This window comes from Diadema setosum, chromosome 16, assembly GCF_964275005.1.
Source record: "Diadema setosum chromosome 16, eeDiaSeto1, whole genome shotgun sequence".
NCBI lineage: Eukaryota > Metazoa > Echinodermata > Echinoidea > Diadematoida > Diadematidae > Diadema > Diadema setosum.
The window spans coordinates 19,128,370-19,200,458 of NC_092700.1; the positions used below are offsets into that span (position 1 = coordinate 19,128,370).

General features: G+C 39.2%; 1 protein-coding gene across 1 annotated transcript; it reads left to right on the forward strand.

The window, feature by feature from the left end:
* Window positions 1–1,211: 1,211 nt before the first annotated feature.
* Window positions 1,212–56,468, forward strand: LOC140239658 (uncharacterized). Its single transcript, XM_072319488.1, has 68 exons — window positions 1,212–1,266; window positions 5,696–5,812; window positions 7,304–8,044; window positions 8,823–9,260; window positions 9,739–9,849; window positions 10,337–10,465; window positions 11,703–11,825; window positions 12,038–12,145; window positions 12,467–12,586; window positions 13,427–13,549; window positions 14,260–14,379; window positions 14,528–14,725; window positions 14,975–15,106; window positions 17,272–17,298; window positions 17,952–17,993; window positions 18,672–18,788; window positions 19,423–19,602; window positions 20,128–20,298; window positions 21,120–21,245; window positions 21,576–21,701; window positions 22,405–22,553; window positions 23,155–23,316; window positions 23,664–23,843; window positions 24,454–24,946; window positions 25,502–25,690; window positions 26,371–26,490; window positions 27,096–27,301; window positions 27,996–28,083; window positions 28,622–28,828; window positions 29,291–29,398; window positions 29,952–30,233; window positions 30,760–30,960; window positions 31,806–31,987; window positions 32,387–32,567; window positions 33,303–33,425; window positions 34,104–34,232; window positions 34,647–34,766; window positions 35,511–35,614; window positions 36,101–36,245; window positions 37,336–37,461; window positions 37,754–37,876; window positions 38,557–38,679; window positions 39,329–39,460; window positions 40,158–40,289; window positions 40,681–40,803; window positions 41,376–41,495; window positions 41,950–42,066; window positions 42,616–42,861; window positions 43,147–43,287; window positions 43,917–44,042; window positions 44,481–44,609; window positions 45,133–45,245; window positions 45,893–46,133; window positions 46,480–46,608; window positions 47,149–47,265; window positions 48,064–48,189; window positions 48,922–49,044; window positions 49,528–49,655; window positions 50,193–50,439; window positions 50,991–51,078; window positions 51,676–51,716; window positions 52,080–52,152; window positions 52,647–52,687; window positions 53,409–53,484; window positions 53,864–54,308; window positions 54,802–54,897; window positions 55,472–55,552; window positions 56,379–56,468. Exons 1-68 carry the CDS (start codon window positions 1,212–1,214, stop codon window positions 56,466–56,468), a joined length of 10,566 nt encoding a protein of 3,521 aa, XP_072175589.1.
* Window positions 56,469–72,089: the final 15,621 nt, after the last annotated feature.

The following is a 72,089-nucleotide window of genomic DNA, read 5'->3' on the forward strand; positions in this document are numbered from 1 at the left end:
AAACAGATAAAAATATGACAGGTGTTTAGAGATTTCGACTTGTCGAAAACATAGCAAATCCAAATGGTAAACGTTGAAACAGCATTCACGACTTCCTTACGCACCCGCCAGACTCCAAGATCTGCAATTTATCGTGGTGATGTAACTACAAACTTTTCACTTTGTCCAGTCCTTTAAGAATGACGTGTATGATCTAAATACTTCGAATATTATGCATACCATATGTAAGAATGTTGGATATATATATATATATATATATATATATATATATATATATATATATATAATATTATATCATGTACAAACATATCACAGTCATGTTATTATGGTTGCGAAAAGACTAGGACATATTTTGAAACCGACAAATATGTGTCATGGCTTAGGCAAATATTCTAATGTCATTCGAACTGCGGAAAATTAAACATTTCTAATTGCTGTCATCAAATACCATGATAATTATGTCGTGGTATTGCGTCAGAACTGTATGGTGTATCTATCATTTGCATTGCTATATATGTTCTATTTGTGTAGCTGCAGCAAAATTGTGCATTGCGTCTGATTTGGAAAAGGTATAAACACACAAAAATGAGCAGGAATATTTCAAGAGACCTGGTGAATATCATAGTATAACTTTATTTCAAAGATACCAATACATAAAGACAAAGTGTAAAGTTTCAGTAAACTAGATTTTTAGAAACAATACGGCTGTTTTGTTTCAGTTTATTTTATTTTTATTTTTTTACTTCAGATGGGCGACTTTTTGTTAATAATATACTTATAAAAATATAATGATTTATTGATGATTAAGTAAGAATAAGGTGTCGTCAACTTGATAGGTAAAATGGAACAGTCTGTACAATATGATAAGCAAATATTGCTTCATTCGCACGATACCACTGTTTGGTGGACTCTTTCAGTATACTTCGTGGCTATAGATTACGAGCAGAGTATATAGCCCCCCTGTGAGAAGTAGAAAATCCCGTGCACCCGATTGCAGTTTATGAGAACAAGATAATAATGGTCAGCCACACACTATGAGCAGGCGAACTTCTCGAATGGGACCAACGAGCAAAGGAAAGTGGCGGATAAATGCATTCCCCCCTAAAGGCCATTCAATGGAAGCTTAATAATGGGTGTGGTTCCCTGTTTACCCGCTGAGCCTATTTGCTCAAGCCCAAATAGCCTGTGTCCCATAATGCAGATTCGCGCCGATGGCGGAGGGGTTGGCCGAGGGCACCAAAGAGCCAACGGGGCGCCAGTATACGTGTTCGTGTTCCAATGTGTTTCTTTCCTTCTTCAAGACATTTTGTATTCTCCGTGGATGGTCATATTTTACTTAAGTGTCTGTAAAGTGATACAACTATAGAAATAACTATAACACACATTCCTCAGTTCTCCCTCTCGTCCTTTCCAATATCATGCAATAGATGATTCGTCACAATTAATCGTTAAAGAAAGAGGCGTAATGGAAATGATGTCTTCATGATTATACATTTTCGTTTGGAAAAGGATATTCGTCTAAGTGATTTTTATCCATTTTGCTACTTTTAAAATAGTTACTAGTAAAGTCACATGAGATGAAATAACTTTTCAACCTTTCCTACACCCGAAACCTAAGCGTATAAATATATAAAATCCTCAAAATTAATCCGACTTAAGTGAAGAAAATCAAATTTTGTTTATCCGTCTAACATACATCACGTGTTCACCATCACTTCACTCACATGCAGCTTATTTTATGGGTATCTGTTTGAATCTGTCTGCCTCCGTACGTTTTATTATAACCATTTTTTTTTTCGTATGCGGCAAAAGTTTCTTTCTGAAAATGTCGCATCTTATGTTTGTCTTTTTTCCCCTTTGTTCACTGCGCATTCATCAGAGGGATGATTCAGTACTGGACAGAACATGCTGATATAACCTAGTTTCTTCTTTGATAGTTATTCCATGCATGAAAGAGCATATTTACCAGAATTATAGGCCCAAATATATCTGCTCAAAATTACCTCTTTACAACCTCACGCCGTGCGACCAAATGTAATTAAAAATAATAATAATAATAATAGTGGCTACTTGTATAGCGCACAGGTCCACTTTTCAGTGCTCATGGCGCTTCAAAAATGAAAAAATATCATATATTTACATGCATATACATATTCAAACATTTCAACAAAGAAAAAAAAAATGGTAAACAAAAGCAAATATATACCAAATAAAGAATACAACATATATCAATTAAAAATACAATATTAATCCAATATTAATGACATACAGCAATTACAGTCCTCAGTATTTATATACCCATAACAAAAACATATTTATATACCCCTTTCAGATGAAATGGTAGTGTTTTTTGATCCTCAGTCGGATTTCATCACTTGAGTTGCACAGTACATAAGATGGAGATTTCTCATGTGCGTCCTAACACGCCATGAGAAGATACTGTTCCTTCTAATGTGCGATATTATCAAATTATAACATATTATATGTTCAATTTTTCTTTTGATTTCTGAGTTGTTCTTGCTGTGTGATGCGGCGGATTCGTCTTCCATTCATCTCTCTAGAACATATTTGTCATCAATCAATTATCACATTCATTTATTTTTTGAACTATCATTCCATACTTTATCCATTGTACAATCTTAATCATTCCACACCGTGGTAGTCCTTGGAATAATATTGTTGAGATGATATGAATGCATCAAATGAGAATACACTGTGTATTACCGACAAAACATTTCTGAACAGTATTGATTAATCAATGTAACAGCGTTATCTGTTCTGTAAGCGTGTGCCTTCGTACAATTCTGTTTAGTGGTAGTTGTTGTTTGGTTTTCCCTTTTCTTACAAAGCAGAAATGAATATCAGGAAATGTAGCTGAAGATTTTTTACATTTTTAGTTTCAAATGATATGAATGTAATAGAATTAGGCAGCGAAGTCAAAAGTCCCAAATTGTGGAAGTGCCTTCCAAAAGAAGACAAGTCGTGACAGATGTTGAGAAGCCTAAAGAAGGGTGCGTTAAATCTTGCGAGTGATGAATCTGTTTTGTGAGAGAAGTCCTAGGCATGGAGATTTATTCCTTGTATCTCTGGATTTTCACAAGAGGATCTATCATCTTATGTAACGAGCCGTTCCTGGATTGTAACGGTCAGGGTTGTTAAAAAGGGAAAGAATGCCTACCAACAATGGCACCATAGAACTACTGGTTGACCACACCCTAAATCCATTGATTGCCTCACCGGGTCATCAAGCGCAAGATTGTTGGAGAGGAACGGTTGGAGTGAAGCGTATGAACAGATGGCTTATATCTCCAGCCGTATTTGGTCCTCGTTCGTGGGCGTTTAAGAGTTTTACAGTCTACCACGAGAAGGCCACACCCATTTCCTTTTCTTTCTTGAAAGAAAAAATAAAATAAAAAACAACAACATAAACATATTATAATATCCTAAAAGGAAATTCTTGCTCTAGTTTATATAGCAGTACCTCACTTTATAACATAATGGAAACCTCGCTCAAGATTATAAAACAGTACCTCAGGTAACAACATTCATCGACTATTGACCATAAAGAGTATTGATTTGGTTACAGACATTCTCTAACTGAGAATACCCCACCTGACAACATACATTGACTACTGACCAAACCTAGTCTTGAGTGTTGATTGAACATTAATTGGCATACGCAGTATTGATTTGAGTAGGTACAAGTATTCTCTCAATGACAGCAACAACAGCGATCATCACCAGTAGCTAAAGTAGTCATGTAACGAGGAAGCGGTTAGTACTGTACATGATATATTGCATTAGATAAATAATACTTGCCCCCCCCCAAAAAAAAAAAAAAATATATATATATAAATATATATATATATATGAAGAGCTTGCTTCCGAAAGGCGCTAAATCCATTGAAAAATGATGGATTTAGCGCCTTTTGGAAGCAAACTCTTCATATATAGGCCTGTATTATGTTCCTGCTCTGAGCAATGAAGAAGTCTCGTACTTGATCAGTTTTTGCTGGAAGAACCAATCAAGTGATAGACAACTGATAGAGATCACCGGCTGTGAGATGTCTGGCTTTCATATTTCTTTTTTCTTTTTAAGTGAGCCATCATATTATGATTATATTTTAAATTCCATTGTACAATATTTAAGACCACCTATAAACACGATAAAGACTTACAAAGTATTCGTTACGTCTTTTCGTCGTCACACACAAAATGTTTCCTTATTTGCAAGGAAGTTGTAGAACGCGTGCGCGTTTTGCCTTTTAAGTACACTGAAGCAGCTTTTGGAAAGAAAAATGATATTGTCACCACCATGGTTTCTCTTCCACATAGAAATATGTGATGATTGAAGAAAAAGTAAATCGTACATATAAATTGTTAAAAGGATGGTATGGAAGTAGTTGAGGTGAGGATTCAGCCTTTAAACTTTTTGCGAGATGCTTAGAAACCTCTTTATGAGATGTTATAAGAGCGTACAATTCTTAGATTCAAAGTTTATTTGATGAAAATCAGTTTTAAAACATGACTGAGATATCCATAAACAAAGTTAAACAAAGCCATCCAAATAAAAGGTCGGTCCCACTTTTCATTAGGATCATTTTCTTTTGGATATCTCAGCCATTTCAAGACCAATTTTCACCAAATAAATTTTAAATTCCATTTAGAATTATAATGTTCTTTCATATTTCCTAAGATGTTTCTTAGTACATGTATCTCAAAAAAAAAAAAAATCGTCATCAAAAACGTTGGAAACCTGAACCCCCATCTCGACCAAAAGGTACCAACTCCTTAAAGTAAAATGGTATGATTATCAATTACAGTTGGGCAGACGCTAAGAATGTGATACTCGTCAGAATTAGATACAGGTAGCTCTTTTGTATTTTTGTCTTTTGTCTTTGAACAGTTTTCCTTTAAGAGATGCATTCCTGAAGAAGGTGGCTAAGTCTTAGTTGTAAAGGATGTTTGAAAGCATGCTTGAACATTCGTGAAATATGTTCAAAGCGTTCACCAAATCTGATGGAAACGAAATAATTGTTAAAATGTGATCTTTAATCTCTCCAACTTTAGATAAATACTTGACATGAATTTGAAATCTTTTATCATCACCAAACATTGCAATGCAATGAAATTAATATATTCTCACATCATGTAGTACATAAATTGATAATATCATGATCATGATTAGATTTGTGGAATCATTGTGGTCTTTTGAGCAGGTAAACCAATGCTTTCAAAATCCCAAAACATAATACACTCCATGATACACTGAACAATGAATACATAGGCAATAGGAGGCTCACATAATCATACTCCAGTAACGTAGCAATGTAATTCCTTCACAATACCACTTGCTTCGCCTGTGTAGAACTATGCATAAAACTTATGCATGTTTCTTCTTATGTTCTGTTTCCTTTAGTACATCATCTGAGGTTTCTATGCCATTATTCTTGTTCACTCTGATTTGCTTTGTATTTTGAATATACTCTTATTCGTCGTCCCAGTCACTGTAAGTTCTGAAACTCTGTACCCACTATAATCAATTACAGACGTTAATAGTTATGGAAAAGATGAAAATCACCCAAAAATCCTAATATGATACATGTACAGTATGTTTGCATGTGGACTTACCTGACGCTGCTATCACTTTATTTTCAAAAGCAACGTTCTTTGCTTTTCTTCCCCTCCTTTGCAGTTGGGTCAGCTGACAGATTACTGTCATCATCGTCGTCGACGTCGAGTTCGACGAAAAACTCTGCATCGCAGAATGGGGCATCAGCAATACATAGTTCAACTCATTTATTATATGAAGGTAGGACTGCGATCCATTTCCTCATTTCAAAATCAAACTTTTACATAATGCAGGGCTCCACACTAACTTTTCTTTTTGGTGGCCCGATAGGGCCACCAAGATTCATAATCTCAATTTCTAGTGGCCCGAGAGAAAAATTTGGTGGCCCGAAAAAAAGCAACAAAAAACAAGACAAAACATTAAAAGTCCTGTTTTTTTTTGATGTATCAAATACTTAAGCTTTATCATAGTAAGAATTGAAAGTTGGACATAATAATTACCTACTCATAAATAAACCTCAACAAATTTGCAACACTCACTCTCAAGCACTCATTCAGTCCTTTTCATCCATCCTTTGAACTAATTTATCTGCTAATTTCCGGCGCAAAAAGTTACGAATTTATTAACATACTTTTCCCAAAATTTTGGTGGCCCCAGGCGGGCCACCAAATTTGCCTTTTTTTTTGAAATTTGGTGGCCCGACTTTCATTTTTGGTGGCCCCGGGCCACCGGGCCACCGTTAGTGTCGAGCCCTGCATAATGTTTCGTATATCAGAAAGAATCGAATGTGTTTTCGTATGTTTTCAAACGAGTAGGCCTATATTAACGACTTAGAGAAAGACAAAAGCAAAAGCAAACAAAAGTGAAAGCAAAAGCAAAAGCAAAAGCTTAAGACGAAATAACTATGAGAATATAACCCGAACGTATAGCATGTATAAGCAGTTGGATATTTAACTTGAGTGTTCGCTCGCTTTCTGCGGTTTGTGATGACGCAAAAAAAAAACCAAAACCAAACATCAAATCACTATGACCGCCTACGAAATTTTACAAGAGACAAAGAACATCTGCATTCTTTGAATACCAAATTAATATTTTGTCGATGCAATGTGTGCACGACTCTGATATTAGCCGCATTCACATATACAGAATTGCGGGGTAACGATCGTGATGCATATCTCCAGATTGTTTTTTTTTTCTTTTTGGTAAGCGTTCACACAGATAGAAATAGCGGGATACGATCGCGATCCAAAATTCGAGATTTGTGTATCCCGCTAATTGAACAAAAAAAAAAGTATAGTCTATTGCATTCTTGCTAGAAAAGCAAGAATCTTTATTCTGTACTAAACGGCATAAGATTGTTTTCTTTTTATTCTTCTCCCACGTATTTCAATCATGGATTCTACACGAAGCTCGCTGTGTGCGCCTGTAGCTCTAGACTCCATTATTTAATAAGTACAGGACAAATGCACACCCCGTGCCAAGTACATGTTTTTCTATTCTTTTGGTAATATTTCCCTCACTCTGACTTGACATCTTGATATTTTTACGTTCAAACCTTAAAATAAATCTGATATTGTTTTTGGTATGCGAGGGGAGGGAATAATGGGGGGGGGGGGGTCTTGATCCTTTGTCTTTTTGTCCGTCTTCTTGTTCTCCGCCGATCTTCACCATTGTAAACGTAGATTTTACGACATTTCTCGTGCTTTATTTCTGATTTACTTTTGGACACAGAAAATTTGCTTTCACATGCTGCTGTGGCGACATCAAATTCACAAAAGGATACTTTAAAAAGGACAGATGATGCCACTTTAGAATTGTTAGATGATATTACTGCAAGAAAAGATGTTATACCGTCATCAAGAGAATCTGAAATTGGACGTCGGAAAGAAGCGTTGAACGTTGCGCTGCCGCTGCAGACGGAAGCCCCGTCCTCAGGCAGGACGCATGTCACTGAGGCGGACTTACAAGCAGCGTTCGGAACGACGCTAGGGGACGAAGCTTTAACGGAAATCAGTGTAAATTCGCTTCACCGAACCTCGACAGTAGCACCAGATTCATTAACCCAGGTAAACCAGCAGAATATATTGCCAACCACCGCAGCGCCGGGTGAGACGCTGACCGAAACACGGACAAACCGACCGATGGAAATTACAACACCGGGCGCTGACACACTGACGGTGTCGGCCGCAACAACCGCGTCTGACGAGTCGCAACCGCTGACGGAGACGGCGCCAAAATCCTCCACCGCGTCCTCATACAGCGACGGTCATTTTACAACCGGTGATTTACACACGGGCTCGTCCACTGAAAAGACGACGGAAGCAGAATCCGTTACGTTGGCTGACCGCACGGATAGCACACACCGGGAAGGGGACTTTAGGATACCTTCAACAAAAGTCGCCCCGGTGGAAATGACAACAGAAAGCAGAGTTCATGTCGATCAGGATGGGTTATTTCAGTCAAACCAAGCTGGTAAGTATTTGTCGAACTCATTTGCAATGATGACAAGTGGCGAATGCAGGAACATGAGTATCAACCCATAGTCAAATCATCTTTCTGTATTAAAACTTACTTTCTCTTAACGAGTTAAGCTTTTCCTGTGGGCATTTCATGAGACGTTTCGTAAGTTGTTTTTTTTTATTAGTGCAAGAATGAGCAAAGAAAATTGGATTCAATTGGAATTTTCTTCTTTTTTTTTGGGGGGGGGGGGGGGGGGCAAACTGTTATAAGTTATTGAAATCCTTGCATCTGATCGACTGAGAGCAAATTTGTCAGACAAATTGGTCGGACAAGACGCTCCATGAAATGTCCCCAGAAGAACATCTCAAATTTTGGTGCACATTGATCGATATTATTGTCCTTAATATTGACGTTTTTACCTATGTTTTTAGCCACCATTACAATTATCATTATCACAGTTATGAACAGAGTTACTGTTATCGTCAGCACTATCTGTACCATTATGCATTATTGATATGGTAAATAACGCTTTGAACAGTAAAACGGACGGTCCACAATCAAACTCTGGAAGCCAACATGACATTTGATCTACTGTGTTCATGTTAATTCAAGTACAGTACGTGCATGAATACTTGGAAAGTGGGAGATATTATAATAACAATGACAAGCGGATGAAAAGTGCTTGCACCAAAATGAGCAAGCAATTAATCATCATACGTATCTTCAATATGAAAGACAATGTATTTGCAAACCATGTTCTTAGTTTTGTTTTGAATGCTACCTTCCACAGATTTTGCCTCAACGGCAATGCCAGTGAATCTCGCTACAGCCGACGGGAATTACGTAGAGGCACCAGTTGAAGACAAAGCTGACGTCGACCATGAAAGTGACAGTTCCGATACCGATGACGAACCGCTTCACGACTCTCCCCAACCAACGGAGCTGCCAAGCGAGACGGGCCCCTTGGTCGCCCTGCCCGAACGCCAGGGCGCCGCGACCAAAGCACCGAAGGATGGACCGGAAGAGACTTCCAACGAGCGAACTACGGATGCCGCTCCCAGGCAGACGTCTGAGGAGCGGCAGGATGATTCGATCACAACGGACGAGACAAAGAACTTTGCATCCATGACAACCATCGAGACGACAACCTCTCTTCCAGAAAGAACAGAAGATTCGGAAAGTGTCACACAGAAAAATCCTGACGTCACGACTCCAGAGACATTGGAAGGTAGGACGGCAAACTTTGTAACGAGAGAGAAAGAGAGAAAGGGGGGATAGATAAGTTTGAGAGAGAGAGGGGGAGAGAGGGGAAGAAAGTGTAAGGTGCGTTTGACCGTGAGATTCGTGTATAGAATGATATGGGTGAAGCTGTCATTATTATTACCAGTTTTTGTCTGTATGTTTTCCGTGTTCATATAGGTAATACAACTTGATCACCTCAACGTATTTTGATAAATTTTGAAAACTGTCACAAAGCAACATAGAAATGATCTTCAGTGTTTAATGACGCACAATGTTTCGTACACAATCTGCAAATTGAATGTTTTTTGATTGAACATAAAATGAGTTACTAGTATCTAGAAGAAAAGAGTGGGTGAGAGAGAGAGAGAGAGAGAGAGAGAGAGAGAAGTGATGTCGAACAATGAGTTAAGTACAGTGTATATATCGTAAACAACTCCTATATCAATCTTTGATCACTGTTACAGAAAAGGAAACTGGTTTCTTCCGATGCACGGATGGAACGATCATCGCCATCGAATCGCTCTGCGATCGTAAGGGAGACTGCCCCGATTTCTCGGACGAAGACATGTGTGATCGTAAGAGCAGAAAAGAATGATACTATTCATAAATTTACGTTTTATCTCTCACACACACACACACACACACGCGCGCGCGCGAATAAAGTTAAGAAAATTATGCCAGTTCAATCATTTACATATCTCCGTTAAAACTCATTCTCTCTCGATTTCAAAAACTGTATTGCTACTCTTGTCCCGATGGTCGAGTTGGCCATTTCGCGAAGACATCTATTATCAACGTCTATTGGTTGGGTCACTTTGGTATTTTGTTAAAGAGATCGGCTCGTTCTGCTTCGTACGAATGCAAAATAAATGAATGGATACAACCGTCTCTTGGAAACCAATGTAAAAATCCTGCCATAACCTTTCCAAAACCCTTATAGTCAAGAGAAAGATAATTCGATTGACTCTTTATTGTTCCGTCATGCTTTTGTCGTTGATTTGTGAAGGGTTTTTTTTTGTACTCATTTTTTCTTTTTGTTCTTTCTTGGTTTTTCTTTCGCAGCCGAGGAGAAAGCCAACCTAACGGAACAAATCCACCGACCAACCTCTTTGTGGAATGAGGAGAAGAAAGAGGGAACAAATGAGGAAATTATCTCTCTGGATGGCGAATCAGATACACAGGCAGTGGAACGTAGGCATATTTATAATTATTTCCAGATTTTGATTATGATCGAGATGACATATTGTAAAAGGAACTTAATACAATAATTACAAGAAATACTCTCTTAAAATGTATCAACGGTGTCAGTTTTTTTTTTGACTCTCTCACATGCGAACCAAACTTACAAGTGAAGGGAAAGTGACATGTATTGAATTGCCAGGGAAAGGACTGGAACTTCCTTCATTGCAATATTTGAACTTGAGTCATATGTTAATGGTTAAAGACCCGCGGAGGATACCACGGGGTTGGAAGGCTGTGGGGCGGCTCAGATAATGATATATCAAATTCGAGAATCCCCGTAATGAATTGTGTTCAGCCTTATCACTGATATCTACGTAAGTGCGGGCACAGCCGCAGAATCGGGTGCACGTCTCACGAGACCGACACCCACGACTCGTGCAGCCAGCGAGTCATACAGCCCAAAAGTCATACAACCCACAAGTCATACAGCCCACGAGTCATACAGCCCACAAGTCGTATAGCCCACGATTCATACAATACACGAGTTCGACAGTAAAGCAAACAAAGCCCACGAGACCGGAACATTAAGCCCCGTGTTGTAATGTCAAACTCGAGGGTTGTCTTTACCTAGTGTCGAACTCCTGGGCTGTCATTGGCTGTATGACTCGTGGGCTGTATGACTCAAGGACTTTTTTTTTTCAATGTCGAACTCGTGGAGGTCGGTCTCGTAAGATGACCGCCAAAATTTCGACTGGTGTCGACCGTTCCTGATGAGCCTACGCTTCGATGCACATCTTCGCTGAGTTCCGTGACGACCCTCTATTCGCGATTTTCGATTGCACTCCGCCGGTCCAAAGGCAGAGAATGAAGACCGACCAACAATGGAGTTGAATAAAAAGCAACATAAAAAAAAAATCATAAAACCTACGTGACACTACCAGACTCTATATGTTTTGGTCTCACCTCCCTGATTCAATCGGGCCACCCATGAATTCCCACGCAACAGGGTCTTTAAAACTTTTTTTTTCTTTTGTGAGACTGAGGGCTATTGAGGGCTATAGGGCCAATAAGGTACCATGGTAATGACAACGATGCAATAGGCGATGGCCATAAGCTTCGGTTAACCCTTACAGGCTCCCAACTTTGAAAACCATCGACATTTTGTACAGTGAGCCTAGCGATAAAGCAGTGACAGGGTTAACCACAATGTGATGCCTGAATGATCTTTGTGTTACGATTTGTACAGAGAGTCACACCGAAGCCCCGACGATGTTCACCTGTCTAGGAGACGGTTCCACCATTCCCTGGTCAGCGGTGTGTGACAAGCGAGGAGACTGCGACGATTACTCCGACGAGTTCGACTGCGATGGTATGTCACGTCAAAGATATAATCTTAAATGAGACAAGGGTGTGAACACATCATGTCTTTATACTGACTGTATTTAGGCCTAACTGGTGCATGTTTGCGTTTCTCTTTTTTCCTGTAAAATATGGGGATCGGGTAAGTGGCCTGTATAGGTAATGCGCGAATGTATTCATCTGTGTAAAATAATGATTACTGATGCCCATTTTCATTTTCAGGGAGCAAGCACGTGACCACTGATGCCACAATAACCACGGAATCGTCGGCGAAGTCGTGGACGATGAGACCAAAGCTTGACCTTTCTCCAAAGATCGAAGTGCTAGACGGTAAGTATCGAACGTCTACAGAGACATACTAGTGGCACCTGAACGAGAGCGCGTATCAAGAGAAACAATTCCATAATGTACCAGCGATCGTCCATTCGCGGGACTACAAACAACCGCGGTCACAAAATCCGATCATTCATGACACAGTGTTGAATGTAAATCATGGATAGTCTGCTTACGTGATGGATCAGATCTCGTGCACAATTGATTTTGAAGTTCACAATAATAACAATTGCCTTTTAGGGAAAAGGGGGCGGGGTCGCACTGCACATGACGCGTGTGTTGATTGCCATGAACTCTTGTTTTTTTTCCATCTCGTAGAGGAAGACGAGATCGAGGAATTGTTCCGATGTCTGGACGGTAGCGCCGTGGTGCCCATGTCGGCCGTGTGCGACAAGAAGTGGGACTGTCTCGACTTCTCCGACGAAGACGAATGCGATGGTAAGATCAGGACGATGATCATGGTCACGACGGCATTGAGTACTGGAGTGTCACCAGAGAACCAATATATATATATATATATATATATATATATATATACACTTGTATATATATTTTTTTTTTTTTTTTTGCAAGCACAACAACTATCTCTTACTAAAATTAAAGTTCCTTTATACTTGGTTCGACAGAAAATCCAAAATGTTACAACGTGGTTTATTTGTACGCAAAATACTTCATATTTTCTGTCAGAAATAAAAAGACATCGTTACATTTTAGCCAATTTTGTCAATTCTTAAAACAAGCAAAGAAAGTAGACGAATAGAATCTTATGTCTGAGAAAACCAAAGGTTTTGCATCTAATATTAATTGGAATCGTATCTACATCGTTTAATTGTTTCGCAGTTACCTGTCAAATTTCGATCATTTGTCTTTATGTACTGCATGTGACATTATTTTATTTTGTACCTGAATGTTTATATGAATAAATTTTCTTTGTGAAAAAACAAACAAACAAACTATCCCTTGGTCAAAATGCAGACTGAAATATGTGTTTTAATGGAATGATCTTTGTATATAAACTTACCTTGAAAAAATTGTAATGGTTAAAATGAACATATGAATAAGTGGACATGTTAAAGAACAGATATATTATTACAACATGATCATGATGATATCAAACACCTTTTTCCATCGAGTGATATTCCTGTAATTTTTACTTGAGGCTTGTTAGTAATTATTTTGCATTCTGCGTTGAGTTGTTGTTTTTTTTTATTTGTGCTTGTTATTCACTTGAAAATTGCTTCATTCTATCCATGTGTTTGTTTGTTTTTTTCTCCTCAGCAAAAGGAAAACTGAACATCTCGAAGCCCGCTAAACAAAAACCGTCGATGTCTTGGGCGAAAACGGAATCAAGATTGCACCTGCCCGACAGAGAAACAAATATGATCATTGAAGAAGTATCAGGTAATAGAGATTATATTTCTTTAAAACGATGCACATTTAATAGTTTGCTACATTTCTCCCTGGATCTCCACGTTAGATTGGGCTCTTTTGCAACATACCAATCATAAGCTGAGGGCAATTTGCCAAATGTTTTAAAAACGAGGTCGATTATACGCGTCATTTGATGTAGGTTATCTGGGTACGTAACAGCTGTCGGTAAAAAGGAAGTGATCTGCTTAATAACTGAATTAATCCCTTTGTTTGATTTGACCTTACATAAATGTTGCTGGCAATTTTGCTTACGCTTGACTGATTGTGATTTCGTATTTATGGGTCAATTGGTATTTGCAGAAGGGTGTTGACCATGTTGACAGTGATGTGATAGCGTAACTCATATGTACATAATATGTATTTTATAATATATGAAGAGTTTAATTGCATAATGGGTTAAGCGCCATTTCTAAACATTTCAAAGTAAGCCTGTCATCAGAGAGAGCAAGATAACACCTTTTTCAATGATTCAGCACTTGTAATATAACAATGAATGTTCTTGAAATTATGATTGAAATTATCCCATATTCTCTTATTTCTTCTATGTTAATTGAACCTTGGTTATCTCAAATTAACACGAATGGAGTTGACTCCTTTTGTGATCAAACTCTTCAAATGGCGTTGAAGGCGCATTTGAACTTGTAGTCACCCATGTACTTGCTTCGTTTTGCCACTCACAGAGGCTAAGGGGAGCTTGCCGGAGTACTGGCGGTGCGAGAATGGAAACTACATCTTCATCAGTTCCGTGTGCGACAAGAAAGACGATTGTGGTGATTTTTCTGACGAAGATGACTGCATAGGTAAGGATAACATCGAATTAAAGATGTAAAAAAAAAAACAACCAATGATAAACAAGGCAACTCCTTCATATTTGACATCATTCCAATGTTTGTTTGATATCACCGCATGACGTCTAATGTGTACGAATTATAAAAATATTCCCAATAGGAAACAGGAAGGTCCCAACTACAGAGGCTCCTCCCATCACAGTGGCGACAACAATGAACGCTTCCATCCACGTAGAGAGCGGGACATTGGCCGTAACCACGCCCGTTTCGTCAACCGTCCAATCAACGCCTGCGCATCTGACCCTATTTCAGAGCGGCGATGTAAAGGCGTGGTCAGAGGAAGTCACGCCTATGATGGGTGAGGAAATTCTCAGATACTTACTAGTTACTTCTTCAGTTTCGTTTAATTCTAGTTTGGTTTGGTGTAATAAGCGGTGATTCAAAGAAGACGTTGTAACATTAGCAGAGTCAGATGTCAGTGGATGGTAACTAAGTGGGTTGGGTAAGGTAACAGAAGTTAACCTCTAACAACTAGATAGCTGCAGCAAAAGTTGTAGGTTAAAACTGCTCGTATAATGGCATTCACGTTCTCGTTGTCATCTATCAGATATTCTCCACGGGCAGCGCTTTCCGACAGCGATGTTCACGTGCAACGACGGTGAGGAGATCGAAGCCATCAGGGTGTGCGACTACGAGGTCGATTGCTTCGACGGGTCCGACGAGGACGACTGCTATGATGGTGAGCCGACAACGAGATCTTAATTGTCATCCCTCCCCGGAAGACGCCTCTAACCAATCTGACCCTCCTGAAAATAATATCTCCTGATCCAACTGTGTAAAGACGCCCCCCCCCCCCTTTTAAAGGAGACCTCCGGATGATTTTCAGACTTTTACATTTGAACAATACAAATAATTTATAGCGAGTGCAGAGTTTCAGAATTCATAGTGATTGGGTTGAGGAATATGAATGTTTTCAAAATTTACAACAAATTGCCATGAACAAGGATGATGACATGGCAGCCTCACCATAAGAATTCATGAGTTTGGAGCTCAAGGAAGCAGAACAAAAGAAGATGGCATGCATACATTCTACACAGGTGAACTTGTTAAGAAAGTGGTATTGTAACGGAATTACACGGCTACATTTCTGAAATATGTGAGCCTCCTATGTCATCAGCACTATTCAGTGTAATTGTTTAAGATTTTTCAGAGTATTGTTTCTCTGCTCAAGGTCCACAATAAATTCCACAAATCCATACATGGAGCTGTCAATTTATGTACTACATGATGTGAAATTATGAAAATCGTCTGGAATGCCCCTTTAAGGAGCCACCGGCGTCCAAGTCGACAAATCTCTTCTATAAAAAAAGATATAAGATATGCAGTGTCATACAGAGGTGCCAATTGAATGTTGACAAGACGGCATCAATTGGATTTTGTGTGTAATATAGATATCCAGTGTATAATGGGTTAAATCGCTCGTCAAGCATGAAGCCCCCCCCCCCCCCCCCAATCAAACAAAAAGTATCTCGAGGGCCTAGACATTATCTATCAACACACTGCTCCTCGTTTGGATTCGGCTGTAACACAAGGAAGACTTACAGTAAATAGTTCACCTCAGCTGTAATACAGTCTCTCCATTAGCTCTGTATAGCTGGGAGCTATTCAGTGAAGATAGCATGCGACTTAACTGTCAGTGTTTATTAAAGCAAAGTCTTCTATCCGCATTTAGGCATGTGGTGCAAGAATTAACACTATCAGCCGATGACTGACTGTCAGTTTAGCAGTCAGGGACTTAAAGTTTAGAGTGTAGACCAACGATTGCACCGCCCTTTTGTCAGATCCTAGGCGCAAACACGGGGATCTGAAATCAAAATATGAGCAGCGGTTCCTTGTTAGCAGGAGGGACCGGGGGTTCTCTAGACATTGACAACTCACGCTTGGCCTTGGGTTTTGGGGTGCTCGAAACTTTCTGGGGTCTTGCTGAAATAGAAAGTTGGCGATAATCCACGCGTTCAACAAGACCGCAAACAAGCCGTGATCATTAGGGGAGCAAATATTGAAACGGGTTTTCGCTAGGAAACCTCCGCCTTAAAGCACACAAGCAAAATCCGCACATCACAACCTTCAGGTGCGCACCACGGAATGTAAACGGCCCGACACGGCTGGGGAACATGCTCGAGAATTTACTTAGGAAAATCAGCCTGTTGGTGAGAGTAAATAGCTGTCTCGCTAGACTGCGTAAACTTCGGAGACTGAAGACAAGATATTCCGTCATTCAGTGGGTGTGGTGAGCTTTCAAATGTTTATTTAAGCCAGATATGAAAAACTTCCAGAGCTGAAAAGACAACAGTCATGGGGCCCACTTAAACTGAATTACGCTTCCAACAGGAAATGAATAAAATCATGGCCGATTTATAAAATGGGAGCAATAAGGAACCACATTCTGTCTGCTATTGTTTCTGTTTCCCACAAGTCTCCCTAGCAACGCATTTCGAATGACAAAGTTGTCAAAATAATGAGCGGCCGTCTCATGCAGAGAATGAATGAATGGATGAATAGATGAATGAATGAACTACTGAATGACTGAATTGATAAATGAATGAACGAATTAATCAATAAAATAATCAATAAATTTAAATGAGAGCAAATGGTGGTTGGGTGGGAAAATACGCCTGGACAAATCTTGATTGCGTGGATAAATGAATGAATTGATTGGTACGTGTCTGATTGAAATATCGATAAGTAATTCATTATTACTATACATAATGAGTTTGGGTGTATGTTCATGAGCGAAATCAAACTTAAACTCCTGTTTACTTGTCACTATTCAATGAAATCGTGTATTCGTTTTCTCATCATTGACCTTCAAATTTCGTCTTTTTTCTTCTTTCTCCCTCCCAGGGTGGGACGACGAGCGTCATCTGAGATGTGAGTTTATACCAGACCTTGTTATTGTAGCACGGTATTCACTGCCACTCAGGAAAAAAAAAATCGTTACGGACGCATGGAACGGAAAATAGTCCCTTTAAAACTCTTCCTCGATCCACAAGGATTGCTACACCGAAACAATCTCAATCATTATAGGCGTTTGTTGTCTGTTGTTGTTTTTTGTCATTGTTAGCAAATAATTTTAAACCATCTTTCTTACATTCGTTTAACATTATCAAGTATACTGACGTCGGTATGTTTATATATTTCATCAATGCTGTCAAAGGTGTATGTGCTCGTAATCTTGGTAATCTTGCTATCATTTTCGCTGGTGTCTCTCTCTCGCTCACTCTCTGCCCCTTTCCCTTACTGCACTAGCACTGATGGGAAGAGAGAGGTATACTTTAGTTAAATGTATTTTTCTTTATGACATCACACAAAGGACGTTTGCATTAGTATGATGTGTCAACGCACTTTGCTCCCTATTTCTGTTCATAATTAACTGGGTGTCAGCTTCGTGAATAGCTGCAGCTCCAACTCGACTCTAAAGCCCTCAGGGAAACATGTTTTGTGCCATTATTGAGGCTAGTAACCATTAAATGTGGGTTGTGTTTGTTGACTAAAAACACTGATTTTCTTCTTTTATCCAACAGTTGAGAGAGAAGTTGGCTCCGGAACAGGGCCTACACCAATCGGTATGTCACTAATTCACAGTTTGGTTTTTAATTATAAGTCATCAGCTGGTTTCTTTCCTTTTCGAGGATATGCTTTGGGGTTTTTTCACGTCAGAATCATTTCGGCTGGAATGGTGTAATAACAGAACATGTACATATGTGAACATTTAATTTACCATATTGCCCCCAAAAGTACAGTGATATCTGTTGTTTAAACGCTGTTATCAGAAGAAATAGTTTCCATAAGGAGAATACATCCCATATATCTGCCTCACGTTACAAATTGAGAGAGTATAGGCCATAAAAGGATTTAAAATGAGGTATATGATCATTTATCCATTCGTATACGTACTCATTGGAGTCATTTACATCAATATTGACTTATTATTTATCTATCGCTCTGTTTTTCTGTCGTTTCAATCCCATTCAGATGGTGGGATGCGCTTTATACTAGTCGAGCCATATTGCTTCACAGCTTTTCTAAATATCTGTTTCTAGGCTAGTTATACATGTGTACTAGCTTATGAATGACATGTCAAACCAGAGTTATACACAGGGTTTCGCGAGGCGGCGTTTCTGCCCATAAAGTCTTGTTTTCGTACATTCTTGGCATATATTATCTTCCGCCCCTTTCTCATCTTTGTTACACATAATTACTTATTAATGTGTGGGTTGTTTTTTTTTTTCGCCTGATTGTAGAATGCGGCACGGGATTTTTCCAGTGTAACGATGAAACCTGCATAGATGAGTCCCTACTTTGTAACGGGGTCTTTGACTGTCTTGAAGGTGAAGATGAATCAGATGTAAACTGTGCAGGTGAGTGCATGTCTGTCCCCATGGAGCGACATTTTCCAGCTATTGATTGTTAAAGAGCGCCATCACATGACTTTTTTCTTATTACTGTGTCACCTTTAAACGTTTACTACCGAATCGACGGTCTCGTGCTCTAGGAATTCGCTAGAATAAAGGTGGATGCATACATTCCCTCTGAGCTTGGAATGATGGTTGAATAGAGAGAAAAAAAGATGAATGTTGCCTGTCATACGACGAATGTACGCTGTTACATCAAATGCATACTATACAGGAACAATCTTATTCAATTGGTGTGTTCTTAAAAATATAACTGAAATAACTTACCTGTAGACTTTGGAGCATTATATCGAATTGAATTGATTTATTTTACCGCTAATAAACGAATAATTGAACTCAATCGGGTTACCAAGCAGCCATGGGATCACCGACTTTAGATGCTGTCCTTGATAATGATGATTTACCTTACCTATTTTTAGGAATGGTAGTCATTCCTTCTAAGCTTTTGGCAGTCTTTCGTAGAATAAATGATTAGTTTTGCATCTCTATAACGTGTTAGAATGTTTCTTGATTGGCAAGATGAGAACCAAGATGCACATGAAAACCTCACTCCATGATGCCACTTTATGATTGATCGCAGGTGCCTGCCCGTTCCCATCACTCAACGAACGAGTCATCCTAGCCGTGGGCTCTCAGGCGCAGTCCAGATACCGGGACGGTACTAATCTCACGCTGGCCTGCACCCGTGGAAGCACTCTACAGGGTTCGCTGATGATCACGTGTATCAACGGCACGTTCACCGACGGCACCCAATGTCTACGTAAGTCTTCCACTTTGATGTGTTATATCGTTTGGAAGAATCCAAAGGAGGGTAGGCGATGACAAAAGAAAAGAAACAAAGAAACTGGAATGAGTAAGTAAAACACTGATTGAATCAGCTAATTGACAGAATTCAATTACATGAAATTATGTAACTATCTCAAACGTTATGTACATTACAGTGCTTTCATACTACCCTTTCTGTTTTAGGGACTTTTGACAGTGCACACCATGCCATGGGATTTTCTGTGCCAATCAGCACTCGAAGCACCCAAAGGGTCAAAGCATAAAACTGTGAAATAATGGATTCTGTGCATACCACTCGTCATACAATCATGTAGAACGCCACTTGAATATCCTCCCGCTTAAGTACTTATATCTGTACGTACTTGAACTTCAGTGCGATCTTTGCATGTCTCTGGACAAGGAATTTCTCTTTGGATTTATCTTCATCCATTACATCACCTGAAGTAATCATTGACTGTCAAACCTGGCTCTTGTTATCGATATGAAATGCTCTCCGCAGGGATGTGTCACATCGACCCAAACCGCAACGCCCTCACCTGTTCGGCCGATACCTACGAACACGGCACGAGTCCGAACTGCAGCTGCAGCGACGGCTACAACCTGGAAATCGCCAACGCCGACATCACATGCAACGACACGATGTTCATACCGACCCATCCCCAGTGTGAAGGTTTGTCGCTGTCTGTCTCTAAAACGAGGGATCTACAGTAACTGTGGATCCTATCATTATCTGTCATGAGAAAGTTACCTAAAGTTTGAGAAGGGGGTTTTCCCTTCCAACAACTAACACAACATCAACAGCAGCAGCAACAGCAACACCACCACCACCACCACCACCACCACCACCAACAACAACAAACAGCAATAACAAGATAGTCAAGACATTTTGCTGAGTTTTAAGATTCGGAATGGAATCTTTACATAGCAAGAAAGTAAAGAAAAGGGCATGTTGCCAATAATCGAATGATAATCTGAGAGGCATATTAAAGGCGAGATGGTGTACTGGCTGCACTCATCACTGGAGCATTCACTGACCTGGGGTCGAATCCTGTCCAACTCTAATGTTTTTTGCAAATTATAATTTTATTTCACTCACTCGGTGCTGAGAACTGCGGCTGATAGGATGATTGCTTCAAAGTCACATAGGAGAGCGAAGCTGCAACTGAAGTGCAGGCATTATTGTATAGATAATGCCGTCATACATGCCATTGTTTTTAAGATAATAATATCATGCCATTGTTATCACTGATTGCTAGGGAAGTGTGCACTCAAACCTCGACGTTCCTGTTGTTGTTGTTGTTAGTTTAAGAGGCACGTCATTTACATTTGAATATTTGCGCCATCTCATCGTAGTCTCGAGTAAAGTCGTTGCGGATAAATGGATGTAAACCTCACTTTGGAGGTCTCATTGAGAGGCTAACGGGGTCTTGAAAAAACCCATTTTCTTTATGCGTTCTCTTATCTTATTGATATTTTTGTTTGTTTCCATAGAAACGAATGAGTGTCTTCTGCCAGTGTCCCCATGTGACATAAACGCAGAGTGCTTCAACATGCCACTTGGAAGTTTTCAGTGCGTGTGCTTCGATGGATACTCTGGCGACGGCACAGTATGCTCGGGTAAGGAACCAATGTTGACGAATTATTTTCAAAAGGATCGTCAGGAAAAGCCCAGACGCACTTATGATAAGTTAAAAGTAGCTGGAGAACTAGGAAATATGATGAAGCATATATCTCTCAGTGCTTGTCTAACTCAAGTTTCAAATACATCCTATACAACGTAACAAAAGCAGACACGGAACAAAATATATCTACCATGCCTTTTTTTTTGTACCTCAGTAGTTAGTGAAGAGTGAAGACTGATGCTATCCTCAGTGTTTGTTTTGCGAACATATTTGCTGATTATGTTGCAGTCCTCTTTTATGCGTATTTTGCTTTTCTTCTGTCTAGATATCAACGAATGTGTTCTTGGTACGGCCGTCTGTGACCCGGATGCTAACTGCACGAATACAGAGGGGTCATACATTTGCACGTGTAACGAAGGATTAATCGGTGATGGCGTCACTTCCTGCGTGGGTAAGACATTACAGCTTCCTGTCCGCCATTTTGTCTGTTACAGAAGTGGCATTTATCGACCTTATCAACATTACTTTGTGTCTACATATTGATCTATTAAAAAAAAAATGAAGACGGATACAGTCGTATCATAAAGACCGTGTGTCACATATCACTTTTTGGTCTGAGAATAAAGACGTGACAAAGTGTTAGAATCTGAATCAGCCAATTTGGTAGATCTGAGAAAAATTACTGGGAACTGCTATGCATTCAGACTCGCGGAGGAATTATATTGATTTCTTGTCATTTATACATGAACAGATAAAGAGGAGGTGGGATTAAATACCTGTTTAAGAAGATATGAATGCAATGCAAAATATCTGTGAAGATTGATTTTTTCCGCTTTTTAGGATAAGTGTACCATCCATGCATTAACGATTAACTAAACTATAAGCCATTAGTTCTTATTTCTAAATACCTGCCTACTAACATCATGATATCTCTTAGTGAACGTGATAAAGGCAACTCGCTGTCTGGTATCAGTAAGCTTTACTTGATTGCTCCTTAGCTGTCATGATCTGCTGCTATTGTCCGTAGAAATTACAGTGCAAGGTACTTAAGCAGCGGCCTTTGACGTTAGATCGTACATTTGTTATTGTTGTTGTTTTTTGTATTTTGTTAAAGTGACACCAACTTTTCTACTTCGTCCCTTCAATTCCCTCAGAACCGATCTACTTTGACTACGGTATGACGTACGGTGATGATGTCATATCCACTGCGATTGCGACCAAGATCGATGGATACGTGATATCGATACCTCTTCAGAGACGACGACTTTTCCCAGTGGGAGACCAACTCTATCGATACTTTCATGTAAGTCAGTGCGATACCTTCATATAAGTCAGTGGCGCATGTTTGCAAGTTTCTTGCGGCAAGTATACTGAGATGCCGTCGCCTCGGAATGCGCTTCTTCACACCTGGATTAAGCAATCTCTTGTTCAGTGTTGTTTGCGACATTATGATTATAATAGTATGTCGAGAGTCACTGTGAATAGCCATCATTGGTTTCCGGTCTCCTCACTAGAGCGTTCTGCATACAATCAGAAATCGGAATTTCAAAATTATCTTCAGAATCTTAGACAGTCTAGAGTCTTTTGACAAGATAAAAGATATCGATGACTGCGTCGCGTTCTTCCTCAATACGATCTCTAACAGCTTAAGCTCCCTGAGAAATGGTTGGGCAAAATGGACGTTACTATGGAATATGAGACAGAACTTTTGACGAGTACTATATTTCAAATAAAATTCCTATAGTTTCTCCATATCACTGAGACTTTTTTTTTTAATGACTACATTTCACGAATTTGTTGGGGACACCCAAAGTCAGTTTCAACTTTGCAGCAGTTCCCGACAGATCATACATGTCATAACGATTTTTTTTTCGTTGTGTTTCTTCTCTATTATTTCGCTTCAGATCACTAACACAGGTATGGTGGCCTTCAGTAATATAATGAGTGTTGATATGACGGAGTTCGCTCATCCCTCTACGTTCACGGACACGTCGGGACAGCCCGCCGTGGCGGTCTTCGGAATATCTTCCTACACAGGCGAAGCGGACTCTGACGTTTTCTATCAGGTATGTATCACGCGACAGACCACGTGACTCGTTTACTCCAAGATGAAAAAAAGAAAGCATTGCGATTCAAACAGTGACGGACCAGTCTTTCCTGTCCATGTCATTATTGTATCAATGTTGCAGAGCGTACGATGTATATTCACTACCTAAATATAATTTCTATAACTAATTCAATTACTAACGTCGATCACTGCTACGACAGTATTTCAAACCATGATTTTACCGGACATACACTACCCGTGCAGGGTAGACACACACTACCAGACATACACTTCCCCAGCATATTGTCTTTGTGGAAAGTTAATTGTCAAGATATATTATTATATACATTCCCATGTTTTCTACAGATTTACGAGGACACTGATACATCTACCCAGGCACAGACCCTGTTGAGCGGCGTTGCCTCACTCATCAATAATGCTGACACGACTGACACGAGACTCACTACGACTTTCTCTGCGAAGTGGGCGGTGCTTATCACGTGGTCAAATCTGAGACGGTGGGGAACCATGCCTCAATCAGCTGAGGTGAGTAAGATAGTGGTTAGGTAGCTCAGTGGGTATATATGTGCCTTTGAATAGAGTGGCTATGGTTCGGGCGCGGGTTCGAACCAAAGTGAGTCTTAACTGAGCAATGTTGTGTGATAGCTTGCCGTCAACTCTATAATAAAGGCAATTAACCGTCTGCTTGCCACATCACAATACCTGCCCATAGGTTTGTGTGTAATATTTGTGTACATTTGACTCATTGGCACATAAATTCTGTCCCTCCGATTCTGTCCCTCGGACATTCTTGTCCCTCGGATAGGATAGAATGGAGACTCCATGTATGAGTGAACCAAAACACACGCATTAAAGATCCCGCTTTATTAATTATAGCAAAGTGCAGGGTGCATAAACCAGGTAAAGTGGTCCACTCCGAATGTTCACAACTGGACTCCAGGGAAGACCTGCTACTGTAGCTGAATAAAGGCTATCCAACCATCTTGTCAGGTGGAAAAAAAATAAAAGCATCCGTGCTTTGCGAAGAGTACTAGTAGGCCTAGACAGTTTTGATCACATTTTAAATCCTGATCCTGATTGCATTCACTGATCTTGTACACTAAATGCTTCAAACTTTTCGTTTGTTTCTCCCCAGACAAACACATTCCAAGCAGTTCTAACTACAGACGGCATCCGAGGCTTCGCCCTCTTCCAATACCAAGAATTGTCCTTGTTGTGGGATGAGAGCCAACTGACCACCGACGAGTTCCCAATCATCGGCTTCCGGTCAAACCTCGAGTTCTACGACCTCCAGTCAGACAACAGCTACACACGAGCCCAGATGTTCCGACCGGACCAACTCGAAGGAAATATTCCGATTGCCGGCACGGCCGGGAGGAGGAAGCGCGCGACGGAATCGAACGAGCTCGGGAAGTTTGTCTACCGTCTCGATAGGAATGCGGATGATTTCATCAACCCAGCGGAATACTGCGTCAGCTGGTACGACAACACCAGGACTTTGTCCCGAAATACACCGGGGGTGCTGCCCTGCCCCTGCACACGACTGCAGGCTATGAACGACGAGCGGTTCAAGCAGTGTACCCCTTACACATCAGGGTTCGGACTTCCGGAAGTTGACCCGTATCCAGGTATTTTCATTTGCCCTGATTTGCACATTTGTTATTTCATTACCCTAATTATACACCCTGCAAACCATTGATATTAATACCGTTGCCATTGTCGTTGTTATCGACTTCTAATTCTACTGGCAAGTCTGACCAAACATTGCCAAATGTTGGCAGTGCTTCACGAACAGTGTGTTTTTACCGAAACTCTTGGATATGCCCAAGACAGTCGTAGATCAACTGTGAGTTTACGAAGATGGTTCCAGAGCAGCTTATATTGAAAAGAATTTAATGATAACTCGTTGTGAAATATATGCCAAAACCATTAGATTCACTATATTGATCTGATTAGAAGACACCTAGAATATACATGTATTCAATAAATGCTTTCACGCCTATACATTTCAATCGATAGGTTTGATTGAGATGGGACAACACTCCACTGCAATACCTATTTGTAAAGGATCACTGAACAACTGATCTCTTTCCAAAATGCAGGGCGAGATATTATTTGCTATCTTGAAACGAATATCTTGCATTGAGACTTAACTCGTGATCTCTGTCTTCTCCAAACGCCAGATTCCTTGACGAACAGCGACAGTTGTGTGCAACAAGTGTTCCCGGCCATCGACGGCAGCGGCTCCCGCTGCGTCTACTACCGGAACGAGAGTTTGGTGGTGGGCTACAACACCATGTGGGAGAGCAGCCAGATGCAGAGCGTGCTCGTGTCCACGTGGTCCTTCTCGTTCCTCTTTCTACAATGGGGAAGTGAGTCACCTCCATATAACACACTTAGTACTTGTGTTCATTATACCTTGATCTGGGTATGGGAAGAGAATGCCTGAAGACGCGGTAGCATGGGGGGACATGGCTGGTCCAATTAAATCGGTCTTCATTAGCTGTTTACCGGATTACATTCGAAAACCGCGAATAGCGCCCTCAGCCATGGGTCAATGAGTAGCAATCTTTAGATCTGCGATGCAAACGCTAAGGGGATACTAATTAGGCAAGATAAAGTGTTCTTCACATGTGCGAGACAGCTGTTTCCATTGTCAAACCCATGAAGCTGCAAGGTAAATTCAAGGTATTGAGATAAATTCAATAATGTATAAATTCTTCCCCTTAAGTAGAAGCCTGACACGGAAAGGCACAAACAGAAAAAAAAAGCTACAAACAAATAACTACTGCTCTATCTTCTCGTTCATGGCTACGAGAAAACTTTTTAAAGTTGAATCGCCATGAAGCAGTCTCTACATGTATATGCAAGCAATTTCAATGTAGATCTATCAGTGTATTAACCATACTTCCATGTTGTCACAATATACTACATTAAATACATACTTGTAAATGCATATTGTTAAACTAGAGCGTAACCAAAGACTCAAATGGTCTGTGGAAGATGTCACTAATATTGCTGATTGTTTGTTTGTTTGTTTTCTCCACGCTAGTCGACGATGTCTTGCCCAGGTACTACTGTTGTAGTCAATCGGCCGATCCCTACTTCTGCGACCTTTACAACGACAGACGTCCCAGAAGATCATGTAACTCGTACACTCCACCAGGGCTTGGTGAGTTTGCAGAATTTCTTATTCATACGACATATGACACGAAACAAAAGAAATAAAATCGTAGTAATGATTCCAGCAGTGATGAAAATTCCATTTAAACTATAATGATTACATCGTTATTCATCATGTTACGAATTCATCATTGCCGTTATTATCATGAGCAGGAAAAGCATCATTGTTGTTGCTGTAAATGTTATTGCTATCAGCATAAGATATGAAAACAGTGATTTTGAATACACGTTTACACAGCAGGCACAATTTCAAAAAAAAAATCGCATTCATGGCGCACACATTAGAAAGAAGTCTAAGAAATTGTTTGATGAGATTTTTAGATTGCTACTTAATTAATGTTCTGGGTAAATTGATTTGAATCGCTTGTTTTGTTGCTAAATAAATAATACCTATGCCATTTATGTTTAAATATGAACTGTCTAAAAAGGCTTATTTCTGTCGGACTAATACAGTAAAGCAAACCATAAAGAACCAAAATTAAATCACGTACGCTACTTTTGTGAGTTTACAGAGACACGTAAATGTGAAAAATTCCTATAAGGTTCCATGTAGAGCTAAACATTGAACGAGGCTGAACTTTCTCCCTTACTTAGCCTGGGGCCAAGGGGACCCACATATCAGGACGCACGACTCCTTTTCCTACACGTTTAACGGTCTGGGCGAGTACACTATGGTGCGGATCCCATCCACGGGCTTCGAGCTGCAAGGTCGAACGGGAAAGGCGTTTGACAGCGACCTTCAAGTGACGGACACCGGTACTGTGTTTACTGGGTTCGCGGCCGAGTACGGCGTAACTAAGGTATGAAACACGCAACCACAATTGAGCCTCTGGGAGTACCCAGGTTTAAACCAACCTTATTATTCGCTGACACTATGACTGACGCTCAAGTTAGAAATAAGTTTTGTTCATAATTCCATGTTTGACTTAACATACTATTTTATTACTTGAGTATCGAATTTAAGCTTCAAACATGTATGGAAAAAATATCAGGTATGTAAATTCCTGTGATAACATAACGACTGCGCTTTATGTTTCTATAGCCTGCTTTAGTAAGCATCGGATATTAAAATAGAAGGAAAAGAGAAAAAAGGAGGGACTATATAGAATAATCATCTATATCTATCCACACTATTTTTTTTTCTCCACTTCGTCATGTTTGTTATGTATTTCTTATTCATGGTAAAATGGCAAAAATTCCAAAACATAAGTATTGGTTGTGGTATATCTGTTATGATTCCGTAAGTAACCATGCAATATTCTGTCTGAACATCATTGCAAATACTTGGAAACGTCTGTGTATCATGTCTAATACTGTATTGAAACCAGATTAGTGAGAGGATTAACCAATCGGAAGAATCATTCAAGTCGGGATCAGGAGAAACGAATAATTACAAGAAATGTTGCGTGCCGTAATGATAAAGCCCCGAGTGCGTGCCATTCTTATGCCGACTGTTCACTGGTTTTGTGTTGTTTCTTTTGTCATTTGCTTCAGGTCGAGTTCGTGTTAAATTCTGAGCGTGCCAATTTGACGATCATCATTAACGGAACGGAGGAGTTTCTTGCCAATGATCTGCTGGCCTGTGAGTAATGTTGTCATAGCAACCAACAGATTGATGTATTTTCAAAGTCGAGAACCTGCATTTTTTTCTTGAATTGTATCATTCGGGCCCTGTTGCATAAAAAAGAGCAATCAAACATAATGATTATATCATAAAAAATCAAACGTAAGTCAGATATCAGCCAATCAGAATTGAGTATTCAAGGACCTATGTTATGTTATGTTAGATCTCAACCGCTATGCAGCAGTGTCCTTCAGATTTTTTTTTTCAATTTTTACCTTGAATATTGGTAGAGATCGATTTCTTACAAATTTTATTTCCATGTGTCATAGTACTATCTCAATAGAGAGAAAGCAAGCTGCACAATATTTTTTTCTTGTCTAGAGATGGTACGTCAGAAAACATTTGCATTATCGCTATCAGTTCTTATAAACTACTAATTAGAGAATGCATGACTGTGGAGCGTACAAAGATACTTTTACCATTAGTTTCTGCAATGAGCACTGTAATAACGGTACGATCTTCCTCCCTATTTTCTTATCTTACGCTCACCTTACAGCGCCGTTCGTTTCTGGAGATCCGTTGTTTGACTTGCGCTACGACGCCAGCGAAACGAACACCACGGGCGCCCGCTTCATCGCGACATTTCGTGAAGACTTGTCCAGTGCGAACGACGTGTCACTGAACGTGGGCCTAAACCTGAGAATGTTAGACTTTGCCTTCTCGAAGTCTGAGGCCTATGTGAACAGAACGACAGGACTGTACGGTAAGAATGTATGCCCCCCTCCTTATCAACAACTTCGACGCTATCGTCAAAAAGAATTTGGGGATAAAGAGGAATACACAATCACAATTGGCCGGGTCTGTGAAGAGAACAGATTGATGATTATTCAAATATTGAAGTGAAAGTTTATACAAAGTCTATCTTGCAAAGGATCGCCTGCAAAAAAAAAAGAGAAAAAAGTTTACACTCGCAAGACAAAGGATATATTCTTCTACATAATTGAAGGATGCAGGCAAAATGCGGACTGCCTTAGCACCTTTGATGTATTCATTTATTTTATTTATTTATTCAGTCTTTTTTCAACAGGGTAGCCCCATCATTTTTGTTTATCTTTCAAAATTATTTCAAAAAGAATGAAAAAAAAATACGTCCACAGAAGCCATATCCATGTTTGATTGGTGTATTATTGTTCTGCGTCACATTTTTTTTTTTTTTTGCCTGCAGGAATATGGAATGGCGATCCCACCGACGACATAGTGAATCCCAATGGCACGGTGGTTCCGAATGCAATGTCACTCACTGACGAAGAACTTTATACGTACGGTGAACTATGTAAGTAATGTGTTTCGTATTGTCTGAGGGTGGCTCGTGTGATTGTGCTTGTTATTGCACCACAGTTTTTCGTCTTTTTATTTTTTAGATTATGTCTATTACCTTGACCTTATTACCTTATATTTTCTTTTCAGTTGAATTTGTGATATTGTTATCGTATTTTTTTTTTCACAAGAATTTATGTCTTCCCATTTGAGTACATATAGTTTTCTTTCAATGTAGAATAATGTCTTTAATTTGCATGTCAACCAGAACGAATAACCGTGTGTTATAACCTCAAGGAGGTGATTTCTGGTAATCAACACCACACACATCATTCCAATGACAACAGACAATGGCACGGTTGCATCACCACCGAATGTTTAGAAGGAATCGTCCAGAACCAATTTTATTTCTCGAGCGCCATGTGTACGATCTCTTTTTCCCAAGAAACTGTTCATTATACGTGGGATATTCTTCCAACGCATTCATATAAACATTTAATTTGAATATATGCGTATTCATGATGGTAACATGTCTCCCATCTTTCTTTCCTTTTTAATTTTACTAACAGGGCGCGTCAACTCGAGCACGTCGCTCTTCACCTATGGGTCAAACGAGACGTGGGCAACGTACAACCCGACAAGCTTCACGCCCTTGTTCATCGAGTCGCTGAACCAGAGCGTGGCCCTGAACAACCCGGGCTTCTACAGCCAAGCCAAGGCGTCGTGCTCCGGGAGCCAAAACCACCTGTTCGAGGCGTGCATCTACGACGCGCTCGCCACTAATGACGTCACAATTGGAGAGAACACCATCATGATCGGGAACACGCGTGAGCAGGAGGCGCAAGATCTCGGTGAGTACACAGTGGAGTGACTCAGTATACAAAATATGATGCACAGGACAGAGTGGATCGGTGAGAATTGGATGCGCGATTTTGACTTTGAACTGTTTAAACCCATGAGCGCAACGAGCAGGTTTTAGACTGTCTCCAGAATTAAACAAGAGCATCAAATTCTCAGGGATCCATAAAATGGACCTGTGCATCATTCATTTTATAAGATGGGCCGTAGAGTCATGAAATTAAATCTTCTTTTATTACCATTATGCATCCGGTAGACCTACAACATGATACAAGACTTGAGCCATGCGTTCGGATTTTACCGGACGCATGGCTCAGTGTGGGTCAGTAAAAAATTAATGCATGACAATTGACAAATCAGATTGCAGAGATTCTAAAGCCCATTTTGTAATAATTATCAGTTGTTTTGTTTTAATCAGTTTTAGATGAACATGTTGTGATTTTCACAAGGAAAGTAAGCGACAATCTGTTTTCTTTATATGATTGCATATTGCTTTTCATCCACTTTTGAAATATCCAGAGAATTTCCCGCCGATCCTCAACAACATCACAGAGATCAGTAGCGATGCAGATGTCCCTGCCATCAACGTGAACGGCGTTCTCAATTTGATCGTGAATAAGACCTACATGTTCCAGGCTTCGGGAGAAGACGCGAACGGCGATACTATCGAGTACAGTCTGCAGGGAGATGTGCCTCCAGAAGCAGCTATCGATCCCTTGAGTAAGTACCGATAGTACAGAAGTTTTCATCAGTATAGCAACGCAGTGCCAAAGGCAAAATGTCGAACGAGAAATAGGTGGCTGCAGGTACTCTTCTGTATGGTAATCGTGCATAATCACGTGCTTTCTGTAGGAACTGAATGATAATGAAGGGACAGAGCATAACAACAATTCGTTACACCGTTAATCGGTTACGATTGGACAAAATAGCTTGATTTTTTTTTCTCTGTGTCAATATTATTAGAAATCGAATTGACGGAGTTAATGGTGAAAACAAAGATTCATGAAAGCAAAAGACAAAACCAAAGACACAAGTTGATCTGTAAAATGACACCAACAACCATTTTCAGTCGTGCAATATCCTGTCGGTTGGTGTCCATACAATCCACAATGTCTCTGCCCTGTACCTGCCAGTCCTCCGTTCTCTCCTGTGTACCGATATACATGATTATTATTTCTTTTTTTCTACTCCCTCTTATGCTTTCCTATTTACCTTCTCTTCATTTCCTTTTTTCTCCCAAACTGTCTTCCTTTTTGTCCAACTTTGCCTCCTTTAACTCATGTTCCTTGATCCTTTTCTTTTCTCTTTTATTTTTTACTCGTCTTCTTTTCGTCATCCTTTCTGTTGTATCTTTTTTTCCCATCTAAATAATTTCTTTCCCTTAATCATTATCCTTCCACATCTTCCCTTCACTCTTCTCCTCCTCCTCCTTCTCCTTCTCCCCTCCTTCCCTTCCCCTCCCACCCGCACCCCTCCCCACTCCTCCCTTCTCCATCTCCTCCTCCTCCCCCTCCCTACTCTCGCTCTCTCTCTCCTCCTCCTCCTCCTCCTTCACACACTCACAGCCGGTGTGTTCACATACCAACCGTCGGGACTCAGCCAGATCTCGATTGGTATCCTGGCCAGTGATGGCGTGGTATCCCGATTCCTCCAGCTGCTTATCGTCCTCTGCCACTGTGAAAACAACGGAACGTGCGACTTCACCACCATGACCGAGGGCTACAACCTCAACAACGACAAATTCGCCGTAAGATGTCTCTTCGTTTTCTAGTCTTGTATCTTATTTTGTTTTGTTTTGTTTTGTTTTGACTGTCAACATTACATGAACAGAGCTTTATGATGAGCGAGGTAAGCTGTGTGACTGTGATATCTTAAGTATTCGAGTAAATCGTTCAAGGTAAAGGTCAGATCTCTAACGAAAACATAGAAGAGAGAAAGGTAACAAAATGGAATAGAGGAAAGAGTCAAACTTTGAAACAACGGGACACTTCTGCTACCAGTAAAATGTAAGTTTGTGCGAACAATGTCGTTTGTGTTTTTATTCAAAGAAAAAAAAATCAAGAATGTGGTTTATTTCTTCTCACCTCTGTGTAATGGTCACTACTTTTTTTTTTTTTTTTTTTTTTTTTTTTTTTGCCTGATCCAGATCGCACAGTGCGACTGTGCCCAGGGCTGGACTGGTCAGCGGTGCAACAATGACTTTGATTCTTGCGAGCTGAACCCCTGCTACCCGGGTGTCACTTGCATCGACTATCCGGCCCCGAGTATCACCCCTGCTTGCTCCTCCTGTCCGCCGAATCTTGCCGGGGATGGATACCAGTGCTGGGGTAGGTGATGTAGTCAGGCTTCCGTCCCTTTTACCTTGGTAGTTCTCGTCCTATCGCAATCCTCGCGTGTTAAGCCATCTTACGGCTTGTCGCGTACATTGAATTCCCGCTCCCGCTATAGTTAAAAGTGTCCAGAAGCTAGATTGGGGTAGGTAATGTGGTCGCGGTTCTCTTCTGGTGTCCAGAGAAATTACACTTTGTTCGATATCAACTGTGTCAACCTATATAGTATAATAGGTTTATTTTCTAATTTACATGTATGTAGTTCAGTTTATCATGCTCTTTTTTTGTTAACAACAGCGACTGACAAAAGGGAGAAGTTTGTGAATATAGATATAAGGACATTTAGAAGAGTGAAAGGAAGGTGATATGAGGGAGGAGAAATAAAGAAGAACAGTGAAAAGGAGAAGCCAAAACGACGATGAGTAAATACCAGAGCTGTTAAGTCTCCTAGATTAGGAACTAAATACCTCTTAATGCCCTTGGATGCATTATAGATTTTAAGCATTATTTTTGCCCACTTGGAAGGATAATTATATCAAACACACAATTATTTTCCTTATTACTCTTTGGAACTTCACTGCACCTGATGTTTGGATGTTGGTAGCCCTCAAGTACAGCCTAAGATCGTCCCAATGATGACAAAGGCATTCATGTCCGCCTTACTATAAAACTGCACATAAGGACCAGTATTCACCGACTTCTTTCACACTTGTTGTTGCTCCATGTCTTTAGACTTGGATGAGTGTGCCGAAGGTCTTGACGAGTGTGAACAGATCTGCGGCAACACTCTGGGCTCGTACACGTGCAGCTGCCGGGGCGGATATGAGTTGACTCCTAACATGAAAGACTGCATCGGTGAGTGTACAGTTTGCTCCATATGCTCATATATTTTGCATTAACCATTACGAGCACGATATTCTAATAGCAGTCCACCAGTAACATTCTGTGGTGAACACAAGGAACAAGTAAAAGAATATGCTTAATCGAACTCTAACCTAGATAGGGCATGTGCAGGAGAAGGATTTATAAAACGAAAAAGAAAAAAACAGTGCAGAAAATAAGTGTTGACAGTGCAAAGTAATTATGTCGTAAGTTTTGCCGAGAGAAAAAAATTAATCATCCTTGCCACGTGTGCCCTTTTGGTGTTACAGAGACATGAACGCAAACGAATCGCAGTACTTTGCTGGACTTTGCTTAAATAGTATATCTAGTTTTCAAAATCATGAGGCGATGTACACAGATGTATCATGATCACAAATCTGGCCTGATCTTTCTCGAGAAATACCATCCCATCACACAAGCATCACTGGCACGAAAAAACAACAACAACAAACAAACAAACAAGCTTTGTGATACATCTGTGACCAGTCACATTTTCAGCGTTGATATTATGCCCTCTGACAAAACATCCCTTGTATTTTTGTTTGAGTCTTTTGGTTGCTATTTAGATAAGGCCTACAAAATAGCTAATGTAGATGTGAAAAATGCGTGTAAGACATCATTTATTCTCCATATTGAATTCTTCGACCACAGACATCAACGAATGTGACCGTGCAACCGATGACTGCAGTGAGAACGCAGTGTGTAATAATACCATCGGCTCCTACACCTGTAGGTGTAACGACGGGTATCGGCTGACAGCGGACAACAGGACGTGTGTTGGTGAGCTTTTCATCCGTTTTCTGATTTTTGTTCCTTGAATTGTTGTTCCTTCTTTTCCTTTCATATATCTCATTTCATTCTGATTAAGATGATCAAGGTTTACCCTTTCCTGTTTGATAATTAAACTTTGTAACCTTGAAGAAACAGTCTAGCTGGTTTTAATGGAAGTGAATATTTGACAAACCCTTGCTTTTATCCTTAACTAACTTAATGATCCTTAGAAATGTCTCAGTTTAACCAAAAGAGATGCTGTTACACTTTTCATTTCTGTTTCATCGGTGTCTAACTGGACAGGAAACAAGAAAAAAAAATCATTATAAAACCGGCTTTAAATTGCAAAGAAGACACCCCAAATCTGGTAGGAAGAAATTTTATTTGACCGCGGCTGTCTTTGTCTCGTATTCTTCACACCAGACGTCGATGAATGCACGATCGATTTGCCGTGTGACACGAACGCAGACTGTGCCAACGTGGAGGGGTCGTACACCTGTTCCTGTCGCAGTGGATACCAGGGCACCGGCTTGGTCTGCGAAGGTAATTATTTGACTGATGCGCCATCTTAAAGGTTTACTTTTGGCACATAGAGTCGACGCAATTCAGAATCACCTCAATGTACCGGAATCTCCTTAGTTTCGACTTAATGCATTCTCATTGATCTGTACCGCGTTACCATTTACACTACTCATTATAGCGCAATCATACTCGTCTGCATGCGCAAAGCCAAAATACTTGTCAATTGTAGTACTCCTTGCTATTTTCATGTAAACACTTCCCAGTCGTTAAGAGTACTCAGAACAACAAGCAACATGACGTTCGTTGATGCTTGTTCTAATACAGCCGTATATATATATATATATATATATATATATATAGTGCTTATATAGCGCATATCACTACCGTAGTGCCTCTATGCGCTTTAAGGGAGAGGGATGAAAGTAAAAAGAAGAAATGCCGTACTGGTACATTTCTATGTACGTAGGCCTTACAACTGTACCCAAGTATTCATACGTAGAAATCCAGAATAAAACTGTCCTTTTATCTTTAAAACACTTTAAACTTAGCCATGTTATGCATCAAACACACTAGTATTATTTCTGTCAGTTTTGTTCTAACTGACTTAAGCTTTCAAGAAGCGCTCTTCCGGTGAACTGTTTTGGAGATAATGTTTATTGAGAATCCTTGTGCGAAAAGACTCACACGTACAAAACATGAATGTTCCAAAAGTTGTCAATGAGCCGTCACGCCACTGTCTGTGCTTAATCCTTTTCCCTGCTCCAGATATTAACGAGTGTTTCAACCCTATGCTGAACGACTGCGACGAACTGGCAGACTGCGTCAACATCGAAGGTTACTTCATCTGCAACTGTATCACGGGCTACGAGGTGAGACCCCAAATCCTCCTGTTTTCGTGCCGTTTGATATCTTCCAAGAGGTGACATCATGCAGTGGTGCCGATGCGAGTCTCATCACCCTCTATAATGGTTTCACTGATCCATGCAGAGCTGCTAAATTGGAGACATTGTTTCCATTGAGTTTATTTGCGTGATGATTCCCCCCTTAAAAAAAAAAAGAAAAGAAAAGAAAAAGAAAATGTGTCTCACGCGGATGCGAATAACCGCAAAAATATTATTTCCCAGTCATCATTTGGATATAATCAACGTCCACACATTACCGTACCATAACAAAGTATGGATTAATATCGCTAAAATAACCATCTAGAAACACCAGTACCCCATGCTTACAAAGTAATTGAAAGATGAGCCAAAAGAACCGTAGTAAAAGTGTAAACCATGCTTGGCAAGATATGATTTAAATTTTTACTTTCGTCAGGAGAAGCAAGGTTAATGATCCTCTATTCTCATTCGCAGGGAACGGGGCTCAACTGTACCGATCGAAACGAGTGTCTGGAGGGCGTGTCGCAGTGTAGCATGAACGCAGAGTGTGTCAACGTGCCGGGCAGCTTCCAGTGCGGCTGCAACGCCGGCTACACGGGGGACGGCAATACGTGCATAGGTAAGTTGCGGCAGGAATGGTAGTCAAACAGCTGAGTAAATCATGCAGGCCAGCCATCTGGTGCAAGATTTATTTGGAGTCTTGTTACAAATATTATTACTTGACTTAGGCATATCACACTTATTTTTTGACAAAAAATAAAAAAAAAAGATACTCAGGTACAAGTACGCAACATTTTGCATAATACACGAGATGACTTGACAACCACAAACATTTTAAGTTATACGAACGAGATTCCAGCTGATATGGACGAAAAAAAAAAAAAAAACTGTAGTTCATCCTGGCATGCATTCACCTATTTTTTTTCTTCTTTGATAATTGACAAAACGATGGAAAAATTATGCGTTTTCATATCCTTTAAGATTAACTTGGCTGACTACTGTAACATCGTGCGCACTTCTTTGAATGCCAACAATAGAAATGAATGGATTCCAAGGGTTCAGCAGTAACTGACATCAAAATGGAATCAGCCATGCATTCCATGTAATCAGTTGAGACCAGTCATCCATATAATGACTCTTATACCAATATGGCGAGTATACGCAAACGTGCCACTATACCCTATGCTCACAACCGTACTTGAAAGGTACACTATACAACAGAGACACGAGTGATCACGAACGTGGAAACGTACGATAAGGACAAGAGTGAGGTAACCACAAAATCTGCTACCATACAAATCAATATTTGTAGCATGGTATTTGTTACGTCTGGGCAACTAGTAGGAACTCGTATGACTTCGTAGCTTGCACAGTTGCGGAACTGTCAGGTTCATGAGTAAAAGTTAGTCAACCATGATGGTTTGCGCTCTAGCGATTATGTGCTCGTTCCCCATGTAAACCCGATGGATGCTGCAACCAGTCTACGCACTGGTTCAACTGTAGACTCTTCTACGTGTTTGTGTGGAAGCATACACTCAGAAAAATAAAGAGAAAAAAAAAAAACCCGCAAGTGACTTATTGATACTTCATTTAACCATCTAACTGCATTTATACGCAACAGCCGCATACAGTCCGATGGTCATTATATTAAACATTCATTAACAGACCACGCCCACTCCTCTCTTCCATGCCCCCTTTTCACTTTCCAGATTTCGATGAATGCTCCGACTCTGCTTTCAACGACTGCGATGTTAACGCCGAATGTCAGAATGAAGTGGGAAGTTACACGTGTGCCTGTAACACAGGCTTCTCTGGCAACGGAACTTCGTGTTCAGGTATGCGCACACATGTTTCTTTTTTTCTTTCTTCCTTCTTCTAAAACATCTTATAGACCTAATTCATGGAAAAATATAGTTACTTTGTCAATTATACAATTCCTGTCTTTAGCGCGCATTGACAGTAGGTTCACACTGCTATGAAATCCATTCCTAAACGATCATGATGTACCTGAGAAAGTAATGTAATGTCCGTGAGATGTCAGCACTAGTAGACCAATCCCACTGGCTATGCCGTTACCATGGAGACACGTCAAGTAACCATGGTAATCCATGTTTCCTCCCTTGGCAGATATCAATGAGTGTGAGGGTGTCCCCGCCCCGTGCTCTGCTCAAGGATCTTGCACAAACACCGAGGGCACCTATCGGTGTGCCTGTAATGACGGTTACAGTGGCGATGGCTTCGTTTGCCAAGGTGAGTGGAAGGCGGCAATAGTATCATAAACAGACCATCGTATTTTAACGAAATTCTCAGGACCGGCGGTTTTCTTTTGTTATATGTAAATTTTGTTCTAGCCGAACAAGTAAAGTGTATAAATGTGCATAAATCATAAATTTGCGACATAACTTTTGATTTCGTTGTAACGATTGTTGTGTGTGTCTGTAAACATGTTCGTTGTAACATGAGTGCCCTGTAACTGGTACCAATACTAATCATCAACATATCTCACACTTTCCAACGCACACGCACACATAGACATACACTCAGTCACACAACGCAGGCTCAGGCACGTACATACACATCAGCTTTTGGACCACGATTTGAAATTATGCTCAAAATCACGTGAAATTCCATCATTAAGAGCGTCGTGGGTTTATTTTAGAAGAGAAATCACTTTGACACCAGTCACATCTTTAATCCTCGAAACCTAGCCAGTGGTCCAAACGAAGAGAAGAGTATCTCATGTGTAGGAATCTACTCTGAGAAATATGGGTCTAAGCAAAATGGAAAAAAAAAAAGAACTCGTTTTCCGTGGAGAAACAAAGTCACATCAAGTTCTACGTCCGCCCCTCCCCTACTATTTAGTGTAGACATTCACATCAGCATCATAAGTAATTGTCGCTGTTATGCTCGTCTTCTTCACAATTATATAGACATAAACGAGTGTAGCCAGAATATTGATGACTGCACACAGCGCTGTATTAACCTCGAGCCAGGCTACCAGTGTGGATGCGATCCTGGCTTCCAGCTATCCGCCGACAATTCCACGTGTGAAGGTAACCATGGAAACAATTTCATACTCTTTGACGCAATGAGACAGTCCCCTTTTAAAATTCTTGCTTTAAAAGTTCTTTTCTCAAGCAAAGTTGAACAAAATAGAAATTTCATTACATTTGTACAAGATATGACGAAGATCATGTTTTAATGTTCCATGCAAGATGAGGTATTCATCTGTCTGTTGGATGTGAATGCTTTTCAATGAAATTATTCATTATTTCGAATCTGATTTTCAAATATCGGGTTGGCCCATATCACAAGACAACCTCTCATTTCATTGACATCAGAGGGATCAATTTCCTTTGTTGTAGCTTCTCCCTTCGAACATTATTTGGAAACATGTGCTTCGTTCTTCAAATATTTGCAAAAAAAAAAAAATAGTAATAATTCCAGGAGCGGTATGATCTATTATTCCACATACGGAAATCCCCTGCAGTCTGTTTTTAACATAAGATATGAGAGTTAACACTGTTGTAGATAAATAAATAGATAGATAGGTAAATAGATGGAGATAAGGCCTTATCAGACACTATTCTTTTCCGGAATGTTCACATCCCGCAGTGTACACTTAATTCCCCTATCATCGATTTTGGCACCTATATGTTTATATCGAGATTTTGTTGTTGTTAAACCCACTTCCCCCCACAGTTGCTTCGGGCATGGAGTGTGACGTGGCCCTAGACCCCTGCACTGGAGGCGGGATGTGTCTGAACGCCACCGGCCTCATCACCTGCGTCTGTCCTCGTGGCTACAACAACTCCAACGCCACAAACTGTGAAGGTACGGCTTGATATAATTATAGCATCCGTATTCTATGTGCGCAAGCACCAAGCCAATTCTGAGCCGATGAGTCAAACGTGCACAAATTTCACATGCAAACCATATTATATGTAATATGGATTGGTAATTAATATGGCACCGAGAGGCTTAACAATCAACCAATATGTTTCCAGCCTACGCGGAATAGCTACATGTACGTTGAAATGCTAAGCTGTGCATGGGTTTGAAAATTATACAGAAGGCTTACATGATGATTATTATTTTTTTTATCAAGGTAAATTCAAGGAGTGATTTTGTTCTTAAACCATAGTCTTTCTCCTGTTTGTATGTATGTATTTATGAGTATGTATGTATCGATGTGTGAATTTGCGTATGTATGTGTGTAGGCCTATATACATTGTATGTGTATAATAATGTTTATGTGTATGTGCGTACGTATCTGTATTTGTATTTGCCGCATTCCAGAGAGCATGGGGTGATGCTGTGGGGGCACTAAGTTGCCTTTCTTTTGCTAGAAGAGGCCTTGCATAATCATGCAGTCTTATATATTTCTAATAATGTGTCCTTTACATAGCGTTCTGTGTGTGTGTGGATGAGCGCGAACAGTGATGGTGATGATGATGATAATATAACATAACACTAATGATAAGGCAACAAATTGTTCTTATTTTTTATGTACCTTCGTCCCGATTAACAGATATCGACGAGTGTCTAGAAATGACTGATAATTGCGACCCAACCGAGGGGTTGTGCTCCAACACGGAAGGGGGATACACCTGCTCTTGCAACAGTGGCTACACCCTGGGCACAGATCTGCGAAGCTGCTCGGGTATGTGATCTTCGGAAAATCAAAGAAAGAAACAAACAGACGCACGAACCAACAAAGCAACATTCATACAAACAAATAATGAAACAATCAAAACCACACACATAAGCATATACGATATCTGAACTATATATTTGAATGTTTGTTTCAGAATGTCATGAGTACATTAACCTTTGATGATCAAAATCGTTTTTTAAAGTGGATTGTTTTACAGTTTCCCATCCAACTTTCGTCACCGTTGATGATAATGTTTGCAGGAAGAAAGAAAAAGAAAGGTTCACAAAATACTTGTTCATCTTTTCTACATTGTGAAAATTAGCACTGTAAGTCACAATGCTAATGATGGATTTCGTTTTTGTTTTTGTTGTTTGTTTTTTATACGCGTATCATGCAGATATCAATGAGTGTGACTCCGGAAACAATAATTGCTCGATCAACGCTGCGTGTAACAACACGGCTGGAGGATACGAGTGCTCTTGTAATCCGGGCTTCAGTGGAGACGGGACAACATGCTCGAGTAAGAATACCTCTCTTCCCCACTCGTCTTTTTTTTCCACCATAGGTAATGATAGGTTGCAATCTTCAATATTCCGCCGTTGTCGAGCAAGGGATTTTCATGACAACAACGACGACGATGATGATGACGACAACGACAACGACAACAACAAACGAAAACGCTCTCAAAGCCAATGGATTCTTTCTATCAAAATGCATTTGAATAGACAACCGCTAGGTCTTTTGTTTTGAGGTTGTGATCTGGACATGGTCAATCAATGCATTTAGGGTATGACTGAGATAGCTGAGAAAAAACTGTTGTCTATGTAATGAGAAAATCGCTACTCTGAAAACAACAACAAAACAACCCATCTCACCGATGAAATTATGTAGACGATTTTGACAGCGATGTTGCTTGACTTGTACGCCACACAAAGTGTTTGCGTCACCTTAAATCCATTTAGTTCTTTCATCTTGAAACGTTAACTCTCTCAGGCTCATTGGTTTAATTTTACCATTGACATCATTATGCAATGAAGCTACGGATGGAATTGAAATCATTATGTTGAGTCTGTCTGTCTGTCACACCTTCAGATTTCAACGAGTGTGATAGCTCACCGTGCGTGGCCAACTCGGATTGTACCGACACGGAAGGGTCTTATGTCTGCACCTGCTCACCGGGATACGTCGGCGATCAGACCTTCGGGTGTTTCGGTGAGTTTCACGAGAAGTTTCTCCCCGACATGTACGGCTATCGCGAGTGGAGCCTGTAGAAATCGGGTCTCACTGTCTTAGCAGCCGACGTGGAGATGGCTGATCTTTAGTAGTTACAATTTTCAAAAAATGTGCCCTGTCATTTATGTAGGACGACAACGCCGAAATGCACAAGGACTGTCGTCAATTTTATTTGGCTTTTTAATATCCAGAGCCGCCTACTCTCTCGGTGAGTTACGGCCTACCATGCTACCACATAAGCGTATAATAAACCATTTGAAGTTGACTGCAAAATTAACCGAAATTCAATTTCCAATGCAGGTCGATATCAAAATGATTATCATAACACATACTTCACCAGCTGGTCGGAGTGTTCAGATTGCATACAGCGGTATGGAACGCCGTTTTTTTCTTTTAAAATGCAATCCCGTTCTTTGGTTTCTCCTACATACAGATATCAATGAATGTCTGTCGGTTCCATGCGACATCAATGCCGATTGCGTGAACTTTGAGGGTTCCTACAACTGCACTTGTCACTCCGGTTACTATGGTAACGGCACTGCGTGTTATGGTAAGTTCATAAAGTCTAACTGTGTTTGTTTTGTTTGTTTGTTTTTTTACCGCATCGGAGGTAGAAAGAAATAAGAGGCCAGGCCAGCAAAAATAAAAAACCGGGTAGCGTGGTGATACTGTGGAGTCGGAAGTGTAGCCAGGCTGGGATGTATTCGGGAATCCCGTAACGAGTAATCCTGTGTACAGCTTCATCACCGATTCCTTCGTAATACACACACACACACACACAGCCGAAGAGTTTCAATTTTGTAACCGACCGTTACACACATCCATGTCATTATTTTGCATTGAGAATGTATTAAAAAATCCTCTCTTTCTATTGATATTGTCAAATACCACTTTTGCTCTCTGGTGGATGTGCTGGCAAGAAGCATTTAGAAGGATAACATAAATAATCATTACATCACAGACGCTTATCCAAGTGATGCCTGTTGGTACAAATTACCTTTTCTTTCTGCTCATGCGCAAAATGAAACTGCGTGAGAACTGGCTAATTATAGCCATTGTTGCCACCTCCTTACCGATTACGTAATCTCCCACTGTACAGACATCAAGGAATGCGAAGACCCAAATCTGTGCCCAGAAAACAGTTACTGCATGGAGCTCGGGGGCTCGTACACTTGCGTCTGTAACGAAGGCTACATGGGGGACGGAACCGAGCCGTGCGTGGATATCGATGAGTGTTTTCAGAATCCGGAATACTGCCATAATGACGCCATTTGTACCAACTTTCCTGGCAACTACTCGTGCGATTGCATGGTAGGCTACAGTGGAGACGGAGTCAACTGCACAGGTAAGGTGATAGAGGGCGGGCTCCTTTTTAACTTATGTATTCATTTATATCTTCTATTTACTTTATCTATATCACAATCTATGTGTGTTTAAGCATATGTTTACTGTCGTATATTTTTCTTATTTCTAACAGACATGAAAACAGGACAACTATTCTCAGATATATAGTTTTGTTGCGAGGTTATTTTGGAAATCTTTTTGTCTTAATGGGATGAGTTAACCATAGATACTCAAAGTTGTGCCTTTATATCACTCTAGTTTTTCTTGCTTTCGCCACCATTATCAGATGTCAATGAATGCGAGCTGGGGACGATAGACTGTGACGTCAACTCAAACTGCACGAATACCAAAGGTTCCTATACGTGTAACTGTCTGGATGGTTGGTTCGATAGCACCGGAAGTCGTGCGGAAGCTGGCTCGTGTCTAGGTACGTAAAAAGATGTGAAGACTTTTGAAACGTGCATGCTAAAACTGACACAAACTTGCATTTACAGTACACATGCCGCCTCGTGGGCTCAAACGTCATTACCATCGAAAGCTACGGTGAAGCGATAATCCTACTGCATTAAAATAAAAGTGTTATGTAATTCATAATTCAAGTGATCATGAATTAAAATCAACATGAACTGAAAGCATCATAAAAGTCATATCGATTGGGGAAAATATGTTCATATCATACGGGGAAATATTGCACAAAGAAATCAATACAACAGAATTTAGTTTAATTTGATTCGTGACACTGTCTTTAATACTGCGCGTATCCTAAATCTTTGGTGGTGTTATTTTCGTGTGGGGGTTAAATTCTTCAGGATCAACATGCTTCAAGGTGCTGACTTTAAAAAAATAGGACCTAATGATTGACTTGTTTCAAATCGCCTCCCAGGAACAGTATGTGTTCGAAGGAAATTTGCATTTCTCATTGTATATACAATGTATCTATTATGTTTGTTCAAATACAAATACAACTACAAACACACACACAAAAAGCATGGACACACAAGTTTTCTCTGTCTCTTATCCTGACTGCTTCTTTTTTTTTTTTCTGTGACTTTGCAGACGTGGATGAATGCGCACTGCAAGTGGACTCTTGTGGCGCCAATTCCATGTGCGTCAACACGAATGGCAGCTATGAGTGTGTTTGCGACAGTGGTTACATGGCCAGCTCAGCGAGAACATGTGAAGGTCAGTGCTGTGGGATCGCAAGTGCATTTTGTCTGCCTGCTAAACTATATTCTACTCAGAGCTCGTGCGGAATTTGTTTTTGCTTGTGTTGTTGGACTGCCTAGTTGATTTCAGTGATTTCATTGCTGCTGGTAGTCCATGTTATTTTGTGTGAAATGAGTTGAACCATACACAAGAATCGATCAAGGTACTGTAATTAGTATTGATTTTCAACGTACAATATCGATTTATTATTTTTTTTAACCTAAAATATATCACTGTTGTTTCATGAGATCAGAATTGATTGTACCATGCAGTATTAAATTGTTTAGTAGGTTTACACTCTCAGCCTCACCGCTGCCACATACTCGTACGATCGTACGTGTATATGTCTTTATATTGTCATTCTTTAGTTTTGATATCATTATTATCATGTCTCTTCTTGTATCTTGCGACTAGACATTGCTGAATGTTCGCAGACTCCCAATCCCTGCGATGACATCATGAACACTATTTGTCTGGAGGCGGACGGAAGCTATCAGTGCGTGTGTCAGGCGAGCACCTTCAATATCGACGGCATGTGTCAAGGTGGGTGTCCTGGATCACGTGACCGATAACTCCGCGTTGACGTCACAGCTTTCAATCTGTTGAACGCGGAGAGTTTTCTCCTTACTCCGCAGTAGACTGTTTCCAGGGCTACTTTAAGCTGTATTGGAATGTGATGCGCCCTGGCCTGGTAATTGATGTCGATACTGGAAATTTACTCAAATTGACAATGTTGATTATTGTGATATGACTGTGGTTTGAAAATGACATTGGTATGTCGAGGAATGTAAGGGTCTAATCTACATGGTTGGCATTACGATTTACGATCACTGTCTGTTTACTAGGAAATACGCATGCGTCATATTGTAAATTGTCTGCATCAGAATATTTGCAAGAAATGAGTTCTTCTTCACTTCCTTTTTGAGTTAAATTTTGCTTCCAGACGTAATGAAACGGTGCTATTGAACAATGAGCTCTGTATCATTGTGTAATTTTATTCATGTCCCCTCTTGTATGATAAGTAGGACAAAATACAATGACAGCGATATATCGTTTTATCTTAAAGCGGCCCACACTCTCTTCTTGATGGTCGAGTTCGTGGACATCCAGGGCCTGGTGGTCGAGTTCTATTACAGCATAGTCAGCACTGATCAATACCTAGAAGCCCTGGCGAATGATGTGAGTTGCTCGTAGCTTTTTGTTCAAGAGTATAATTTTGTAGCTGGCTCGTTTGTTCTGGTTCATTCTTTATAACTCAGTAGCACACACAGTGGGTGGGTTGTATTAATGCTATGACGTTTTCTGTGTCATCGGTAGTCAAAGCAAACAAATGGGGTTATTACAAAACGGCATGCATTGTATTATGAATACGGTAAAGTAAACTCTATTTTGTTGCTATTGGAGACAATTACATCCTATACCATTTAAGCCGGACTGGCTCATTTCTTTCAACAATGTTCTAAGGTATATAAAGCTATGCTTCGTTTCTGTTTTTCTTGGCTTTTTTAATTGATTGATTTGTCTGTTTTTTTTTTCCTTCTTTTGATGCACATCTGTAATTTTGTACTGATTCATCCATTCTTACATTCTTTATGATTCGAGAAAGGCTGAATAAATTACAGTCAAACCTGGCTTGGCAACCACCTGTCTATAGCGGCCACCTGCCGTATACGACCAGTAAGAACAATTCCCTCCGAGAGAATAAAAAAAAAAAAAACCATGTTAAATATCTTGTCTACGTCTCCCTTGGATGGCCGATATAGACAGGTTCGACTGTATATATCATTTGAAATATAACAAGATTTCTGCAACCCTTCTGTCCTTAGACCATTGTCATCCTGAGGGCATCGACCTTATTCTCCGACGTCTTCGCCGTGTCCGTGCAGCAGATAACTCTGGCAGGGAACGGCACCAGGGCCGAAATCATCTACCGTGTCGACATCCCGCTCAGCAACGACGCGACTGAGGCCGAACTAGCCGAAACATTCGACGACGCCCTGATCGGTACCCGAACTGACATTCTTCCGCCGGACAACCGTGTCTATGTCGAGACCGTCATTGAAGTCGGTAAGATTTTTTTTTTCTAAATTTCCAAGTATTTCGCGTCTTGTCTTATCATGGAGATACGAATGTGCTTTTGTTATTGCTCTACGTTAACAATAAAATACTGTAATATGTATGGTTTCTCTATCATACATTACGTTCGCTAGCCCATCCCCTAAAATCAGAAAGAAAAAAGAGGGGAATACACACGAAACACACAAACCCAGATACATCCAGACAAAAAAAAAAACAACAAAAAAAAAGGCACTTGGTCTAAATCCTAGTCGAACTCGATCCCCACAAAAGATTCCTAGAATGAATGTAAGTAGCCTTAATTCCTGCGTGTTTTGACGTGTTTTATTGTACACAGATATGAATGAGTGTAGTAACGCCTCCATCTGCCCGGTGAACTCCATGTGTATCAACAACGTGGGAAGCTATCGCTGTCAGTGTGATCCCGGCTACGAGTTTGTAACTAGCGCCAACAGGTCGTGCGGAGGTAAATTACTTGGCTTTTGACTTGGTCCGGTTTGTAAGTGGTTCATTGGTTTTGTATACCTCACAAAGCAACTAAGAATTGATAGAAGTTACGGATTAAATACAGGGTAAAGACAAAGAGAATTTCATTTATAACATAAATAAAAAAAAAGAAGATAATTTCATTTATTGACGACAATTACTTAATGTTAAAAATATTTGCCTTTAAAAAACGGACACAACACGTATATCTGTTGCCGTGGTTATTTCATCATGGCAGAAAGAGAGAAGATAATATTGAATTTCCTAGATGAAATGCATATCACGAAGCGTGCCTCCTATTGCGCCCTGATTATTCGAGCAATATTAGCATCAAAAAAATTTCATTGCAATACGACAAACAATTTGTGTAATGTGTTTTATAGGGCGCGTTACAAAGTTGTGAAAATGTATCAATAACAGTGTCCCATTGCTGCTAATGAGCGAAACGTAGTGATGACACGAACTGCTTATCCAACAGGGTACTACAAAGTTAGCATTTCTGTATCTCGTTTTCCCCCAGATATTAATGAGTGTGAGCTCGGAATCTGCAGTGTGAACGCACAGTGTAACAACAGTATTGGAGGATACTCGTGTGTGTGCAACGAGGGATACACTGGAAATGGCCTCACGTGTTCAGGTAAGCTCGGGAATTGGTTTTTATTAAGAAGCCACTGTATTATTATCTTACAAGTAAACACACCATATTAATGGCACGCTTGTCATTTCACAGAGACTCCAACCCAAAGCACCTTCTGATCTGGAGATTCTCCCGCCTGAAACCCCTAGCAAACGGGAGACTCCAACTTGATGTGTGCGAAGCGCGAAGTTCCTAGGGTTCTAGATGCTCTCTTGTGCTATCTAAGGCTTATTTTTTCAACATACGATAGAAATAAGTAAGAAATCCCTTCCAACGGGAGACAAAGAGCCAGGGCGGGAGAAATTAGATCTCAAACGGGAGAACGGGAGATTTTGCAAAATTGGGTTTTCGGCGGGAGATCTCCCGTCGAAAACGGGAGAGTTGGAGTCTCTGATTTCAAAACAATCGAGTACGCAAGGCAACTCCGCAAAGTTAATAATGCATATTAAGCACGAGCAGAAATCTTTCGCTCTCTAGTGTTGTTGTTGTTGTTGTTGAAAATAAGATGTCAGCATCATTGTACCGAATACTTCTTAACAATCCGTACGCAAACAGTATTACAATCAACAGCAATTACTCACAATCAAAAGCACCATCGGCTCCAATAATGAAAGGATGCTAGTCAAAATTTTAGATTAAAACGTAGGTATGAGGTAATGCGACTTAACCATAAACGTTTTACAAGATGTATTCAATAGAGGGAGATAATAGTCTGACGCGCGAAAGGAAAGATATTAAGGGTGCAACTTCAACAATGTCTTCTCTTTATACCACCTGCGTTAAACGTCACTCGTCCAGATATCAACGAGTGCGACCTCGCTAACGTGTGCGGAGCCAACTCGGTGTGTAACAACACGGACGGAAGTTACAGCTGCTCATGTCAGACCGGCTTTACCGGGTCTCCGCCGGGGTCCGTCTGCACAGGTGAGCGTCATCATTTCCTAGCTTCGTTTCATCGCGGAATCTTTATTAGCTTTTGGTTGTTCTCTTAAAAGCTACCGTACGTTCCATAATGTTTTTAAGGTCACCATCATCTTGATTGTAAAGTTACCTACTATGTTTAAGTTTTCATAAACGTGTCTGATTAAGTTTGTTCTTAATTTTAGTCCAATTTTGATACGTCAATATGAAACATTTGATTTTCTTTTATTTTCTATTGAAGGCAAATTATTCAAGGCATGCACCTGTAGTTTATCGATGGATTATCTTATTCATTGAATCATCTGATCCCTTTCAAATTAATTTTTTTTTAAACAAATTAAGTTGTTTTTGGTTACACTCATTTCAAATGATTATAATATACTTTTGTATACACTTTTGGTCACAAAAATATACTAGCATGACTAGGGAGCGTAAAGATTCATATATACAATTGTAAAAGTAAAATCATTGGTAACATGTTACGTATCGGTTACTTATTGCTGGTGGAATCCGACATGTTCTATGGCTGTTACAATTATTATTATTTTTTTTTTTGGCTCTAGGTCGCTGAGATGATGAATAGGACAGATATCAAAATTTGAGTGATTCTCTTCCATAGAAATAACACTGCTATTTTGACAACCATTTCGAGTTTTAATGACACTTTTTTATAGCGTTCTCAGCACCACGACGTCATCATTTACTGAAGATCTCATTTCGACTCTTTACTTCCAGATATCGACGAGTGCGCAGATCCCGCAACCTGCACGGGAATGAATGAGGAATGTGTTAATACTGCTGGCAGCTATGAATGCGTGTGTATGGATGGAACAATACGGTATCTTGGCTACTGTCTATGTAAGTTCATGCTTGTTTTGTTGTTTTTATTGTTGTTGCTTGTTTTTTTGTTCTGCTTTTCACCCTCTTCATTGAATAGTGAAGTACCGGTAACAAAATCAAACCTGGGACCTACCTTGAAATCAATCAAATCTAAACTCACCAGAAACGCCCAACGTTCCTAGCCTAGTGTTCCTTCCTAGTGTGTATGTATGGTAAAATCTGCCTTTATTTGTTGTGGGTTGATTTTGTTTTGTAGTATTTAAGTTTTTGTAAAATTGGTTTGCTTTTCACTTCTTCGGTTTAATCTGCCCTTGTTTCGTGTTTTGTGAGCAAGGGTTTATAGTTGAAGCTGACAAAATTTAATGTTTACATCACGAACTGGAAGATAGTGTGAGTGATACCAAAACTGATGACGGGTACTATCATATCTTCGCTGATTTTTTGTTTTGATGTTTTCATCAATCCACTGGTCTATTATTCTGTTCTTTTCACATAATACAGTCTTCGAGGAGCTGAGTGGTCAGATTCGCTACAATCGCATCAGCGGAACTCCCGTGGACTACAACAGTAGTCTGGCGGATCCTTCCTCTGCGTATTACCAATATCAAAGTGAAACAGTCTGCGCTGTGGTAAGAACTACAATTTGCATCTTACTTTTTTATCCTCAGTTCATGGAGGAGTTTATTTTTTATCTCAGTTTTCATTGCTTTTGACGCTTCCCGTTGTCATGGTTGTTGTAGCATGATAATAACACAACAATCAAAACAATGAAGTGTCAACAGGCATGGATTTGCATTCAAGTGTATTGTTTAGAAGAAAGATATTCAGCAGTTCGATACGATAGAAGAGATAAACGCTAGTCTATTACAGGAAATTTTCGTATCTATGCTTCTTCGTTGATTTTTCTCTGATGCCTTGATATATCCAAAGTAAAGTATTGGAATTATTGCAGGACAAGCTAGAGAAACGCGGCACACAGGCCAACCCAACTACCTGATGGCATGTCGTCTGTGCTAAAACCGGAATATCAAGTTGATAATAGCGAGCCTTTATATGGCGGTCAAACAATACAGCAATAACATTACAGTCGTCCATTGACAAAATCAAATCAAGGATTTCCAGGATTTAAGTCCTTTTTGCATTATTTTATCATTGCATCAAAACAGTTCTCATCCCAAATCGACGTATGGCTCAATTTGAACGTGCCGTACACTTACCTGAGCTGCAACGTCACGGGCTTTTCGGCGGGTAGTATCATAGCCTTCTTCTCGCTCAACGTGTTCGGCGAGTCGCAATCCGAAGCACTGGAAAGAACTGGCGTAATTTATGACAACGGTTTCTCCTCAACGGAGATGACGGAGTGGACGGGCACAGACGGCACCATTTTGTATCTGGACTTCCTCTCATTCGAGGGTAGGTTTCTTGTTATTGACTTCCTAAACGAGTTCCAATGAGTGATGTAATTGAATAATTGTTTAGCGCCCTCTCTTTGACAGGCTACAAGCTTTGGCAGGGTACGTAGAGATTTTGTCTTGCCCAAATCTAAAGTTTGCAGGCAAAAAGAAAAAACAAAAACTCTTTTTTTTTCAACAGTGAGCTGCTATTTTATTCTATTTGTGTGTGTGTGTGTGGGGGGGGGGGTATAGTGGTAACATTATGATGCATTTCTGAAGCACGTGTTTCCGTGCTTTGAAGAACGTACTTGTAAGTAATTCATGTCGGTTAATATTTCTTTTACCAGATCCCCGTTTTATCAAAAGATATAATCGATCTTAAAAATCCTTTACACACAAGCTGCCGAAGACTTATGATATAAATCAACTATATAATCAGTTATAACCTCTTCATAAAACAGGGCCCAGAGGTCCGATAATCATTTCGCTCGATTTGTTAATGGATGGCAGGTAATATAAAAAAAAACCCTTTTCACGTTTCTCTTTGCATTTTCAATCCGTGCATTGCAGATCCAGCTAACGCGTCGTGCAGTGTGAACCCCTGTCTTAATGGTGGCACGTGTCAGGTAGACTACGATGACGCTGTTACAAGATGCGCGTAAGTATCCCTGCGACAAGGATGGTGTTCATTCACTCTAAGCAATATCTGCTGTGATAGATTTTTCCTCTCAGTTCTTGTGAAATTCTCGTGAAATATTGACAATGATTTTCAATTCAATGCCTGCTTTATCTTGATTCCATTGATTTCATTTTGCTTTTGGGCCGCACTCAACACTTATGTTTTTTTTTTTTTTTTTTTTTTTTTTTTTTTTTTTTACCGTAACAATACATGACTACCGTTTTACACTTTTTCTGCTTGTTCCTTGAAGAGTCTTCTTCTGATTGAAGTAAAGTTACTGCCATACCATGGCGTACCATGCTATGTAATTTTGATACCAAGAAATCATAATTAAACTGAGCCATCCAAACTGTATCCAACTATTACGAGAATGGTGTCCCCTCTATAAGAGGCTGCAATAAAGTAACAATTCTCTGTGGAGTAGGTTGAACGTGCAATAATGCGCGGCATGTCATTACGTATTGACGCTGATCATTTCTGCTAATGAAATATAGATTATAATAGATATGAGTTAATGACTGTGCAATTTGACTGCCGTCAAGTGACTCTTGATTTGTCTCTTTGTCTATACCCCAGATGCCCACCTGGATTCAGCGGATCAATTTGTGAGAACAACAGTAAGTATTTTTTTTTTCTTACAATATCAAAGGAAGGACGTGCACTATTCAAATATTAGTTTGTTGGACTTCGGATACCTAGTTCGGCACAGGGGACGCACATTGCGTATTACAGATTAGGAAATAAATATAATTAAAAAATATACTTCTTGACAGCCTTTTTTTTTCTATAAAAACGGAAGCAAGCAAATGCTTGATCTTGCTCCTCACGAACGTTTTACTCGGTAACGGTTGGACAAGGTGATAAGATAAAAGCAAAAATGCATCGTCTCCGCACAAATGTTTGGAAATATACTATGGGAACCTGAGTGTGAGTACAGAGGATTATAACTGATCGTCGACAATTTGTCTCTATTTCCTCAGCTGCCTGTTTGGGTCATGACTGTGTCAACGGTGGAGAGTGTCTGGTTGACGCCAATGGTAATCCGTACTGCAGGTGAGTGCATTTACAACATGCAGTTTGCCAAAAATGTATTTTCTTCAATTTATTTTCTGCAATTGCAACAATTTTCAACGTTGTTCGTTTTGGTATATTTGCAAAATAATTAGTTTTGAGTTGATAGGAGTAGTATAAACTTACAGGAGACAATAACAAATAACAACGATTTCCATCTCTTCCATTTCCTCTCTCTCTCTCTCTCTCTCTCTCTCTCTTTCTGTGTAATTCTGTGTTCTCTCTGATCATTGCTTTTCAAGAAAGAAGAATTAAAGCCAGATGATACATTCAAAATATTATTTGTCATAGCCTTTAAATTGGATCGGAAAAAAAATAGTGTCACTGTCAGGAGCTATAGAGATTGGGGGCACTCTCCATGATTGTAAAGTTCCATGGTATCATGTCCTGCAGATGATTATTCACAATCGTCTGGTATAATATACATGATATCTCATGCTTGTGTTTTGTTTTGTTTTTATGGTTGTACCTTACAGCTGCCCAGCGGATTATACAGGGACTTTCTGCGAGCTATTAGGTATGTGCATCTAAAAAAATTGTGCCTTTGTAGATCTTTCTCTCTCTCTCTCTCTCTCTCTCTCACACACACACACACACACACACACCCACTCACACACACACTTTCTCTTTTTTTCTCCATCTCTCTTTATCAATCACAAACAATTATGCTCAACTAATCTCTCTCTTCACACACTCTCTCCCACTCTCTCTCTCTCTCTCTCTCTCACACACACACACACACACACACCCACTCACACACACACTTTCTCTTTTTTTCTCCATCTCTCTTTATCAATCACAAACAATTATGCTCAACTAATCTCTCTCTTCACACACTCTCTCCCACACAGATGCGTATACACACACACACACACACTCTCTCTCTCTCTATTGTTTTAAAGTCTCTCGTTTTTTGTACAGCCACTTATTACGTCATAATGAAATTACCACTTTATGATGAATAGAGTAATTCTACGACCCTACTTCGAATTTGTACAAAGAACGATTAAAAAAAAGTAGTGTTTACGTTTGCTCATGTAGTGCATAATTACGAATTGATTTTATGGTCACAAATATTGATAATATCTCTGATATGAACATAGCTATTTGAGGGCCCATGTTTGCAGTTGCTATCTCAACTGTCCTTTGGTCTAAGTTATTTGATACCAATATGATTATACACAGCTCGAATGCAGTCTGATCGCAATGTGATGTATTTCATTTGTTTTTATCCCCAGTTGCTTGTGAGACGCTTGACTGTGTGAATAACGGAACCTGTGAACTGGACGGTGAAACTGGTCAACCGTACTGCCGGTAAGCAACAAGCAACACCACTCTGTTTACACGCCGATACTGACAATTATGAAGTCATACTGTCGTATCACGATAACAGTTTTTACACTGGACATTTGTGCATTTCATTTTCGCTGTATTGATGAATACTTACCTTTAATTCTTTCACGATTTTCCATTCTTGTTTGATTTAACGAGTTTTGTAAGATAAACATTGATATTTCTTATAGCTGAGTGAAAATGGCATCAGGATATGGCAGAATAATAAGAAAGAGCTGTGGAATGATTTTTAGACCAAGGGAAGAAAAAAGAACAAATAGAAAGAGTGTTCGTAGGGTTCAATAAAAACAAATCATTAGGAGCAGAGAATGATACAAACCCCTTTATTCAAAAAACACAGATGTCCAGATGGATATACGGGCACAAGGTGTGAAAACATCGTGACCTCAGGCCTGTCCGTGGGCGCCATCGTGGGCATAGTGCTTGGCGTCGTCGGGTTCGTGCTCATCGTCATCCTCCTGTGCTTCTGCTGCCTCATCCTCTTCGCGGCCCGCCGACGTCGACAACGGAAGCTTGCTCTATTCGAGGGCGAGGAGAACTGGGGCTACGCAGGCCCGCGTCGCCTCTACGCTCCGGCCGCCCCAGCGCCAACGCGGAGCTCCGTGGTCCGGAACGACCCGAGCGAGTTTGCAAGCACATCATCCGACGATTTCTATTACTATCAAAACACAAGAGGGCGTCCTTTTGCTGGTGCCCAGCCGAGACCAATCCTCGAGTTCGACGACGATGACGACGACACGATTGACAGCAGATTTTCCGGCATCGTCAAAAACATGTGGAACATGGTATGGCGCTGTTATCTGAAAGTTTTTTCAATGATATGAGTTTACTTAACACTCTTTTTTGACAAATACTTACGACGTAATCTGTTGGAGTCTTCGAGCAAGCATCTATGATGATATTGGTGGGAAAAGATCTAAACTAACCTTCTTGTGCGAGCGAACTTTGATATCACCTCGCTTTAGCTAGAGAGATATCGAAAAAGGAGATAATCATAATCATCGAGATATGTCAATGGAAATGTAGATACGTAAGATCGCTACCGACATGTTCTGTGTCATCTACATACCACATCGGAACAAAAAGCTGATAAATTGTAAACCACAGAAACAGTGAAAGAAAAGAGAAACTAAAGAAATAAACAACACGTAAATCAGATCTTTGTAATAATTGCAGGAGAAACAATACTGTTTTGGAAAAAAAAACACACCCACATATTCTCTACCCACTATGTCTTTGTATGAGTTGTTTACTTTCGTGTCTTCTTTGGTTTACCAGCACGCTGATCAAAGGCCCACGACCTTTGACCCCAGGGAGCTACCAACAAGCTCGAACTTCCTGGCTGCAGGTGGAATTCCTCGTGCGTCCGTTCAGGTGAGTTACAACGCATTCAGTCAGTTTACTCGAGACTAACTTACTCAACATGTTTGAATGACGGAAGTACTCCCAAAGCCACTTTCATGCAAATTTAAGTTCAAACACAAAAGTGCTACACATTTACAATCATTGGGAATAGTATTGATTCTTTTGAACTGAAAGGAAAGAAATATATCTTTGACAACATGTACCGTAGCACATGGAATACATACGATTTTTTTTCTAGTTTCGACTGGTTGGGTCATACTGGAATCTAGTATCCTTTTTTAAACCTTTGAATGGCAAATTGTAGCCAAGACAAATAACCCTAGTGCAGTTAAACACTAATATTATTCGCGCTAGTATCACTTATAAAGCACTTTTTGTTTCGTCTCTGAACATTTATTTTTCATCGCTATTACTCTACCGACTAGAATAGGTTGTTATGATGACATAAGTATGTATTGAGCAAGTTTGATGTATGAAGAAAGAAATTTGGGACTCTCTAGGTGTTTGATACTCTCAACAAATGCAATATACTCTTACCAGTTGTTGTTGTTGTTGTTTTTTGGTTTTTTTTTTTACTTTGCAGGCTCGAGCACTTTACCCAGAATTCAGCAGTGGGTTTGAACGACCATACGTCGCAGACGGAACAGAAAGCAATGCCTATTCCGTAAGTTAATATAAATGGTGTATAACATTTGCGTGAGCTCTACTGTAGCTTACAGTTTGTCCGACTGCAGTTACACTTTGCAACTGAGATTTAAATATTAGAATTAAAGTGCTGGGGGAAATGTACATCATACATCATTATTTACTGGAATATATACCAATTTTATCTCATATGATTCTATGTCAAGTATCTTATATAATGATGTAAGACTTAGGACATGTTGAAGGCGATGGGCCTGCACCAGTTACTAATCAGTCTGTCATAAAATTGCTTAACTTGGGCATTATGGATTGACCAAACATTCTTTAATATTGTCTGTCCGCATGTGCACAGCATAGTAAAGGTGTCTACTCCTGGAAATTCCCCGCTGGAAAGAACACGGTGTCACACAGTGTGTTCACAATGTGTTCCCATAGTCAGCTATGTGAAAACGCTAGAATTAAAGATAACAGTGTGAAGATGACTTCACACTGTGGTGTGGTTTCACAGTGTGTTCACATTGTAATGTTTTGTTTCACACTGTGAACTGATGATTCATGATATGTTCACAATTTTAAAACGCTCGAATTTAACAATGTCAAGAGATTTAACACTGTGTTTCCGATTTGGTCACAGTATGTATCACATAGTGTTTCACACTGTGGGACACTGGATTTTTTCTCAACATGGAAAATGCACTCAGCAGTCTATGTGACAGTTTAGTACTTTATAAATGTGGCAGATGAACTAAAATTCCATTATTGTCTGTGTCGGCACATTGTAGAAATTTGTTACTTTGGTTGATGTTTTCTCATGCTTTTATGATTTTTTTTTTCATTTTCTGCAGGAGGAGACGGAAGAATTTAGATCATATCGTGGCAGACCGGGACGAGATAAGGGAATGTCAAGAGGATTCGAACCGTATAACTACTTTTAAAAGTTTTAGTCATACTTTACTGCCAAGGTGTCTGTTAAATTGATATTTTTTATATTTAATTAAAAAAAAACTGTAGATATGGATATTTTATACACCTGGGGTGATCAACATGATGTTCCATTCATCCTGGATACCCGTTTTAAACGAAAAAAAAAGTTTCTTTTTAAATGTATGTGGAATGTAATTATGCATGTAGTTGTACTGATGTCCGTTAATGTGTGCCTTATTTCGTATTTATTACACGTATATGTTTATTCACTCATTTATTGTCGTAGTGTTTCTGCATCGTACTTTTCGATTGCTTGTTTTTCCTCTGAAACACGTCTCCATAGTGAAAGGTAATACTCTTACCTTGATGGGGATTTGAACCTTAAATGAATGTAAAAACGGAATTTAGTTTATGGGCCTGATTGTAAATGAGAAAATGATATATCAGTACTTTGTGGTTAACGCGAGTAGAAACACAAATGGACTAACACTTCTTTTATTGCAGCCATCTTTAAAATGCTAGATATGTATAAGGCAATTCTTCACATGACAAAAAAAAAATAAAACAGGTTAGTCCGCTGGAAGCTTCTTCAACTGATTTATTCATGTCTAAATACTTATGAAAGATGAGATCGAAGGCATGAATGAAATACTTGACATTTATATAGGTTGATTGTGTACATGGACGCTAATCAAGAGATGATAAATTCCTAACATTCAGAACATTATTATGTATTCCTGGGGAATAATTTTTGTTGTACTTGCATAATCGCAAACGTTTTAATGACAACGGTTTTATCACTCAATTATTGCCAAGCAGAATGTCTTTCTTTTATATATATATATGAATATATATTTATGACTGTATTCTTTCATCAGTACTGTCATTTTGAAGTAAGTGAATTTGAATGCGTCTGTACTATAGACACAGCTCTCTGGCATATGTATGTCAGCTGCAACACGCCTAAATTATTGTTGGTATAGATTTTTACTTAGTGTTCACTGACGCATGTGCTGAGAAATGCAAGTTTTCCAGAGATGCTTAAGATTTTGAGTTTGTATGATTTGAAACGCAATTCGTTGTTGTTGTTGTTGTTTTTTATTCCATCTTTCTTGATCCCTCTATCTTTGTGATGTTTTGTATGTATTTTATACGTACAAACGTACTTGTGTATGTTCGTTCGTATGTTTGTCTTAATCTACCTAAGTTGTTTTATTCTGACTGGGCACACGTATAACCCAGTGTTACGAGATATCGTTTAAGACCGGAGTGACCAGACTTCTCGGATAGTGCGTCATTCTACGTCCATAAACCTTTTAGCCCTATCTTTTTCTTTTCAAGGAATATTATCATAGTATAGGTTTCATGGAGAAAGATTTGATAATACCAGGATCAAAGAAAATAAAGAAAAAACGTAGGCCTATATACATTATAGAGATCACATGATTTTTGCTAATGTCATTGTGAAAAATGTTTAGAGTACACGATTTCCAGCATGTAAGCAGTCATTCGGTAACTGTAAATGAGCATACTGCTCTCTTATTCCTTCATATGGCCTCGTGTGAATTGTAAAGTAGAATATATAATTGTAAAGTATACATGTGTATGTCGCGCTTATGTTGTAACTGCAATGAAATGAACACTTCTGACACTAATACACGAGTGCGTAATATGTGGTTATCACAATGTCGTCAGTATCCGATGGTTAGCAGGGGCGGATCCAGGAATTTCGTAAACGGGGGGGGGGGGGGGGGGGGGCGCAAACAATATTTCTGGTGCTACTTCCGGGTTTCATTTCATTTTTTTTTTCTTTTATTTCTTTTGTTTTAAGAACAAATAGATAGGGTGCGCGCGCCCGGTATGCCCCCCTCTGGATCCGTCACTGGTTAGAGATCAGTAACACCTAGTATTTTTCCGTCGTCCAAGATGAATACACCATGTCGACTTTTCACCCTTGACATGCGTAATCTATCAAAAGCAAAAATACTCTTGAAACCTTTTGATGCTTTACTTTCATGCCTCTTTTTTTTTTTTTTTTGACAATCACAAGTACGCATATAAAAGCCGGATCAGAGGGTAAAAAATGTTGATCAATCTGCTTTAAATATTGCTAAGCTCAGGGAATGACATATTTCTTTTTTTTTTCTTTCCATCCTTCGTTTTATCTACACAAATATATTAAATCTCAAGAGCTTATTGATTGGGAAAGTTCTGTGTGAAAAATATGTGATGTCATAGAACAACCTTTGTGGTTTATATGAATTCGCTTTGTGGTATAACATGCCAATGTCTTTCGTGGAATTGATCAGGGATATTGCTTGGTGCCCGAAATGAAGATGAATTCCTCTATATCGGGAATTGCAATCAAGGACAATTAGGGTGTAAGAGGTTGGAAGCTGCTCTTTGACGTCACAATCAATATTCAACCCCACTGGCTTTTCCTGCGCTCAGTCTTGCTATACTTGAGATTTCTTTTATATGTATCTTTTCGAAAATGCATGTGAGTCGTGATAAACCGATATGAATCACACGGAGTGCTGAAATATGTTTAAGCTGAATGAAATCATTAATACTGGTGACTTTGTTATGGACAGGTATCAAATATATATTTTCACGGCATATAATTCCTTGTGGTGATTACTTCTCATATCAACAACTCATTCAGACAGTTCAGTTACAAGGTAAACAGTTTTGAAAACAAGTCACGTGACCTTAAGCAGTTAAAAGCCACCAATAAGTCAGCCTCCGATCTTTCCCTTGATTTCAACGAACTCATGTCTGCGATACTTCTGTCGATGCTATCGATATTGAACAGTGAATGACAATCCTATATTGTTCTGAATATGTGGGAGGTCTTTCCTCGTAGTTGGAATAGATAGGTATACTATATTTCAGGGCAATCAATCAATTGAAATGCTTTCCCCTACGTCTTAAAATCAAGTCTGATACCCCCCTTTTTGTGATTATCGTTCTCATTTTTTCCGTAACATCCTCTGTATTCAGATGATATTGATAACGGAAATATATTTGTTTTGATGTAGGCGCTTTGATACGCTTTCGTACTTCATAGACCTTATCTCATATATCTAATGCATTGTACTTTGATAAAATCCTAGTCCATTTGTTTAGTTTTTTCCCCAATTTACTCGAACCATTATAGAATTGTTAGATGAGAAGGAAATGGACGTCTTCTTCAGCTATTGCCTATTTTCTGCCACAATACATTTCTTTTGTCATCTGATTATTGGAAGCATAAAACGTTTTAGAAAAAAAAAATTGAGTAGTCATGGAGTCCAGAAGTACATTGGCGCAAGGATTTGTTTCGTTTGCGTTGTTTAAATTGCTGTAAAATTGAATGCTATTGAGTCCCGTAGTCGACGTACAATGCGTTACAAAATATTTATGCCTATGCAGTCTTTCAAGCATCCAGTCATTATACTTCAAGAATAGTTTTGATTTTCCATGGTCGAAAGGTTTGTTAGAAGGATATGATTTTAAATATGCAACTTGATTTCTTAAACGGTTTTATTTTTAATCTTGTACTTTATTACCTGGGATATGTATAATTGAATGGGAAAATACTACTAGTCAGTAGTGTTAAGTGGCAAGATTCCTTTAAAGTTTAACTCTGTGGTTTACTAATACTTTTACTTTGCAGGCCGCATTCATGGTCCCAATGTAGGGAAATTTCCCAACTGTGGATAGTTAAATTGAGATATCGTTTCAGTCACTTATTATTTTATTTTTTGGCCCTTGTATTGATGATTTGTTGTTTATTGCGTTGCATTGACTTTACAAAATGGCGGAATACATCGGATTGTGCATTCGATAGTTTTATATTTCAGAGTCAAAGTGGAATATGCCACTTATTTTAAGGATGCGGTCTGTGACTTATCCGTGCCTTATTATGTATGATCTGTCGGGATTAATAAAATTACGTAGAAATGAATTGATCACTCCTTCCGTGTGATTCCCTGGTGTTGATTTCTACAAAATTTTTTGAAATATTCATACCCAAAAGCAATATCCAGTTCTACACAGTCTCAATAGACCTAGGAGCGATTTCAACCGTACATGGTATTGTATCTGAGCGAATGCTGCAGGTCCGGTTAGCAGAACAATGCTGTTAGTTATTGCAAAATACAATCCAAACCTGAATTAACTTTCAGAAAAGGAACGAACGCTTAGAAATCAATTATTCCATTTCAGACATTATGTCATATTACAATCAGATTGTTGGGTTCTTTTGCGAGCACTATTTTCGGGTGTTCTCAACTGGAAATGGCAACAGAGCACTATGGGTATACAGCTTTTATATCGAAAGCCCCTTTTCTCAATTAAACAAAATACTGATGGGATTTAATGATTACACCTGCACATTCAGGGTGAAGAACCTCTTTCGTGAGTAATCTGGCTCTAACTAAAAATGTTTCATCTGCCCACTTGCAGTTGGTTTGGTCAATAAAAAAATTATGATTATACATGTATCCTATACATGTACATAATCATGTTATATATAATTATATATATATATATATATATATATATATATATATATATATATATATATATATATATATATATAATAGCATACACATACTTATGATACAGGCCGGCAGTGCATGACAAAAGTTATAGTGCTCGCAAAATATAACGATTGCAAACGATAACCCACTATCGATGTGACTATCGGTTTTTGCTCCCTCACTTTAATCATCGAGTACTTGAATCCCGCATCTTATCGACGCGATTGCGCCACAACCGCGATATGCTTTGCTCGATATTATCGTTATTCTCGATTCTCGCTGGCTATCATGCCAGCAACTTATCAGTGTGGGACTAGACTTTCAGCGGTAGATTTAAACATGGAAGCTGAAAACAACAGCATGTTCGCTACTTTTACAGAGACTGATCTATAGATAAGGACACAAAGAAAACAAAGGATGCCCTACTAATTTTAGATTCCTACTGTTCTGAAAAAGGAATCAATCCGACGGATATTAAGCAAGTCAACCCAGGATTTGTGCTGCTTTCTCTGTACATTCTACGCGTAAGTGCCCCGTAGATGGGCAGCGTATGTACGGTATACGCTAAGCGCTCTTTGATCACGCTACGCTATAGATGAACTTCTACGACACACTCTCGGCATCCACATTTTCAGCAATGGTGACTACAATGCCTGGCACGAGCCTTGTTTTTAAATCCAGTAGATCCCTAATCCTACAATACATCATCTAGCTAGTCCTGGTCCTGGACCCACTGCAGTAAGTATAGGGCGTCAATCTAATATGTTACATCCATAGACCTACGGTCTAACGTTAGTCACTTAGTGTTAACTAGCTCTGTCACTCGTAGATCTAACGTTGGTCCTAAGCTATCGTACTGTTACTTGCACTGTTAGATCTAGATCTAGATATAGACCCTACTGACTCGATAGTTGAATTTGGATTTTCAGGATTTTGTCTACACAGGTCACAGGTTCAAAGAAACTGGTATTGTCTAGACATGTCATGCGCGTGTAGAATCTTTAAAAGTGATTTAGGCTTCCGTATGGTTCGCCTGGGTATGTATACTATTTTATATAACACAAAGTGCATGACATCTTATTGCACTATAACAAGTACCAAGCACCTCCAAATTCTGAATTTGCCCTCAGGCAGTTATATTCAATTCGCCTGCGGCCTCATTGAATATAACTGACCTTCGGGGCAAATTCAGAATTTGTCGGTGCTTATATTGTTATAGTGCATTGAGCCTCATGCACTATGTATACATATATATATATATATATATATATATATATATATATATATATATGTATATATATATATATATATATATATATATATATATATACAGGGTGGCCCAGAAAGAACGGAACACCTAAGATCTTTAATTTCAGCAATATCGTTGCAAATATGTCATCATTTTGCACACTGTTTGAAAGGCCATTCTTTTTCCAATAGAATGACACCAAGTTCTTTAATTTTGGTTAATGTGTTATGATTTTAGGACCATTTTTGTCAACCCTTGCAATTTTCAAAATGTGATCATTTTGCACTCTCAGAGATGCCGAAACCAGCGAGAATTCGGCTTGCCATAGAACCAGTAGCATTCACAATGGTATTCACAAAGACATTCACATTACATGTATTCACAATGATAACGGACAATAACAATAATTCGCTAGACGAACCGCCTGATCTTCTCTGGACTGTACACCAAGCTGTTACGCCAGTGGATGGAACTCTTTCCGGCACACCAATTCCTGGTTCTGGACGGCGAGGCGTTCGTTATAGATCCAGTTCCCGCACTACAGAAGGTTGAGGAATTTTTAGGCATTCAGCCTTACCTTTCGCCTGAAAACTTTGATGTCAAGAATATACGCTGTGATATACGCTGTCAAAAATATTCAAAGATGTTCAAAAAATCTCTCAAAAAGTACTTTCTTGACAGATACTGAACCATATATATATATTTTTTTCTGCACATTTTCATATGACTGTTACATCTATATGTTTTTGTTGTTTTTGTTCTGTTCTTGTCTCGAAACTGTAAAACACTCTATGTGCCTCCATAATCTAGTACTCGTACATACCTGAGGGAACTTATTTCATACAAGGCCGCAAGGCCTTTCTCTAGTTCTCTTTTTCATTTCCATGAATTTTCGATTTTTGGCAAATATGCAAACTTGAACTTTGTTTGTCTGTATTCATGGTATTATGTCAATTTTCGATTGATTATTGTTTTGTGTGTTTTGTAACCACGGATTTTTATTGGAATGAATAATCGAAACTGATTTTTTTTTTTTTTTTATTGGAATGAATTAACGAAACTGAAGAAAGGGTTTATGTGTTTGTTGCGTCCGTTTAAATCATGCATGGACAAATCGAAAGGTAGGAAGCATCCAGAGATAGACGCATTGGTCAAGAACAAATTACAGGACTATTACAGACCCTACAACAAAGATTTAGCACGTCTATTAGAAACTATGAATACAAACATGTCATGGATCTCTGATTGAGGCATATCCAACATTGGAAATATCTGTGTGATCTATTCTTTTAGAGGATATTTTCAAGGTTAATCTTTTGTACAAACGCATAAAAGTACCTTTAGATGTAATCTACCTGAAGCAAGTTCCGAGCTGCTACAAATCGCGCAGATTTTGTGTCATTTGCAGTACTGTAAATGCTGCTATACTGATAATAAATGCATTTGCTGTATTTTTTTTTCATCGTTTTCTCTCTGCATGCCTCAGCAACATTAATTGAGAGTTGTCAGTGCAGTTAATATTTGTCTGTTTTCCTGTCGATGAATGATTCGTTCCAAAGTTGCAAAATGACTAATTTTATTCAAGATTGTGTAATTGTCCCATAACGGGAATATTTCAATCTTATATAATACAAATGATAATTTGAGAAGGATGATGATTCCTAAACGTTCATTGTCTCTTTTTAACCAAAAAATTTCAAAAGCACAAGTATAAGTTATACTTGTACTGTATAGTTTATACTTATACTGTATGTAAGTTAAACTTGTATACTGTATAATTTTGTTATTGACACATCCTAACTTAATATCTACTTGGAGGATAAATCAAAACAACCCACTGAGTCATTTATTTCCACCTGTGTTTTGCGTGTTACATCAAAATGCGATCAAGGATTTCCACCTCTCCTAAACAAAAATACATGTATCAAAGCAAAGTAACATTATTTCTTCTCTTGTACAGATAGAATAAGCCCTGAGAGTGAGAATTTTCATACACTATTTGATAAAGCAATATGATTTTTTTTTTTGTACTAGTCTCACTTATAAACTAATCTACACGTATAATGTTAGTTGTAATAATTGTTAAATTTGTATGGCAATGCTTACTCTATTTCAAGGATATGCATTAGGGAAACGAGTATTTGAAATTTTACTGAAGGCAATGTTACAATGGTAACAACAAATGGAGAGTGTAAACCTTGAAATGGGTGACTTCAATGTGTACGATTATTTTTAGCTGGTATATCAGGTATTCATGTTATTCATTAAAAACAAATTGCGTCACCAAATCAGGAAAAATGCCACTGCTTAGAAAGGCTATGTTCATACAGAATGACTGAAATTGAGTTGTATAGGGGTGTTATTTTTTTCTCTTTTGTATGGGGGGGGGGGGGGAGGGTACAAACGAATAAAATGGTTCTTAGGGGTGATATTGTTATTCTTCTCGTCTGATGACACCCTATGGATATTGTAATAACTTTCATAAACATGCGATAAACGTCCATATCCTCTCTGCTTCGTGCCTTCGGTGACAGGCCTACGTCTGTCATAATGTTATATCGCCGGGCATTACTTTATCAAAATAAGAAACATGCAATTCATCAAAATAAATCAAGTCTATTTAAATACTTTGTTCGAATTATCAAATTCAGCTACACCACCCAAAGGCAATTCATAATAACGTCACAGTGAATGCCCATCATTTGTAGGTTACGGTTCGTCAGTTCGAAGGTTCCATGGCACACCCCCTTTTTCATTACATTGTAGGATTGAAAAACCTTCATTTATTTTCGGACTATCAAACCATTGGAATATTTCAAACGAAGTGTATTTTGTTTTCAGATTAATGTTCATCTACAAGTATACAGAATGTATATGTTTCGGAATAACGCACCTTCGGAACAATGGACTTAATTTCATTTTCGGATAAACAAACCTTCGTTTTGACAAGCATCCAACATCCCCCAATTTTGCCACTCGCGTCATTGGCAGATGTGGGGACAAACATCAGGGAGGCATTGGAAAAAGAGGGGAATCTCTTCTCAGTTTGTTCAAATTTGTGCGTGTATAGGTTCAATAGCATAACAATAATTGAATGCTTCGGATTTCACTGGCTTTGAAGTTCCGTGCTCCCAAGTCGTTCTCCTACAGACTTTGGATATGGAGACCAACGAATAGGTTGTTGATTTTAACAATGTCAAGCTTTATTTCGAGGAAATGTCGAAATCCTGTATCATGGAACTTGGTGGTATTCTTGTATGTAGCAACTACTTTAAGTTTTTCTTCAATTCTCTTTGTTATTAACACCGGACTGAAAAAGGAGTATTAGTATCCGTCAGAAAAGTTAACATTTAACCATCTTGCCCACATTTATACATGATATTGCTCGCCAGGTTCAGCACTTGAATGTTAAATCTATCGAATCAAGTAATTAGCTAATGCGTGTTTCTTCGATCGTGCTCAGTAGCATTTTACGGTTAAAGAAGTCCAATTATTAGTAATTTCCTTTGCGTGTTCTATATTCTCTGCACACTAAACCCAAGCAATTGCTGCCGACGATATTGTAAGGGACAGGGGATTGATACTGGCTAGGTATGCTGTAATTTAGAATGATGCATTTTATATGATAAACAGAAGTGCTGTCTTTTGTCAACTTAAGCAATATAATCAACACGTGCGACACGGATCATGGGTATCGTATTCAAAGGAAAGATTTTTTTTTTCTTCTCCTTGTGTTACACCTCCCTGCATCCATTTATGATGCAGACATGGAGCTAGTAGCTCCATGATGCAGACGAACGAGCGATTCTCTGTTTTGAACGCTTGAACGTTTTGAAACCTTTACACCGAAAGCAACCAACTATTGCACATCACAATAAGAGTGACCTTGTTTACCAATTCACACAGAAGCCAAGCCAATCTTTTCTCTTTATGCTTTATCCTTTAGAAGAAATATGGTACATGTATCAACGGCATTTGGACGCTTTTGTTACACTTCCTACTTTGGACTGAAATTTCCCAGTCTGTTTAAACAGTACACAATGTGCACAATGTACACTAGGGATGAATTTGGCATACCCACGTAAAAAGACAACAACAACAACCCCCCCCCCAAAAAAAAAAAGACATGGAAGTTATGGAATATTATCTCCCGTTTTCAAATTCAGTGTATTTTATCTCAGAACCGTTTAAAACAAACAACAAAAACCAGCTCAAACTGAACAAGAGATCCTAAATTGTTTGGCGCTATGCATTAGTTGTCGCTATTGATTTTCTTGCTACTGAAAGGGGCCAAAATGAATCTTGTCGGAATATTGTTAGTGAGTATTTTCATCAGTTCTGTGTGCAACCCAAGAGTTCATGATTATACAAATGCTCAACACAGCGACAGCGACAGCTACGACAATATACTAATAACATTGAAGAGTCGCCTTATATTGCATAGCGCCATTTCTGGCGAGTGCGATGAAAGCTACTCCTAGACCCGGACTGCCCCATTTCGTCAGATTTGCATTCGAATTAATGAAAAGGCGTTCAAATTCAAGCGACTTTGGTCATTGCTCTACTCTCACGGTTCATTTTAATTCTTCTAGCATTCAATTTAGTTTCATGTCATTCTTTTTAAATTCTATATCATTCATTTTTTTTTTTTGGTGAGAAATACATTCAATTTAACGACTCAAAGTTGACATTCGATTTCGCGCCAGCTGGATAGACGTTCAATCTCGTCCCAAATACAAATTTCAATTTCATTTGTAATAGGGAAACAGCTTCGCACTATGAATATTCGAATTCAATCAACATAAGAAAGTTCCCACACGTTTTACGTGTCTTTTTTCACTGTGATATATTGGATTCTAAAATATCATTTTCATTTCAAAGTTTTTCATTTATTCAGTTCAGTCTATTTGTATTGTGTGTATTCTTGTCTGTCGACCTTTATTCCACCTTCACTTTATCCCATTACATCGTTGTAACTTAAGATAAGGGAATGGCGGTATTTCACAATTTTGTCAACGTTCATATTTACAGTCTTTATTCTATTCCTACCTTCTCCGTGTCCATATCATAAGTTGCCACAATCGGCTCAGCTGTAGACCAGTTTAACTCAATGGTATTGCCAGTGACACCGTCTTGCTGGTTGTTAATGCTTCGCCCGCCAATTCTGTCAATAGGGTCTGTCCGAGATAGTCGTTTTTACTCTACTCTAGCAGTGCGTTAAAGTCGTATACATGTATGTGTTTTAAAGTGGAGTTATGCGAGCTAGATTAGCTGTCATAAGGAAAAAGTCTCATTTCACTTTACATTAAGTTTGCATATTGTTCAAATAGACGAGTAATCATAAGGAATATATGAATTTAAAGAAACAACGAAAAACACTGTCCATATGTTATAAATGTTTGCCCTGTCGTGAAAGAACTAGTTACTTTTTTAATGTTGATCTGGTTGATCATTCAAATTTACTCGAACTTGAATGATCGCACCATTAAATCGAATGCAAATCTGATGAAATTGGGCGGGAAAACCTACATTGTATAATAATCTAGTCTATATATATTTTTTTTTTTACACATGGAGCTCCATGGTTTACCATTGATTTTCCCCCATCAGTGAAATCTTTGCTGGCTAGTCAAGCCGTGAATAAATTGACCTTGACAAGAGTCTGTGCTTATTTATAATGACTTTTTTTTTGTTGTTGCTTGCAGTCAGGTTCCAAGTTTGTGGTATATCATGTTAAAGTTTATAATAATTATCATCATTAGCCTATAAACTCATGCTTTCATTTTAAAGAGAATCAATTAAAAGAGAAAGAACAATCCATCATGTGCATATGAATTGAAAAAAAGAAAGTGCCAAGAAAATTATTGCTCGTATAAAAACATAAAAAAAAAAAATCGTGCGGCAGACAAAAAACCAAAATATTTCATACACTGCCTCGCAATTATTATGCTTGTAACATCCATTAAATTAGCATGCGATATTTTATCATAAAACGTTGATATTTTCAATGATGATATCGATAAAACTGGAAAATTAATTTAGTTTTACCAAGAGGATTAAAAAGCCCTTATTTTGCTTTGTCACAGTTTGATATGGATGGTTTCATTGCAGAGATTCGAATTGCTGATCACACGTTATTTCGTTAAAAAAAAATACACAAACAAACAATCTTAATTAAAATCTGATGATGGCTACCGGTGAGGAAAGAGCTTGATTCTTAATTCTTATTTTACAAGTTTATATATATATATATAATTATATATATATATTATATATATATATATATATATATATATATATGTATATATATGTGTATATATATATATATATATATATATATATATATATATATATACATATATATATATATATATATATATGAAAAACAAACAAACAAACAAAAACACACAAAATATATAGACAAACACACAAACCAGAAAAATGAGCAGCTGAGACGCGGACGCTCCCTTCCACGCAGAGAGCCGCGGCTGCGTATTGTCATCCACTGTAAACACGTCTGTCTTGTAAACCACCCAACACATTCATGTCGGGGAAAAATGGAGCTGTTTCTAACGGGAGGATGCTGACATTCTCCCCGGCATAGTGATTAAAGCCATAACATATTTTTCAGTTTCGATTTTTTTTTTTCTGAAGTATCTCCGAACTCCTCTGCCCTAAAGATAACCAAAAATAAAATCTATATATATTATGATATGAGTAATATCTAGAACGTTTTGGATATCGACTTTTCCCTTCGGTAGAATAATATTACATTTACTCATCCACATGTCAGGAGCCACAGTTGAGTTTCCGTCGGGTTGAGTCTCTTCCCCCAAGTGTACAAAGTGCACCTGTTGAATTCAATTAAAGCCAAACAATAACCTGACCTCTCTAGCAGTAATAAATAAGAAGTGAGAGGATCAAAGGATATGAACTAAAAATCACGTGATGTCGATGCATGGCGTTGTGTTTGGAACGAGTTGTTAGCGAAGGCCTGTCAAATGTGTGGACCAAAGGAATTGTTGCGTCCATTGTATTTTCTTATACTGTACATTGTTTCATCTTTTTAATACATACATGCACACAAAGATCACACTCTCTCCCCCTCCCTCTCTCCCTTTCACTCCAGACCACCAACCTATGGCAGGTTCAGGTAGTGAATGGATTGTTGTCGGCTCCCTTCTCTCAGGAGGATTTAGCTAATGCTATAGCCCTACTTAGGAGTGGAAAAACCCAAAGTCCGGACAACATCCCACCGGACTTCCGTATTCATTGCGGGGTCCAACGTCAGACGTTTTTGACAGATTTTTATTCCTGCTGTTTCACAAACCAAGTCATCCCTAAGATATGGAGAAAGGCTACTGTAATTGCTTTCCCAAAACCGAACAAACCAGATGAAGTCCCCAAGAGCTACAGACCAATCTCCTTTTTAAGTGTCCCTTACAAGCTCTTGGAACGTCTCCTTCTGGAGAGAATAGAACCTATGGTTGACACACAATTGCTAGATGAACAAGCGGGTTTCCGCCATGGTCCACCAAATTGTCAAGCTGACCAATGACATCGAAGCAAGCTTTGAGAAGAATCACAAAGCCGGCGCCATCTTTGTCGACCTCACTGCAGCCTATGACACTGTGTGGCACCAGGGTCTGACTCTGAAATTATTAAAGACAATCCTTGCTGGCCATAATATATGGTGAAGTTCATCTGCAACATTCCAACCAAAAGGAGGTTCGTCTTGAAGACTATAGCGATGGACAGTCCAGCAGACCACGCCGACTGCGGAATGGCGTTCCTCGAGGCTCTTTACTCTCCCCCTTTGCTCTTCAACATATACATAGTGACATCCCCTCAACAAACCTCACGACAGTATGATTATGCAGATGTCCTCGCCCTTGTTCACTCAGACAGAGGCTGGTCAATGTAGAGAACGCCCTCACTGGAGATATGTTGCAAATCGCGAAGTATTTCAGGACACAGAGACCAAGACAATAGATTTTTTGCACCCGTACATAAGAATATGTATAGGGTGTCACCACTCCGCCCCCCCCCCCACCACTTTTTACCCAGGCAGTAGAAAAACGAATAGAATGAAACCTTAACCTTTTTTAATGCGCTGTGGAATGAGAGAGATGAGCTGAAGACTTTTTTTCTTTTTGCTTGTCAGCTGAAGAAACCCGGAAGTGGCATCAGGGGGGTGTTTCATCAACGTTTGTCGGCGCTGACAACTTGAATCACCATAGTAACAGTCAGTGACCAGAGCATCTCAGCGAATCAAAACCAAGGATTTTGCTGAAATTGGTCAGCTCCGACAGTTGTCGGCACTGACAAGCGTTGATGAAACACCCCCAGGAGTTGCGCTGAAGGCCTTTTGTTTTCTTTCTTTCTTTCTTCTTCTTCTTCTTTTTTTTTTTTTTTTTTTTTGCTTGTGTGCTCATGAATCCTTGGTCCAGAGACGCGTCTAGAAGGCCAACTTCAACCTAAGAACAGCATCCAGTTAGTCCAAAAGAGATTGCACCAATGGAAGTTCAAAAATTAACTGAAGAGTGAAAAAGAGGTCTGGAAAGCAAAGATATCAAGCTGTGGAAGTAGAACGGAAAGTTTATTGTCAAACAACAACAACAACAATGGCGACAGAGAGAGAATTTAAAGCTTTGGTGAGATGAAACTAAAATGCTAATGGAACTCTGAATGTTCAGTGTTGCACAGTAGCCATACATTCCGTTTGTTTGTGTCGTCATTGGCATAATTATAAAATCAGAACATCCAAATGTGGTTGTGATGATATATGTTGTCTCCTGCATGTTTATTTTTTGTTCATGTTTCACTGTATTCATGCCAGTTATCTTGACTTGTTCATATTCAAGAAGTCACAAAAATGTAACCGAAAAGCATTGTTCTGCACTTCGGTCTGTGACAAATGGATCCATACAGCCTTTGCTGGATCACCACAGGTGCAATGTGACGATATGAGAGAGAATCTTTGAAATTGTAGACACTTAAAGTCATTTCATTTGTTCACGTAGAAATAACCTCTATTTTTGGCAATTTATGAGAAGTCCGAATTCCATGCAACTGATCCTAACAACGTAGGCACTGATTAGACACTACATTCCTTTTACCACTTACTGCAAGGTTGAGGGGGGGGGGGGCGGCGTGGTCCAGTATAAAAACAAAATCTGCATAGGCCTACTTTATCACGTCCTGTGGCGAAATCTTTTTTTTTTTTCAAGGACTCCAGCCGATATCAAGCAAGACAGGCTATGAGATGCAACCCTGGTCAAGTTCCTCCTACTGGTCATTGCAAAAGTCTAACATTCTGTATAACATTGATCATTACTGGAATACTGGAATTAGAAGCTGGAATACTCTGATAAATCATGGTGTTCACGTCACTAAAAAAGAATGGAATTTTAGTATTCCCAAGCACTTTTCCTTATTTTTTGGAAATGAATTAAAACATGGAGGAAAATATCATATGCGGATATAATTTCTTTGGAGATTTGAGACCGGTCAAACAAGTCAAACTAAATTTCCATTTACGAGGAGGCGTTCGTTAAGGATGCATTGTAAATCCTGTATTATACAATATATATTTATTTTGGTATTTTACAAACCTAAGTTGGTAAAAGTATCTGAAAAAACACTTTTTGGGTTTTAGAGGTATAATGACTCGACGAAATGTCGAGTTGTACGTGCTTTATCTTAGGCTGATTACGTTTTTCAAAACGAATCTAATTCATGAATCATGCATGGTTATAGTGGTTGGTTAGATGAGTTATGGGCAGTTAACTTATGGGTAAATGCTAAGGGGCTTATTGGAAAATTTAAAACACATCACGCACATTATCTTATTGGCG

What these genes read in the sequence shown, in the direction of transcription:
- LOC140239658 (XM_072319488.1), top strand. Translation starts at nt 1,212, where the DNA reads ATGGCGGAGGGGTTGGCCGAGGGCACCAAAGAGCCAACGGGGCGCCAG. An exon ending in ATTTCAGTCAAACCAAGCTG is followed by an intron (nt 8,045 to 8,822) that starts GTAAGTATTTGT and finishes TACCTTCCACAG; the next exon opens with ATTTTGCCTCAACGGCAATG. An exon ending in CACCGGCTTGGTCTGCGAAG is followed by an intron (nt 34,767 to 35,510) that starts GTAATTATTTGA and finishes TCCCTGCTCCAG; the next exon opens with ATATTAACGAGTGTTTCAAC.